This window comes from Euphorbia lathyris, chromosome 3 (genome assembly GCF_963576675.1).
Source record: "Euphorbia lathyris chromosome 3, ddEupLath1.1, whole genome shotgun sequence".
NCBI classification, from domain to species: Eukaryota; Viridiplantae; Streptophyta; class Magnoliopsida; order Malpighiales; family Euphorbiaceae; genus Euphorbia; species Euphorbia lathyris.
The window spans coordinates 55,760,750-55,832,838 of record NC_088912.1 but is presented as its reverse complement, the minus strand read 5'-3'; the positions used below and the strand labels follow the sequence as shown (position 1 = coordinate 55,832,838).

The window sequence follows — 72,089 nt, the reverse complement described above, 5'->3', positions numbered from 1 at the left end:
ACTCCTTAATATATATTGCTTGCTTAAACAAAACTGACCAAGTAAAGAGGTCACGCTGAGTTGTTGTGTGTATTGAGTATCTGAGTTCAGGAATAGACTCAAGTGCTATCTCCTGACTCAAAGAAAGAAGCTGATTTAGTCACCAGTTGACTAAGCTAGTGTCTTAATTTACTCAGCGCGCTGTGTAATCCTTTTTCAAAGAAAAAGAAGTCAGCCTTAACGTACTAATTTTTTAAATAGTTCCTATCCCCCCCCTTGGAACTAACTTGTTACGTTATAAGGGACCAACAAGTGGTATCAGAGCTTAAAAGCTCACTGTGAAAGGTTTAACTACCTTGAGCTGATCCCCACTATGGCTGAAAACAGCACTCAGTTTCTCCTAGGAAACCAGACAACTCAGATCTTACTTGAGGGGCTGTCCATTACTCGGCCTCCCCTATTCTTCGGGTCTAACTACACCTTCTGGAAGAATAGGATGAAAAACTTTATTCAGGCAACAAATATGAGTGCATGGCTTTCAATAGTCCAAGGCCCATTTGTTCCTGTTGAAGTTGTGGCTGGCCAAACAGTTGTCAAAGTTGAGGCCAAATGGACAGAAAATGATCTCAAGAAGCTACAAAATCACGCTTCGGCTATAAACATGCTTCACTGTGCGCTTGATGCTGCAGAATATAATAAGATTTCAGGTTGTGAGTCAGCGCAAGAGATCTGGAAGAAGCTGGAGGTCACCTACGAAGGAACCAACAAAGTGAAGGAGTCCAAGGTGAACCAGCAGATGAGACTGTACGAGCTGTTCGAAATGAACGATGATGAAGGAATCTCTGACATGAATGCAAGGTTTACAAACATCATCAACGAGCTCAAGAGACTTGGGAAGATCTTCACTGAGGAAGAACAAGTCAAGAAGATTCTTAGGAGTCTTCCTAAAAACTGGAATCTCGATGAACTATAAGTATGATGAACTCATCGGCTCACTGCTGACCCATGAGATCTCGATGAAGAATTTCGAGGTGAAGGAAAATTCTGAAGACAATAAGCAAAAGTCTCTTGTCATGAAAGCTGACTCCACTGATGGAAGCTCAACAGACGATGAAGAGATGGCTATGTTTACCAGAAAGATGAAAAGTCTGTTCAAAAAGAATGACAGATATTCTAAGAAGTCTTATAAAAAGTTTGATAAGTACAAAGCTGACTCCAGCGACAGCAAGTACAAGAAGGACAGCTCAAAGCCCATTACTTGCTTTGAATGTCATCAAACTGGCCATATCAAGTCAAGCTGTCCCTCGCTGAGGAAAGAAAGAAAGAACGACAAGAAGGCAATGGTGGCAACCTGGAGTGATAGTGATGATTCATCATCATCTGAAGCTGATGCCACTGAGTCAGCGAAGATTTGTTTCATGGCTGACGAACTTGCTGAGCCATATGCTTCTAAGCATGCTGACCCCTCCATTGCATCTGATGATGAGGAATAGTCAACTGAGGTAATATCACTACCCTTGCTCAGAAATGAAATGGTTAATGCCCTGAGTGATCTTTACACACTTGTCAAAAAGTGTAATAAAAAGGTTAGAGCACTCAGCAGGCGATGTGACGAGGTTGAGGAGGTCAAACTGAGTGACCTTCGATATCTTCTTCAGGACAATTCAGATTTGCATAGTAACATTGGAATTATGCAAAAGTTTGTCTCTGAGGTCCATTCAGATTCTAAGAAACTGAGAAAGGACGTCACATCCATTCAGAACCAACTAAAGGTTCCAAACAAAAGAAATATTCCTCTGAATACTCAGTACCGAAGTACTGGTCAGCAGAGATGGAATCATCAGCGGAATGTCCAGTGTGACTTCTGTGGGGAGAAAGGACACACCACAAAGGTGTGCTGGCACGCTCAGCACTGGGGTGCTGACCAGTCAGTAAGAAATCCTAAACGGAAGGTCAGTTGTGACTTCTGTGGAAAGAATGGCCATACTGTCCAAGTATGCCGCCATAAAATAAAATATGATGCTTTACCTGTTGAACCTAACAAGTAAGGACCCAAAAAGAATTGGGTACCTAAAAGTAACTAGTTACATTGCAGGTAAGCCTGAGATGTGCTGAGAAGTCAAAGATGTGGTATATTGACAGTGCATGCTCGAGGCATATGACTGGTGATGAAACTCAGTTCATCACATTCGAGCGTAAACGAGGAGGAAGCGTAAGTTTTGGAGACAACAAAAAGGGTAAGATAGTAGGGTCAGGAACCATTAGAGGTAATCCTACTATTGAGTCTGTCTCCCTAGTCAGCAGACTCAAATATAACTTACTCAGCGTAGCTCAGCTATGTGACAATGGGAGAAAAGTTATATTTGATGACACTGGATGTAAAATATTCGAGGGTAAAACTAATGAGTTAATTTTAACTGCCCCTCGCATTGATAATGTCTTCATGCTGAACTTAGAGAAAAAGTTTTCAAAAACTGTATGCTTAGTATCAAAAGAAGAAAATTCCTTGCTATGGCACAGGAGACTTAGTCATGTAAGCATGGACCTCCTGGCCAAATTAGCAAGAAAGCAATTGGTTGAGGGACTGCCAGAACTTAAATTTGAAAAAGATCAATTATGCCACGCTTGCCAAGCTGGAAAACAAACCAAACAATCTTTTCATAGCAAAAACATTGTCTCAACTAAGCGTCCATTAGAGTTACTATACTTGGATCTCTTTGGTCCAGTCCAGCCGCTGAGTCTGGATGGAAGAAGATTTTCCTTGGTCATTGTAGATGACTTTTCTCGGTACACTTGGATCATCTTGCTGAGTAGCAAGGATGAGATCTTTGAGACATTTTCAAATTTGGTTAGAAAACTTGAAAATGATAAAGACCTAAAATTGGCTCACATCCGAAGTGATAATGGTGGAGAATTCAAAAACAAACAGTTTGTTGAATTTTGTGAAGCCAGCGGCATTGACCACAATTTTTCTACTCCTAGGACGCCTCAACAAAATGGGGTTGTTGAAAGGAAGAACAGAACCTTGGTTGAAATAGCCAGGACAATGGTGAGTGAGCATAGGCTTCCAAAGTACTTTTGGGGAGAAGCTGTTAACACAGCGTGCTATATTCTTAATAGGGCTCTTGTTAGACCTATACTAAAGAAAACCCCCTACGAACTTTGGAAAGGACGAAAGCCCAACATTGGATACTTTCGTGCCTTTGGCTGTAAATGTTTTATTTTAAACACCAAAGATAGCCTAGCTAAGTTTGACTCAAAAGCTGATGAAGCTATCTTTTTAGGCTACTCAACAAACAGCAAAACATATAGAGTTTTCAATAAACGAACTCAAGTTTTAGAAGAGTCAGTACCTGTTGAGTTCGATGAAACTAACCCTGCAGGAAGATATCAGCCGCTGACCGAGGATGATCCACACTCAGTACCCGCTGATCAAGATACAGCCGCTGAGTCATTCCCTCAAGGGCTGACCCAAGGTAAAAGTGAACCTCAAATTGTTTTCACTGACCAGTCTACACCTGCAGAGATTGTTGAAACACAGACAGCACAAGACATTAATCTACCAAAGGAGATAAGGATACCAAGAGGACACTCAAAGAGTGCTATTCTTGATGCCGCTGAGAATACCCTGATGACAAGAAACCAACTCAGGAGATACCTCAGCAACGTAGCCTTCGTCTCAGTTCAGGAACCAAAGAAATTCGCTGATGCTGAGGACGATGAATTCTGGATGAGCGCAATGCAAGAGGAACTTGATCAATTCAGAAGAAACGATGTATGGGAGTTAGTGCCACATCCAAGGAGTCAGAAGACCATTGGAACAAGATGGGTCTTCCGCAACAAGCTGGATGAACAAGGAAATGTAGTCAGGAATAAAGCAAGGTAAAGATAGGACAAAAGTCAGCACAAGCAAAGTTGAGTAGAACGGAACTCAGCATGACAGAAAGCGGAGTGGAGTAGAACTTAGAAGCAAAACGAAGCTGACAAGTTAAAGATTTCTTCAGAAGCGGTTAAACAGAACGGAGCTGACTAAGAAGCAACTCAGCTCAGAAGATTGAACATCCGAAGATAACAAATAGAACTGAGTAAACAATCAGGACATCATGAAGGATCCGTTCACTAAAGGACAAAGTCTGCCAATCTTCTGCACCAATAATTGGAACCTCGAAGATACACAAAAGACCAATTCCAAGAGACATGGGTCATTGGATTATTGGTAAAAGACAACTGGCATAAAAAGATAAGCCAGACGCAAGAAGACAAACCTGACGCCTGAAGAAAACAGAGAAAGGGAATGGCGGAGCAGTCTGAAGCTGACCAGAAATTGTTCCCCAAAATAGCCGTTTTGGTGTTAACGGTAACAACAATTCAAGATCCAAATCTGCAATTTCCTTCTATAAAAGGACAATGAAGAACCTTGGTTTATCACTGAAGCATCAAAAGAAAAATACAAAGAGAGAAAATCTTGAAAGCACTCAAATACAAAAAAGATCTTACACCAATTTTTCTATTCTCTGTGTAAATGCTAGATTGATTGTTGTGTAATCATCTAAAGTGTTCTTTAGCATAAAAAGAACAAGTCTGTGATCAATAGGAATATTGAGAGTGTTAAGCTGAGTGCTTGGTTGTAAGCATTCAGTGGTAGAGAAATCTAGGTGCTGGGTTGTAGCACTTAGTAGGAGTTGAGTAGACGAATAGAGGAAGGTACTCTTGCATATTCAACTGCCCTGTAATTGGTTTGTGCTCTACCGTTAAAGAGCTCAGTATTGGATTCAAAAAGCCCGGAGGACTCTAGGGACTGGACGTAGGCAGAGAGGCCGAACCAGGATAAGTGATACTGAGTAATCTCTGAACTCTCTCTTATATTGTATGTGTTGTTTGCTATATTTACTCAGCATATAAATTGTCTAAGCTGACCTTGAGAAAATAAGTAGTGCTGAGTTAGAAGCTGACCTCCAAGAGTGTCAATTCTTAACTCACAAGAAAACAACTTTAGTCAACATCTGACTAAAGCTGTCTTGAAACATATCTCACCAAGCTGACTAAAAGCTGAGTTAATAAACTCTCAAAATAACTTCCAGTCAGCTTAATTAAAATATAAAAAGTTATATTAGTTCCTAACCCCCCCCCCCTTGAAACTAATTACCACGGACCAACAAGTGGTATCAGAGCCTAAGCTCACTACTCAAAGATTTAACAATCTTGAGCTGATCCCTAAAAATGGGTGAGAATAGCACTCGGTTCCTTCCAGGAAATCAAACAACACAGATACTCCCTGAGGGACTATCAATCACTAGACCTCCCCTATTCTTTGGGTCAAATTATACATTCTGGAAGAATAGGATGAAAAACTTTATTCAAGCCACAAACATGAGTGCATGGCTTGCAATTGTTCAAGGTCCACATGTGCCATACAAAACTATTAACGATGAGAAAATTGTTAAAAGTGAGGCTGAGTGGACAGAGGATGACCTCAGAAAATTACAAAATAATGCTTCGGCTATAAACATGCTTCACTGTGCGTTAGATGCTGCAGAATACAATAAGATTTCAGGTTGCGAGTCAGCACAGGAGATTTGGAAGAAGCTTGAAGTAACCTATGAAGGCACAAGCAAAGTCAAGGAGTCTAAAGTCAATCAACATATGAGACTCTACGAGCTGTTTGAGATGAATGAGAATGAAGACATCTCAGAAATGAACGCAGGGTTCACAAATATTATAAACGAGCTAAAAAGGCTTGGAAAGAACTTCACTGAAGAGGAACAGGTGAAGAAAATTCTGAGAAGTCTGCCCAAAAGTTGGCAAGCAAAGAAAACAGCCGTAGAAGAAGCTCAAGACTTGACTACCTATAAATATGATGAGCTGATCGGATCCCTGCTGACCCATGAAATCTCTATGAAAAACTTTGAAGCTAAAGAGAAAGAAAAATCAGAAGATAAGAAACAAAAGTCACTTGTCATGAAAGCTGACTCGATTGAAGCTGAGTCAACTGATGATGAGGAAATAGCCATGTTCACCAGAAAAATGAAGAAGCTGTTCAGAAGGAATGATAGAAACGGAAAAAGGTCATTTAAAAGAAATGACAAGTATAAAGCCGAGTCAAGTGACAAGTACAAGAAGGACAGCTCGAAGTCTGTCACATGCTTTGAGTGTCATCAAACTGGGAACATCAAGTCAAGCTGTCCCAACCTCAAAAAGGAGAAGAAGGGAAGCAAAAAAGCTATGGTAGCCACATGGAGTGACAGTGATGTGTCAACATCCTCCGAAGCTGAGCAAAATGAAACAGCCAACATATGTTTCATGGCAGATGATGGAGCTGACCAATCCCAGTCTGAGCAAGCTGACCTCTCTGAAGATTCCGAGCAGGAGGAAAACAACAATGAGGTAACATCCTTACTTTTACTTAGAAATGAAATGGTAAATGCCTTGAGTGACTTATATACACTAACTAAGAAGTGTAACAAAAAGATTAAGGCACTCAGCAGGCGCTGTGATGAGATTGAAGAGGTCAAACTGAGTGACCTCTGATATCTTCTCCAGGACAACTCTGACTTGCATACCAACATGCAAATCTTACATAAGTTTGTCACGGAGGTTCAATCTGAGTCAAGGAAATTTAGAAAGGATATCACAATGTTACAGAGTCAAGGGAAGGGCTCAAATAGAAATAAACCCCATGCTGAGTACGCAAATACTAGTCATCATAAGCAATTCACTCAATGTGAGTGTTGTGGAAAAAGGGGGCACACAAAGGATGTGTGTTGGCACAACAAGCGGATTGTCCAATGTGACTTCTACGAAAGAAAAGGCCATACCACTAAAGTATGTTGGCATGCCCAACACAATAATGCTGACCATACTCAGTTCAACCCACAAAGGGTACCTTCTTGTGATTTCTGTGGTAAGCCAGGCCACAGCATAAAAGTATGCCGTCACAAGTTAAAATGTGATTTTGCACCTGTTTATACTAACAAGAAAGGACCCAAACGGAATTGGGTACCTAAAAATGAATAGTTTAAACTGCAGGTCAGCTTGACATGCGTGGAGAAGTCAAAACTATGGTATATAGACAGCGCATGCTCAAGGCATATGACAGGTGATGAAACTCAGTTCATCACACTAGAGCTTAAACGAGGTGGAAGTGTAAGCTTTGGAGACAACAAGAAGGGTAAGATAGTCGGCTCAGGTACTATCGGAGGTAACCCAACCATTGAGTCTGTCTCCTTAGTTAAAGGTCTCAAATACAATCTGCTGAGTGTAACTCAGCTTTGCAAGAGCGGCAGAAAGGTTGTATTTGATGATACTAAGTGTCAAATACTCGAGGGAAATACAAATGAATTGATTTTAACTGCCCCTCGTGTAGAAAATGTATACATGTTAAACCTAGAAAAACAGTTTTCTAAAAACATATGCTTGGTGTCTAAAGAGGACAACTCCTGGTTATGGCATAGAAGACTTGGGCATGTCAGCATGGACCTTCTTGCCAAATTAGCTAGAAAGCAATTAGTTGAGGGATTACCCAAGTTAAAATTTGAAAAAGATCAACTGTGTAAAGCTTGTCAGCAAGGCAAACAAACTAAAAAGTCATTTCATAGCAAAAATATTGTCTCAACCAAAAGACCATTGGAATTACTACACTTGGATCTTTTCGGACATATCCAGCCACTCAGCTTGGGAGGTAAGAAATTTTCCTTGGTTATTGTAGATGATTTCTCTCGGTATACTTGGATCATCTTGCTGAGCAGCAAGGATGAAACTTTTGAGATGTTTACCACACTGATTAAAAAGCTTGAAAATGACAAAGACCTAAGAGTAGCTCACATTAGAAGCGACAATGGTGGAGAATTCAAAAACCAACAGTTTGATGAATTCTGTGAAACCAGTGGTATTGACCATAACTTCTCTGCTCCTAGAACACCTCAACAAAATGGGGTCGTTGAAAGGAAAAATAGAACCATTGTCGAAATAGCTAGGACAATGCTGAGTGAAAATAGGCTTCCAAAGTACTTCTGGAGTGAAGCTGTTCACACGGCATGTTACATACTGAATAGGGCTCTAGTTAGACCTATACTTAAGAAAACCCCATATGAGCTTTGGAAAGGACGAAAGCCCAACATTGGATACTTTCGTGCCTTTGGGTGTAAATGCTTTATACTCAATACAAAAGACAACCTTGCTAAATTTGATGCTAAAGCTGACGAGGCGATCTTTTTAGGGTACTCAACAAACAGTAAAGAATATAGAGTATTTAACAAAAGAACTCAGGTTGTAGAAGAGTCTGTACATGTTGAGTTCGATGAAACTGACCCTACAGGTATGTCAGCTCAGCCTGAAGAAGATGAACCAAGCTCAGCTTCCGCTGATCAACCAGAAGCCTTTGTGTCATCTATATAGGAGCTGACCTAAGGTAAGCAAGAAATTGAAATATCATTTGCTGACCAATCTATTCCTGTAGAGATTGTAGAAACACCTCTTCCAAACGACTCAACATTGCCCAAGGAAATAAAGATCCCAAGAGGTCATACAGAACAGGCCATTCTTGATGCTGCCAACAACAAGTTGATGACCAGAGATCAGCTTAGAAAATACCTTAGCAATGTTGCCTTCGTCTCAATGCTTGAGCCAAAGAATTTTGCTGATGCTGAGCAAGATGAATATTGGATAAATGTCATGCAAGAAGAACTTGACCAATTCACCAGAAATGAGGTATGGGATCTAGTACCTAGACATAGGAATCAAAAGCCCATATGAACTAAGTGGGTCTTTAGAAATAAACTAGATGAGCATGGAAATGTGATTAGAAACAAAGCTCGACTTGTAGCCCAAGGCTACAGTCAGCAAGAAGGTATAGACTATGGAGAAACATTTGCACCTGTTGCTAGACTAGAAGCTATACGTATATTGTGTGCCTATGCTAGCTTCATGAATTTTAAACTATACCAAATGGATGTGAAAAGTGCATTTCTTAATGGCTTTATAAACGAAGAGGTATATGTTAATCAACCTCCTGGGTTTGAAGATTCAAAATTTCCAAACCACGTTTATAAACTCAAAAACGCCTTGTATGGGCTGAAATAAGCTCCAAGAGCTTGGTATGAGAGGTTGACCAATTTCCTGCTGACCAGGAACTATGTCAGAGGAAAAGCTAACACAACCTTATTTATTAAGAAAAATGGTAAAGATACTCTACTTGCACAAATATACGTAGATGATATAATATTTGGTGCCACTAACGAGTCTTTGTGCAAAGAATTTAGTCAACAGATGCAAACTGAGTTTGAAATGTCAATGATGGGTGAACTCAACTTCTTCCTTGGACTTCAAATCAAGCAAGGTAAGAATGGCATTTTTATAAGTCAGTCTAAGTACACCAAGGAAATGTTGAAGAAATTCAGCATGGTAGATTGCAAACCAGTATCAACCCCCATGGGAACTGATATTGTCCTATGCAAGGATGAGAAGAGTAAGTCAGTTGATAGTAAACTCTATCGAGGTATGATAGGCTCCTTACTCTATCTCACTGCTAGTCGACCTGATATTCAGTACTCAGTATGCTATTGTGCTAGATATCAAGCTGACCCCAGGGAATCTCATCTAACTATTGTAAAAAGAATTTTTCGATACTTGCAAAGCTCAGTTGATGCAGGTCTATGGTATCCAACTTCAAATGACTTCACACTCATTGGATATACTGATGCTGACTACGAACGAGATAAGCTAGAACGGAAGAGTACTTCGGGAGGATGTCATTTCCTTGAAAGCTGTCTAATATCTTGGTTCAGCAAGAAGCAATCATCCGTAGCCCTGTCTACAACCGAAGCTGAGTACGTGGCTGCTGGAAGCTGTGTTGCACAAGTCCTATGGATAAAGCAACAGCTTGAGGATTATGGAGTCAAAACAAAGACAATAGAGATCAAGTGTGACAACAAAAGTGCCATTGATCTATCTAAGAATCCAGTCCAACACAGCAGGATGAAGCATGTTAGCATAAGGCATCACTTCATCAGAGACCATGTACTAAAAGATGAGATCAAGCTGACCTATGTGCCAACAAATGATCAACTTGCGGATATCTTCACTAAGCCCTTAGCACGAGAACAATTCAATATACTGAGGGAAGCCATTGGTATGTCAAATCCACTCTAAATAATTCTGTATGGTTGAATGATTGATATACTGAGTGGAAATTTGAATGAATGTGCAAATGCCATGCTAAGTAAATTAAAAATAAATATCTACTCTCTATTTAAGTTTAAAAATAGAAAAATAGCCTCATGCTAAATAGACATAAACATTGAGTGGTTATACTGAGTAGATACAAATGTTGAGTAAATATCCTATGTTGAGTAGATAGACATATTGAGTCTTCATCCTATGCTGAGTAGAAGCACATACTGAGTGCTCAAACGTATGCTGAGTTATTTCGAGATAGACAAAACATGGGCACTCAACATCACAAATGCTTCGAATTCTAGAAAAATCAAAAAGAAACCCACTTGCGTAAAATGAACCTACACGTGTAACCTCTGGCACCTTGGAAAGACGCACATTAATGGCAAATCCCATGCGTCGAAGATGTCATAAATGACAGAATCTTTGTCGGTTGAACGTCCCTAGGTAAAACGGCTAGTTAATGAATAGGGGCCGCCGTAAATCTGTATAAAAAGTGGAAGAATCCCCACTCTTCACTCTTTACGCTTGTAATCTCCTGCAATCGAACTTCTCTCTCTCTCCTTAAAACCTCAAAACCTTCAACAATGGCTTCCGGCAAAGACAAAACCCCTAAAACTCAAACCTCAAACAACCCACTCAGGCTGACCTCGCCGGTTCCTCACAACCAGTGAAAAGAACCATGATTAAGGTTCACAAAAAGATTGCCAATCTGGAGGTTCTAAAATGCCGATGGTTTTCTCCAAGCTTTGTCTCGTCTGAGAAACCATTCTGTGAATGGATCGAGAAGAACAAGTGGAAAGGTCTCTTCTCTCTTTCAGAAACAACCTATCCCAGGTTAGTACGGGAATTCTACTCGAATCTACATGTTGATGCAGATGACTCTGACTACTTGGAGACCACAGTTAAAGGTCAGAAAATCATCGTAACCCCTGCCTATCTAGCCACCTTACTAGATTTACCAGACGAAGGAATTCAGTTTAGAACGACGAAGGAGAAAGTGCCAAAAGACACGGCTGAGAAGCTCAAGGGGTTCTATAAACCCAAGGATCATAAGGGTGAAATACCCAGCACCTGCATGGGTAAAGAACAAAAGATGGTCCACTACATGCTGACCAACTTTATCTTCCCCAAACTCAGCTCAGCTTCATCCGTCTCAAACTTCGAGCAGTGCTTCATCTGGCACATGCTAACCTACACTCCACTCAACCTTCCCGTCTTCCTAGTTGGAGCTCTTCAACGAGGTGGTAAGAAACTCCGCTTAGGATCTCTAATCACAAAAATTCTCGAAGACAAGCAGATCGAGACAAAAAAAATGAAACAAGTAGCTTGGGGAGTGAAATCACTGCAGTTCTACTGGATGGACTGTTGTACAATCAACCCTTGAAGGGATATGAAGGAGATGGAGATGCTGAGGAGGATGAAGAAGCTAAGCAACCAGAAATTGAGCTTGAAACTGAGCCTGCAAAAGATGTTGAGGCTCATGCTGAGTCACCTGAGACAGCTCAGCCTGAGAGGAAGAAGAAGAGGAAGGCTATAGAAACCTGCTCAAAAGACATGCATGCTGCCCAAAGAAAGTAAGGCTATTATCAAAAGAAAAAGCTAAAGCTGACAAGGCTAAAAAGCAAGCTGAGTTAGCAGAGAAAAGAAAAACGCAAGAAGAGCCTGAGGATGAAGAGGAAACCCCTGAATGAGGCTATCTCTACAGGTCATGGAACTGACCTAGACGAAGCAGCTGAGAAAGGAACTGAGCAACAAGCTGCAGATGAAACTCATGCTGAGGAAGAAGTTCATACTGAGCAGGAAGAACATGCCAATGTTGAGAAATCTCAGGATGATGCTGAGCAGGGAGAAAAAGAAAGTGATGCTTTTGTGGGTCAGGTTGAGCAACTTGTAGAAGAAGAGACAGTTGCTACTGAGTCCAGCGAAGAAATTCAAGTTGACCCTTCATCACCAAAAGCTACAACACGACGAAGACTTAAGAAGAATGCGCAAAAGCAAATTGATCTTATGGATGCTTTTCCTGCAGAAGAAATTGAGGATGACCTCTCCAACATCCAGTTCAAATATTTCTCGAATGAGACTGAGTCACCACCAGAAAATCCTGTAGAAAAACAAGCCTCTGTTACTCAGGATGAGGAACAAGCCAAAAACCCTACAGATCCAATCCAAGCTGCTCAAAGTGACACACTTCCTGTTTCCACTTCACCTCTTCAAGCTGAGCAGATTAACTTATCTAATCAAACTCCACCTCCAACACAACATGTTGATGACTCAGCTCATCCAATCAATCAAAGTCCAGGTACCAATCAAGGTACTCAATCTGGCAGAGAACCAACTCCTCCACCACCATCAAACTCAATACCAGCCTCTGAGCCCAATGCTGATCAATTCGCATACTTGAATGCTACTGAGTCCGGACGCCATGTCATTGCTTCTGCTCAGTCCTTGCTTCAAGATTTCAATACTACTCAAGCTGATGGTCACCAATCTACTCAAGCTGAGTCCTCCCACCTGTCAGGTATTACTCAGCTTCTGAATGAACTTCGAGGACTAAAAGATCTGGTTAGCATTATCACTACGGTTCAAACTCAGCAACCGAATCAAGGGCAAATAGCAAAACTGACCGAATTGATGCTTACAATGGCAACCCATATGAATTCACTTGAAGGGCAAGTTCAAAAATTGTCGGCAGTCAATCCAGGGTATGCAACTTCAACTGAACTGCAAGAATATTTTGTTAAGTTAACTGCGGAACCGACCAAATCTAGTGCCACTGCCCGTACTGAGTATGCTACCTCTACTGAGTTGCATGATTGCTTTATCAAGCTGAATGCTGAGCTGACCAAATCAAGTCCACCCGGCAATGTTGAGTTTGTCACCTCTGCCGAACTCCAACAATGCTTCACCAAGCTTAATGATGAGCTGACCAGTACACGTGACTTAGTATCCTCCTCCTCTCAGTGTACTATTGACCAACTAAGTGAAGCAGTCAGACTCCTCAACATAGACAGAGCACAGATGGATGTTGATCCAATCTCCAACAGTGAACTCATGAGCTTTTCACAAGCTATCATGAAGGCAATGCGCATCAACAATGCTCAGCGTATGTTCTATGATTCTGCCCTACTAAAGCTGTACCATCAATCTTTTGGTCAGATCACAAGCTCGCTCACCTGGCTGAGCAAATCCCATGAATGCCTCCTTAGCATGATCAGCAGCTCCCTTCGGGTTCCTAGGCATGTCCAGGATGATAGTGTACCAGTCATTGATGGCTTGGGTGAAAGCACTAAGAAGCTTCAGCGCTACTCCCATTATCTCTCATCTGCGGCTAGAAATGAAACCTTCCTCTACAAACCCGATGATGGCAAAACGGGGGAGACAAGTCAAAAAGGAACTCAGCCTACAGGTACAAGTCAAGGAGTAACTCAGCCTGCAGGTAATGCTTCAGGGAATAAAGAGAAAGGCAAAGGAATTGCTCAAGCTGATCACTCGGCTCAGAAAAAGAAGAAGTAGAACTAGATATAGTCTAGTAGATGTTGTTTGTTTAGAACTTGCATAGAAACATTTATATGTTCTGCTTAGCTTTATTGTTTAGCTTTATATTTTTGCTTAAATCTATGGCAAGTACAATTTCCTCAAATTGGTCGATAAAATTGAACAAACAAATTAAGAAGTAAAGAATACTCAGTTACAATAACACCCAGGTAATAAACTGAGTAACAACATACCTGAAAGCTGACTTAAAATTAAAAGAAAAATATTTAACTAAGTCAGCATACACAAATGTCTTAAAACTAATTAAACATTGGAAGGTTTAGAATTAAGTTAAGACAATATGTGCAACCCTTACGGGGGAGTCATTTCAAAAATCAATCATGGGGCAACTTATAACTGAGTTCCGTAATTATGTATTTTGCCAACATCAAAATGGGGGAGTTTGTTGAAACACCTTTCCACAAGATTTTGATTTGACAAAATCATCCATGATTAAGAGGCAATTAAATTTAAATGCTTTGATTTAATTGTACTAATGTGTTTGTTCAATATTGAGTGCAAAAATATATATAAAGTAAAGACAGGACAAAAGTCAGTACAAGCAAAGTTGAGTAGAATGGAACTCAGCATGACAGAAAGCGGAGTGGAGTAGAACTTAGAAGCAAAACGAAGCTGACTAAAGTTAAAGATTTCTTCAGAAGCGGTTAAACAGAACGGAGCTGACTAAGAAGCAACTCAGCTCAGAAGATTGAACATCCGAAGATAACAAATAGAACTGAGTAAACAGTCAAGACAGCATGAAGGATCCGTTCACTAAAGGACAAAGTCTGCCAATCTTCTGCACCAATAATTGGAACCTCGAAGATACACAAAAGACCAATTCCAAGAGACATGGGTCATTAGATTATTGGTAAAAGACAACTGGCACAAAAAGACAAGCCAGACGTAAGAAGATAAACCTGACGCCTGAAGAAAACAGAGAAAGGGAATGGTGGAGCAGTCTGAAGCTGACCAGAAATTGTTCCCCAAAAGAGCCGTTTTGGTGTTAACGGTAACAACAATTCAAGATCCAAATCTGCAATTTCCTTCTATAAAAGGACAATGAAGAACCTTGGTTTATCGCTGAAGCATCAAGAGAAAAATACAAAGAGAGAAAATCTTGAAAGCACTCAAATACAAAAAAGATCTTACACCAATTTTTCTATTCTCTGTGTAAATGCTAGATTGATTGTTGTGTAATCATCTAAAGTGTTCTTTAGCATAAAAAGAACAAGTCTGTGATCAATAGGAATATTGAGAGTGTTAAGCTGAGTGCTTGGTTGTAAGCATTCAGTGGTAGAGAAATCTAGGTGCTGGGTTGTAGCACTTAGTAGGAGTTGAGTAGACGAATAGAGGAAGGTACTCTTGCATATTCAACTGCCCTGTAATTGGTTTGTGCTCTACCGTTAAAGAGCTCAGTATTGGATTCAAAAAGCCCGAAGGACTCTGGGGACTGGACGTAGGCAGAGATGCCGAACCAGGATAAGTGATACTGAGTAATCTCTGAACTCTCTCTTATATTGTATGTGTTGTTTGCTATATTTACTCAGCATATAAATTGTCTAAGCTGACCTTGAGAAAATAAGTAGTGCTGCGTTAGAAGCTGACCTCCAAGAGTGTCAATTCTTAACTCACAAGAAAACAACTTTAGTCAACATCTGACTAAAGCTGTCTTGAAACATATCTCACCAAGCTGACCAAAAGCTGAGTTAATAAACTCTCAAAATAACTTCCAGTCAGCTTAACTAAAATACAAAAAGTTATATTAGTTCCTAACCCCCCCCCCCTTGGAACTAATTACCAGGGACCAACACAAGGCTTGTAGCTCAGGGCTAGAGTCAGCAAGAAGGTATTGACTACGGTGAGACCTTTGCCCCAGTGGCAAGGCTAGAGGCTATTATAATTTTATGCGCTTATGCAAGTTATATGAACTTTAAACTGTTTCAAATGGATGTTAAGAGTGCATTCCTTAATGGAGTTATAAACGAGGAAGTTTATGTTAATCAACCTCCAGGGTTTGAGGATCCTAAATTCCCAAACCACGTTTATAAACTCAAAAAGGCTCTGTACGGCCTCAAGCAAGCACCACGTGCTTGGTATGAGAGGCTGACCAGTTTCCTGCTGACTAGAAACTATGTCAGAGGCAAAGCTGATACAACCTTATTCATTAAGAGAAAGGGTAAAGATACCCTGCTGGCTCAAATATATGTTGATGATATTATTTTCGGTGCTACTAATGAGTCAATGTGCAAGGAATTTACCAAGCAAATGCAGACTGAGTTTGAAATGTCAATGATGGGAGAACTCAACTTCTTCCTTGGACTTCAAATCAAACAAGGGAAAAATGGCATCTTCATCAGTCAAGCTAAATATGCCAAGGAGATATTGAAGAAATATGATCTTGAAAATTGCAAGCCAATATCTACTCCTATGGGCACAGACACTGTCCTTTGTGCTGACGAGAATGGTAAGTCGGTAGACAGCAAATTGTATCGAGGTATGATAGGCTCTCTACTTTACTTAACAGCAAGTAGACCGGACATTCAGTTCTCAGTATGCTATTGTGCTAGATATCAATCTAACCCTAAGGAATCTCATTACATAGCTGTAAAAAGAATCCTTAGATATTTGCAAAGCTCAGTGAACGCAGGTTTATGGTATCCCAACACTCATGGTTTTACACTCGTTGGATACACTGACGCTGACTATGGACGAGACAAGCTTGAACGAAAAAGCACCTCTGGAGGATGTCACTTCCTAGGGAGCTGTCTTGTATCCTGGTTCAGCAAGAAGCAGGCGTCAGTAGCCTTGTCTACCACTGAAGCTGAGTACATTACTGCTGGACACTGTGTTGCTCAAGTCCTATGGATTAAGCAACAGCTTGAAGACTATGGTGTTCAAACAAAGACAATTGAGGTCAAATGTGACAACAAAAGTGCAATTGATCTATCAAAGAACCCAATTCAGCATAGCAGGATGAAGCATGTCAGCATCAGACATCACTTCATTAGAGACCATGTACTCAAGGGTGAGATAAAGCTGACCTATGTCCCAATGGATGAGTAGCTTGCGAATATCTTCACCAAGCCACTGGCTCGTGAGCAGTTCAGCATACTGAGAGAAGCCATTGGTATGTTTAATCCTCTTCAGTAAATTCCAACTCTTAATATATATTCATGCTGAGTGAATTACCATGCTGAATGACTTATGCTGTTATTTGCTGAGTGAATAGATGTATGCTGAGTGTTTAATGCTAAATGAATGAATATCACATACTGAGCAAATATGCGCACTGAGTAGTTATCTCAAACTGAGCAACCAACTACTTAAACCATCCGTTTGTATAAAACTGACTACTCAGAATATAGAACGTTTAGAATTCTAAACGCTGAGTATAAGATCCGTTGCATTTAATGCTAAAGCACGCGAATAGCCACCTAGGATGACGTATGCGCCGAATGTGTCATAAATGCCAGGATCCTTGTCGGTTGACAATCCCAAGGCAAAACTGACACATAGATTCGATAAGATCCACCTTTCACAGCTATAAATAATGGGCAAATTCTCATTTTTATCTCTTTACACGTACCGAATTCTTTGGCATAAATACTTTCTCTCTAAAAACTCTCAAAACTTCCAAACCCCTCTCTGAAACTATGACTAAGATTTCCTTGAACATCTCTGGTGCCGGTCACTCTAAGACCAGTTCCGATGAACCTTCCAGGCATTCTACTCCGCCTAGAACGACTAAGGCCACTACACCGAGCAAAGGCAAAGCTGGCCAAGCCACCTCCTCTAAAGGAAAGCCGACCAAAGTCAGAACCTATACTAAGGTCTTCGAAGACGTTAGAGAGTGGAAGATAGACCACTCAAGGTGTTCTCTGAGGCTTTCGTAGAAACCGAGCAACCATTCTGTGAATGGATATCGAAGAATGGCTGGACCGAGCTGTTCTCAATCAAAGATCCAACTTATCCTGACTTAGTGAGGGAATTCTAGCATAATCTGCGGGTTGCTGACGATAACCAGGACCACCTAGTAACTGTGGTAAAAGAGAAAACAATTTTTGTCAACCCTACCTACCTTGCCAACTTGCTGAAACTGAAGAATGAAGGAACAAAACTGAGGAGGACTGGTGATCATGAAGGGACTGGGTACTCTGCAACCTTCTGCAAACCTGCTGGCCATTCTGGAGAAATCTCCAGTTCCTCAATGGGCCAGCACCAAAAGATGGCACACTACCTGCTGACCAATTATATCTTCCCGAAGATAAATTGCACCAGCTCAGCAACAAACTTTGAGCAATGCTTCATATGGCATATGCTGACCTACAAGCCCATCAACATACCAGTATTCTTAATTGTCGGGTTCCAAAGGAGCACTGGAACTCTTAGGCTGGGTTCACTCATTACCAGAATCCTCATAGACCATCAAATTGACATATTCGAGGAAACTGAGGCCCAAGGCTCTGAGATCACAGCTGCTGCGCTGCGTGCCTTGAAGTTTGACCAACCGATTAAGAAAGCCAAAGGTGCTGATCAGCCTGCTGAGGAGACTGTCCCAAAGAAGGGCAAAAGAACAAAGGCTCCAGCTGCCCGCAAAAGGAAAGCTGTTGGGACTCCTTCAAAAGATGTTGAGTCTCCGGCCAAGAAGCTGAAGTCAGCTGCTCAAAAAGGTCAAGAGAGACCTAAGTCAGCTGTGAAGCGACGCAGGCAAGATGAGCCTGATACAGAAGAAAGAATGGATGCGATGAGCAACCTCTAAAGAAGAAGAAATCTTCAGAGCTGGCCCCTATTGATGCTATCCCAACTGACTTCGTTATTCCTGGTGATTCTCACTTCACACAATGTCAGGGAACTGAAGCTGAGCATCAAGAAGACGATGTACAACTGGATTATCAATTCATCACACAGGTTGAAGAAGAGCTAGAAGAAGATGAAGGGAATGATCAACAGGAGGAAGAAGAAAGTGGTCAGGATGACACTGAGGAGACAGCCAGTGGAGAGGAAACTGCTGACCCAACTAATACTGAGTTGGTTGCAGAAGAAGAACAAGAACAAACTGACCAGCTCAATGCTGATCAAGAAGAGACTTCTCCTCCTCACTCAGTAGAGTCTATCCCAGCTGACACTACACCTCCTCGAAGAAGAAGACTAGTAAAGGCAAGTCAGACAACTGTCATTAACCTTCTTGTCCAAAAGACGACCAAAGACCCTTCTACACTTAAGCTAAAAAATTTCAGCAAACAAACTTCTTCTTCTCTGCCAGCTTCTCTTGAAAAGCAAGCCTCTGTTTCTTCACTACATGAACAAGCCGACTTGAATGCTTCTGCCAACCCTACACGCCAAACCGAGCAAGTTCTCGCTAATGCTGCTGCTCCAAGCACTGTGCTGACTCAGGACATTCCTGCCCCTGTCAGCACTAAAACCATTCAGATTACTTCTGCACCGACAATCATTCCTGCCGATCAATCATCTCTCCAAGAGAACCAAGTGCAGATTAAAAACCCCCTTCCAGTCACTGACCATGTCGTCCTTGAGAAAAATCCGACTCCTCCATCAACTGGTCACACTGAGGACACTAGGCAACCTGATGAAGGATCACTCAGCTATCTGCATGCCACCGAGTCTGGTAGACAACTCATCAACTCGGTGCAGTCATTAATCAAAAATCTTCATCAAAATGCTGAACCTACTGCTGGGTCTACCAACAATGAGTCAACTCAGCTGTCCCAAGTCACTCAACTTTTAAATGAAGTTAAAGGACTGAAGGATCTGCTAAGTGATATGATCTCAATTCAATCACAACAGCCCAAGCAGGACTCAATAACAAAGCTGTCTGAGCTCCAACTGACAACGGTTCAACATCTCAACACTCTTCAAGGACAATTCCAGACCTTGTCAGCTGCGAACACTCAATATGCAACTTCTGCTGAAGTTCAGATGATCTTTGCCCAGCTTCACATTGAGCAAAACAAGACCAACCATCGGCTGGCTTCCTACTCTCAATGCTCGGTGGAGCAAATTAGCGAAGCCGTTCGTTTGCTAAACTTGAATAAGCAAGAGATAGACACTGACCAAATGAAGCAGAATGAGATACTAGTCACTACCCAAAAGACTTTCACCCATGTGCGTCACTACAATATCCAGCGTCAATATTATGACTCAGCCCTGCTTAAGACATTTCATCAAATTTTTGCTGCACTGTCAGATACAATTACTTGGGTGGGTAAGTCTCAAGCCTACATACTGAGCATGCTCAGCGCAGCTGAACTCAGTATACCTAAAGAGGTCTTGGATGAAGGTGTTGTTGTCTTCGACGGCATCAATGAAAGTGCCGACAAGCTTAAGGAGTTGTCCGCCTTACTGACCAACGCGGTCTTAACCGACTCCTTTAGAATTCCTCCTCCTCCCGATGCTGACAAAACGGGGGAGAAAGAACAAGCAAGAACTCAGCCCGAGGATGCTAGAAGTAGTCAGTCTAAGCATAAGAAGAAGAACTAGAAATAGGCTAACTCAGTTTATTTTTTACTTTGTAGTTTCTATGTTTCTTTTTGCTTATCTTTTTGCTGTATATGCTAACTACTTTATTTCAATACAATACCTGCATCTTTTATCCAAACCTGAGTTATTTTATATGATGTTGAGTATTATGTTACTATGTATCTTCAAATACATCAACTGTGTTTACTTCTTATAATACTTGTTGATTGTATGCTACGCTGATAAAATGTTTGACATTATCTTGTATGTTTATTAAACACTGTCTCATAAGACCCATTGAACAATAAAATACTCAGCGCTCTCTGAATGTTAAATCTTCCGCTTAACACTGAGTAAAATAGAATATGTTCCTTGAGCTGACCTATATCTGAAAACTGACCTTAGACTTACTCGATTAAACCTTAAAATGTTTAGAGTAAAACTAAGTCAGTAGCTCAACCCTGACGGGGGAGTCTGCTAAGTAATATTAGGTCAACTATCATGGGGGAGCTCAACACTGAGTTCTTCGCTGAATAGTTTTGCCAACATCAAAATGGGGGAGTTTGTTGAAACACCTTTCCACATGATTTTGATTTGACAAAATTATTTAAGTAAAATTAAATATATTCTAAACACACTAACTTTAAATGCTTTGATTTATTACACTAATGTGTTTGTTCAATGTTGAGTTAAATTGTTTATAAGACATAAAGACTAAAAGGCTTAAAGCCCAATACGGAAGTCAAAGCCCAAGTCAAACAGATCAAGACCACTCGGCCCGCGTGTGCAAAACGCTGTCGTTGTGTACAAAACGCAACTCAGCGAAAGAAGGATCGAGAAGACCTTCGTTGAACAACTTCGGAACGAAGCTGCTGAGTTGTATCGACAAAGAGTACAAGACAGCAGCTGAGCAAGAACAACTTCCAGACAAAGTATTTCTACTTTGGGTAAAGTTTAGAAGACACAGAAAGCTGTCTAGTTGACCTTACCATAAATGGAGAGACATTCTGTCGGACTGACTAAAAGCTGCTCAGTACTGACCGAAGACAGAAGATACCTGAATCTGATTGGCCAAGAGCACTGAGCAAGATTGAGTGACAACAACAGGAAGCCGTTTCCCTCCAACGGTTATTTCGAAATTCGAAATGACTGATGCCTCAAACGTCTCTATAAATAGGGCCTTTCAGTTGCTTCATTCAACACAGATCTTCATCAAGCCATTACGCTGACCAAAATTCTACTCGAAGTTCTGTGAGAAAAAGCAAAGCAAATACTTACACCAAATTCTATATCTTTCGTGTAAAAGTCTAGAGTGGTTATTCAATCATCTAAGGTGTCTTAGCAATTGTTGTTTAGGACAAATCTTTATCATTTCTAGAGATTAGAAAGGAGAGGATGAGTACTCGGTTATAGTACTCAGCGAGAGATTAGGAGTGAGTAGAGGTATAGAGGAAGGTACTCTTGTTATACTCAGCTTCTAAGTTGTAAAAGGTTTGATGCTCTACCGTTAAAGGGCTCAGTAGAGAATTCGAAAGCTCGGAACGTGTTCCGGGGACAGGACGTAGGCTTAGAGGCCGAACCTGGATAAATCTCCTGAGTAACATCTTTCTAACCTTAAACTCCTTAATATATATATTGCTTGCTTAAACAAAACTGACCAAGTAAAGAGGTCACGCTGAGTTGTGTGTATTGAGTATCTGAGTTCAGGAATAGACTCAAGTGCTATCTCCTGACTCAAAGAAAGAAGCTGACTTAGTCACCAGTTGACTAAGCTAGTGTCTTAATTTACTCAGCGCGCTGTGTAATCCTTTTTCAAAGAAAAAGAAGTCAGCCTTAACATACTAATTTTTTAAATAGTTCCTATCCCCCCCCTTGGAACTAACTTGTTACGTTATAAGGGACCAACAGGATCGTGCATACACAACTGCTGGGGTGAAGCTTAAGTAATAAATACATGTTATGTATTTAATCAGATAAGAACATGTTAATTAATTGCTAATTAATTATCTTAAAGGATTAATTGGTTATTTGTTAAATAACAAGTTCATCAAGTTAGTTAAGAAAATTGATTATAGTTGATTAATAAACTTCCTAGCGTAATTAATTGATCAATTGATTAATTAAGTTACATTGAGTAACTTATTAATGGAACTAATAATTCAATTAAATTCTTTAGGGCCTCAATTATAAAGATTAGTTATTCCAAATGACTAATTGATGTTAATTGAATTAAATAAATTCTCTTAGGGATTTACTTATGAGATTGAATTAATTGAGGGTCAATTTGAATTAACTGAATCATTAACCCTAATTTGAGAAAGTATATAAAGGCTCCTAAATGAATTAATCCTAACCCTAGCACACTAATACAAATTTTGGCCAGCATCAATTAGAGCATCCCTTTGCTCTATTCGGCCAGTGTTCTTACTTAACTAGCACTGACTCATCCTGAAACCGTTGGTGCACGTGAATCCGGAGATATTCATTCGACTTGTAGATTTCTTCAGTCATCTCTATAAGAGATATAACCCGTAAGTTCTAATCCTTTTATTACAAAAAAAATGTTTTAAGATTTAATTTGTGGCAATCTAACACGATCAAACGGATTCTATAAATTTTAAACGGTAGTTTTCCACTACACTTCATTTGATTTCGATAATGAATCCCCAACATCGTAATGGTTCTTTTTCTCCAGAAGCTTGTAGTTCCAGTAGAGACATTTTTATAGGGCTGAAAAAGAGCAACAAACAACTTCGGAGGTATTCTGATCAAATTCTTGCCAGACCTATCAATCCTCCTTCCGAAGCTGACAAAAAGGGCGAGAATAATACTCAACCTCAACTTCCCCGTTTGACCAAAGCTCCTCACAAAAACAACAACATTAGCATTCATATTAAGAAGTAGTTTTTGGTTGTTAGGTCTATTGTAATTCATAAGTTGTAAAGCTTCAAGTATTGTATCTTGTAATTTTTTGTTTTGCTTAATATACAATATGCTTCCGTTCCAATATACAAAATGCTTTTGTTCCCTACTTCTGATTTTTTAATATTTATTTTTGTGTTAACTTACTACTTTTGTTTTTCTTTTATTTCATCACTTCTAAAATGTTCTACCTAAACGATGTCATGCTCTGATATATCTTAACTTGGAACAATTCACAAAGCATTTAACAACACTAACTTATATCTAGTTGATTCTGTCCTCCAACATATCTTATATGCTTTGGATGTTAAGTTTGCCTCTGATATTGAAGATTCTAAATTCTTAAGCTCTGAGGATATTTTTTTGCTACTGAACATAAACTCTCTGAATGTTTTCAAATATAAGCAAAATTCAACGGCGCAACCCATAAAGCAAAAGTAGGTTCAACAATTTTGGGGGAGTAAGTTATCTATTCCTTCTCTGAAATTTTTTGTCACCTTAAAAAAGGAGGAGATTGAATTTGAAATCAAATTAGCGTATTTTAGGAAAAACATCTCCTACTAATCTACCCTATATGTGGCACCACGCCCTTAGTCCATGTGTGAGTTTGAATTGTTTTTCTAACCTAACACTATTTGAAAAATTAGATAGGAAAGAGAAAAGTTATTTTTTCGTATCTTTCTCCTTAAACTCTCTCACACGCGCGCGCGCACACACACACACATATTCTCTTTCTTATCTAATTTTTCAAATAGTGTTAGGTTAGAAAAAAAATTCAAACTCACACATGGACTAAGGGCGTGGTGCCACATATAGGGTAGATTAGTAGGAGATGTTTTTCCTAAAATACGCTAATTTGATTTCAAATTCAATTAGGATAAAATTAAAAATATAATCATATACGTAATCTAATTATATATATATATATTAATTATACTTGTACATAATTGTATCTAATATAGTTATATTCACCAAATTATACTTATATATACAACCTCATTTAATATAATTGCATCTAATATAATTATAATTTATATTTTGAATTTTACAGTAACAATTAAAATATTTTTGTCTAACATGTATTAGCCTAATCCCTCAATAGTCGGCTTGACTTTAATCTGTTTAAGTTCACACTGTTAGCGAGCTATAATATACATACTCAGTTTACTTTAAAATTTATTAGTGTGTATATATATATATATATATATATGAGAGGGCTCTTGTGAGAACCCTTTCTTAGGTGAGGACACTTCCTTAGGTGAGAACACTCAAAACTACGTCGTTTTGAGTAGAAAAATAAAAAAAAAAACGTTGTTGCTTTGGAGGATCGAACCTGGGACTCTACAATTACACTCCACACTACTTACACTAAGCCAATTATTTTTCTTATCTACTATGTCGCGCGCTGCTTTATATACCATTGCGCTTTTAGCTTCTATTGTTTAATATTTGATGCATGCACTTACTAATATCGATTAAATGTGCATAATAATAAATTATTAATAGAAAAAAAAGAAATGTGCATAATAATGAATTATTAATAGAAAAAAAAATCCAAGAACATGCTCTAATTTCTTATTTATTTAATTCCTCTATATTTTTGCAATTTATAGTTTAAAATGTTAAGGACGATTGTTACATATGTTTTAAACTTTATAATTTTTGTTCTAAAAATTAAGTATAATGTTTTAAAAAAATAGTAAATATATGGACCATTTTTACATTTGTTCTATAATATAATTTCTAACTCATATTCTAAATAACATAACGTACGTTCTAAAAAACATAACGTATGTTCTAAAGTTTATATTTTGTGTTCCAAAAATTAAGTATAATGTTCTAAAAAATCAGTAGATATCTCAATCGTTTTTTCATTTGTTCTATAATATAATTTATAACTCGTGTTCGAAAAAACATAACACATGTTCTAAAAAAACATAACGTATGTTCTAAAAAATATGTCGTACGTTCTAAACTTCATAGTTCGTGTTTTAAAAGTTAAAATATATGTTCTAACGTTAGTTTTAAAATTATATATAGTTTGTGTTTCAAAAATTAAGTATAATGTTCTAAAAAAATCAGTAGATATCTGGATCGTTTTTTCATTTGTTCTATAATATAATTTATAACTCATGTTCAAAAAAACATAACACATGTTCTAAAAAAACATAACGTATGTTCTAAAAAATATGTCGTACGTTCTAAACTTCATAGTTCGTGTTTTAAAAGTTAAAATATATGTTCTAACGTATGTTTTAAAAAATATATTTTCTTATATAACATAAATTACAAAAATATAAAGGAATTAAATAAATAAGAAATTAGAGCATGTTCTTGGATTTTTTTCTATTAATAATTAATTATTATGCATATTTAATCGATATTAATAAGTGCATGCGTCAAATATTAAACAATAGAAGCTAAAAGGGTAGTGGTATATTAAGCAGTGCGCAATATAATACATAAAAAAGCAATTGGCTCAGTGGTAAGTAGTGTGGAGTGTAGATTAAGAGTCCCAAGTTCAAACCCCCTAATGTTAGCAATGGACCTGAAGCTGGCTTTCAACCCAAAAGTCGTAACCAAATTATAGCAAGCCATTACGACCAACCAAAATAGATGAATGTGTATAAGTTAGCATATGCCTATTGTAATCTTACATTATCATTTGCTTCGTGATATCCGGTCTAGCACGAGGCATGGTACTGTCACCCTTATTTTGGGCTCGGAAGTTCCTTGATATCTAAGTGAACTGATTAGTTCAAATAAGTGATAACTCTTATTACCTCATTTGGGTGTTGCCGCACATTTCTTAGTCTCACTAATCAAATGTCAAGTGATGTTCTCTCTTAAGGAGAGTAGCAATTCCCTCACTTTACTCATAATCCTCAGCATGATTCAGAGCATAGCCAACAATACTCATACTTAGCACCTTTTTACTGGTCTGTTAGGCGTACGTCAAACTATAATGTTTCTCATCTACGAGCCGTAGTAATTTCGGGTTTAAGGATTTGCATATAAGTATTATATGAGATACACTTATGACCCATGACCATGTAATTTCTCATTAGCGGGTCGATCCAATACTTCGTAACCTTTATGAGTACATATGCCATTGATTGACATCTCATGTCCATGACCAGTAAAACATCATCATCACCCAAGGAACATGGCTTTAGTTCATCATTGTTTCCACGATGACAACAGACTAGGGACACCGAAGCGGAAGCGGGCTAATGAACAGAGTGAAAAACTTCAGAATGGTGTTCTTATATGCTTAAGGTTTTACTGTCAAGTCACACATCCGACAAACATGAGCAAATACTCATTTCTAGACACTTTGTTAAGTTTATTTGCATAAGTAAACAATAGAAAGGATTATTGTCTCTTATTAATAAAAAAAATGTCAGAAATAGTGTATCGGGAATGGGACATACACAAATAGTTGTATAAATACAAATTTTTTTTGGTAGAAAAGGAAAAGAAAAACGAACAACAACAAACTACCCAGGAATTAGCCTATGGAAGCTAACCCCAATTCTATCTTCTAAGAGAAGAGGAGAGATGAAACTAGGGGAAACAGGAAGGGTAGTAACGCCTAACGTCCCTTCATGGCCCGCCGCCGCCAAGCGATCAGCAACACGATTCTGCTCTCTAAAAATGTGTCTGAACTCTACGAACTCAAAGGAGGAGCAAAGCCTTTTAATAGCTTTGATGAGGTTGCGACTGTTAAGACCCATAGAATGATTCTCAGAAATCATTTTGATTGCTTCCAAATTATCAGACTCCACAGAGAGCCTCTTAACACCCAGCCTTTTAGCAAGATTGATTCCAGTAAGAATAGCCCAGAGCTCCGCAGAAAAGGAAGAACCCAACCCTAAATTCTGGGAGAACCCAGAAAGCCAGGCGCCCCCTGCATCTCTAAGCACACCTCCAGCCGCAATCTTACCGTTACTGAGGCAGGAACCATCAGTATTCAGCTTCACAACCCCCTCTCTTGGCCTGCTCCATCCCACGAGATGGACATCACAACACTGAGAGGCTCTGGCAAGGGACTCTCCTTTGAAACTATCGATAATAGAGAAAAGTTTTTTCGAGAAGAAATCAGCTAAGTTTGTCATAAAAACAGTTTTATCTCCAAAAATCTCCTCGTTTCTCCATTTCCAAACTTGGTGACAGATAATAGCAAAGAAAATGTCACCATGCTCCATGTATGGAAGCAACTTTCCTCTAACACCATCAGAGAACCAGTCGACCTCAGAATGTGCCATGAAGGAAGAGAAAATATGGTGTGGGAGAATTTTCCTCCAAACCTCTTTACTATTAGAGCAATCTCTAAGAGCATGGCACAAAGTCTCAACATGGCCTCTGCATCTACTGCAAGCTCCAGAATCAGCCAAGTGCCTTCTGTGCCTATCCGAATTAGTAAGAAGCCTGTCCTTAACGCCCAACCACAGGAAACTCCTAATACGGAAAGGAACTTTAAGGGTCCAAATCGACTTCCACACATCCGAGGGAGGATCAGATCTAAAGAGAGAGAAAGCTTCAAAGGCCGATTTGCAAGAATAAACTCCATTGTTAGTCAGCGCCCAGCAGTGCCTATCCAAGTCTTCCTCTTGATTACTCACTTTCACTCCCCGCATTCTAAGGAGAGTCTCAAGGCTAAAGAAAGTATCAAACTTTAACCAGATCCAGTCCCCTTCCGAGTCAACCACATCGGCAATCCTCCAGTTGCGTATATCACTAGGCGGGGGGGAAGAACACACCTTAATTAACGGTTTATCCCCAATCCAGTTATCAAACCAGAAACTAATGGACTTATCATTCCCCACCTCCAGGCCAACTCCCGAGCAGAACTCATCAAACACAGCACTAAGTCCTTTCCAGAGGAAGGAACAATTAGCAACTCTCTCTTTTGGGCCTCCGAAGATTTTGTCTTTCCGATACTTACCACAAAGGAGGCGAACCCAAAGAGAGGAGGGGTTTTGCCACATACGCCAAAGGAGTTTCATTAATAAAACTTTATTATTGTCCTTTGCTTTCCTAATACCCAGACCCCCAGAATCTTTAGGCTGGCAAACCTCACTCCAAGGCACAAGATGGATCTTCCTGCCCTCCGCAGCTTCCCCCCACAGGAACCTATGGTTAATCTTGTCAAGATCATTAAGTACAGGATTCGGAAGCTTACAAGCCTGCATGATGTGATTGGGAGCAGCACAATTAACAGATTGAATTAACGTGAGGCGGCCAGCGAGAGACAGAGTCTTGGCTTTCCAAGTGGCACACTTCGAATTAGCTTTATCCAAAGTCTCTTTGAAGGAGCCTTTAGACACACGCTCACTCTGGAGGGGAACGCCCAGATACTTCCCAAGAGAATCAGTAAGAGGAATACCTGAGAGATCACTTAATCTCTTACAGACTCTCTGATTCATATTCTTAGAGCACATCATCCTAGATTTCTGGATATTAAGCTTCTGCCCAGAGGCCGAACAAAAACAATCCAGAATATCCATAATGACTCTCAACTGCTCCTCATTACCCTCAAGAAAGATAAGGACATCATCTGCAAAGAATAAGTGAGTCACCTGGGGACAGAAGCTGTTGATCGCCACAGGGTGGAAACTCCCATTATCAATCGCATCCTGAATCAGGTGAGAGAGCCTCTCCATAGCAATAACAAAAAGGAAAGGGCTCATAGGATCCCCCTGACGGATTCCTCTGCCCGGGGAAAATTCCTCCGACATATCCCCATTGACCATAACTTGAAACACAGGAGAAGAAATACATACCTTAATTAAACTTCTCCAACTGTTCGGGATTCTAGCTCTCTCAAGGCTCTCCATCAAGAAATCCCAATTAATTCGATCATAGGCCTTCTCTAAATCCAGCTTCAGAGCCACAATGCCTTTCCTCCCCTTCCTAATCTTCATCGTGTGGACCATCTCTTGGGCGATCACCACATTATCCATCATTTGTCTACCAGGCACAAAGCTACCCTGATTCTGACAAATGATCGCAGGAAGAATGCCACAGATTCTATTAGCCACAATCTTTGTAACAGTTTTGTAAAGAACATTACAAAGACTGATAGGTCTCATATGCAAAAAGGAAGAAGGCTTATCAATCTTAGGAATCAGAACCAGGAGGGTTCTATTAACCAGCTCAATATCCTTCGAACCACTGAACACCCCCAAGACAAAATTATAGATGCCTTCCTTCACGACATCCCAATGCTTATGGTAAAAGCCCGCCGGAAGACCATCAATCCCAGGAGCTTTAGAAGCCCCAATGCTGAAGATAGCTTGGTCAATCTCTTTTCGGGAAATAGGTTGAAAGGCCTCCTGACTACAATCCTCACTGATTAAAGGAAATGTAGTAATAGAGTGAGCCCTCTCCAAAAGAACATGTTCCTCTTTGAACAGCTCTCTATAGAAATCCAGGGCTAAGTTTCGAATAACCTCATCTTCATAAACCCAATCACCATTAGAATCCTTAATGGCCTCAATTCTATTTCTCTGCCTTCTGATCAGGGTAGAGAGATGGAAGTATTTGGTATTACGATCCCCATCTCTAATCCAGGACTTCCGAGACTTCTGGAACCAAAGGAACTCCTCCTGCCTAAGCACAGCCTCCAGCTCCTTCTGAAGGGTTCTGAGGAGGCCCTCAAGGCTATGATCAAACCTCCCCTCCAACCTGCGTTGAATGCCATCCATCCTCTTTAATAACTTGTTCTTCCTTCTGATAATATGCCCAAACACATTCCTATTCCACCCCTGCACCTTATTCCTGAACCCTTCAGCAGCTTGCAGTACATACGAATGAGGTCTCCAACTCTCATGAACGAACTCTTTAAACTTAGGATGGGACTCCCAAGCCAACTGATACCGGAACGGTCTCTTACCCCTAGGATGCTTACCTCTCAAAAGTCTAAACAAAATAGGACAATGATCCGAATGACGGAACGGGAGGTTCAACACAGAGCACTCGGGGAAGGAAGTTAGAGCTAAAACATTAGCATAGACTTTGTCCAATCGAACAAAAGTATTATTACGCTTCCAAGTGAATTTATGACCAGAAGCCCCCAGATCGGAAAGCCCACATAAATCCATACTATTCTTGTGATGCAGACAGCGATTAACATAATGATTGGATCCCCCTCTCTGATCACTCATAAAGGCGATATTATTAAAGTCACCCGCCACAAACCAGGGCTCCGAAATGCTGACACTCATAGAATAGAGAACCTCCCAGAGTCGTTTTCGATTAGACAAGATAGGGTCAGCATACACAAGGGTAATCAAAAAGGGAGTATTGCCGGAAATACTCACTTTACAATGAATGAACTGCTTATCCATGCTAAGAATATCAAAATGAATCCGATCTGGCCTCCAAAAAAGCCAAATCCCCCCAGCCCAGCCAGTTGCCTCCGATCTAACACAGTGCCAGTTCTTAAACTTCTTAACCACCTCATCTGCTTTCTCACCACTAATCTTAGTTTCCAAAAGAGCAAAACAAGATGGATTAAACTGCTTAATAAGATCATTAATATGGATACGGGTAGCCTTGCTAGCTGCACCCTAACATTCCAAAATAGCAAATCCATAGAAAGGAGGACAACTGACCACACCCCTACCCTAAGCCAGGTATTTACTAGGGGCTCCTGAGAGCCTTACCGAGGTACCCCCAGGCCCCCTCTTATCTGGAAACGCCAAAGTGTTAAGGCCACTTTTTTGTTTTCCTTTAAGCTTTTTCATATTAGTTTTGTTAACTCCCATAGATTTTCCAATCCCAGGATCAATACCAGGAACATGAATACTAACCTCATTTGATTTCTTCATCCTTCTAGCTGCAAGGGTCAGGGTCCCCCCCTAGGCTTCATCCTTAGAGACAAAAAGCGGGTTCACAGATTCAACCACCTTCTCGACTGGATCTACAGACTCCAATCCTGGAATACTCTGATCCATATGATTCTCATCTTGGTCCGACTCTTGAACTTCCTCAATCATCAGGGCCCCAAATCTGGACCCAGGCAAGGCTACTAAAGAAACCCCAACCTCCTTTCTAGCTTTGAGGACAGGCTTCTCCTTGACATTTGGAATAATAGTAGCTTTAGGAGAAAGGGACTTAGAATTTGTGTTGATATCAGGAGGACGATTGTGAACCACTGCAGGTTGATTCCTACGTCTAGCGGGCCTCTTTGCCACCATCCAGGGACCAAAGTTCCCTTCATACCTATGGTTCCCTCCAGTAATCCGCACACTACTCTCAACCCTCTCTATAACAACCCTCTCCCTTTTAGGGCAACCCTCCTGAGAATGACCATACATGCCACAATCATAACAGATGTTATGTAAACCTTCATACTCAATAAAGAACACTTTATCCTGAACACAGAACTTTGAAAGTAAAGGTTTAGCCAGATCAACATCTATACATACCCTAGCAAACTTACCCCTAATGGCCCCAATTGTAGTCTTGTCCACATGGTGGACCTTACCAACCAAACCTCCTATTTTACTCAGAAAGTTTTCACTGTAGTACTCAATGGGAAGGCCCGGGAATCTTACCCAAGTCAAGATCCTGTTAACCGAACAGTCGTGAGGATTAAAATTAGGAACCCAAGGCCTTAAGGCCAAAACATGATTGGAAATGATATATGGGCCTCCCTTGATAACCGAATTATAATCCTCAACCCTGGTAAATTTAATGACATAGTAGTCATTTTCCAGGTCAGTAATACTGACTTTACCTTTCCTTGCCCACTGCGCTTGTATTCTTTGGGCAAAATAGTTAAAACTAATTCGCTTACCCAGGACAGTAACAATCAAAGACACCTTCCACTTCTCTCTAAGCTCACGCTTCTCTGCAGCGGAAAGTCTAATGACCGGACAGAGAGGATCCTCCTGGCCATTATCTTCCTCATCAGAATCCGAGAACATATCATCAGAATCTCCCACCATTAAAACTTCCTCTAAAACCGGCTCTTCCTCAGCCACCCCCATGACCGTGTCCTTCCAAGAGTTTTTACCAATCTCGCTCATCTGAACCCTAGGTCTGGGGGAGACCGTCTTCCCATGAGCTACTCCTACAACACCCACCCTTCCCGAATTATTAGAAACATCCAGACCCGAGGCAGCCTGCCTCCCCGTCGTAGCCCCTGCCTGCCCCTCACAGCCCGGAGGAGAGGATCCCGCGCAAGGCACTGCGCCGACAGCCCCAGCCCACTGCCCGGCCGAGGAGCCGGCAGTGCCCGGCACTATCGGCGCATAGCCCTGCGCCAGGCACCCCCCGCCCCACTTCTCCCCCCGAGATTGGGGGAGCCTTACCCCCGACATCAGAAAAACCAGCCGCCCGTATCTCCCATTGATCCGCACCCAGCCGCGACAACCTTGTCGAATCTGCCGCCTGTGGATCGCAAAGATCCGTCCCCAGCCGCACGGGCGGCGCCCGCGAGAACCCTACCGATGCACCATCCATGCCCACGAGATCCCTACCGACGCCCCTGGATTCCCCTGCCTCCACCCCGCCAAGCGCCCCGCCCCGATCTACACCAGGCGCACGCTCGCCACCAACAAAACCTGCCTCACCCTTCTCGCCCCAAACCACCAGGCCGCCGCCCCCTTCCTTGCCGCAAATCCCCTCCAGATCCGACCCCCCCTTGCCGGCCACAGCCCCCATCTCCCTAGATCTATCCCTAACACGCTTTACCATGAACCCTAGCCAAGAGAGAGAGAGAGAGAGAGAGAGAGGAGATAGATCTAAAAGAGAGAAAAATATCTAAAAGAGAGAAATAGATCTGAGAGAGAGAAGATAGATCTAAAAGAGAGAACAAAGATCTAAAAGGGAGAAATAGATCTGAGAGAGAGAAGATAGATCTCAAAATTCTCCATCTTCATAAAAATTCTTCACCATGACAACAGATCTGAGAGAGAGAAGACAGATCTGAAAAAGAGAAGATAGATCTAAAAGAGAGAGAAAGATCTAAAAGAGAAGAGATAGATCTCAAAACTCTCAATCTTCATAAAAATTCTTCACCATGACAACAGATCTGAGAGAGAAAAGACAGATCTTGTATAAATACAAATTGAATACTCAAGTTTTTAATAATTATACTAAACAATCTGGATTGAAGTATGTTAGAATTTTCACAATGTATCTTCATGGTTTTTTATTTTGGAAGATCGTTTAAATTTGTTGAAATTTGCACCATATATTGATAAATCTTGGAACAATTTGTTAGAGTTTAAAGTATGTCTCAACAGGATTCTAACTAATATACTTCTACTTTATTTTTGTAATTTTTAAATTAATATGTTTTTATTTATTTATTTGCAATGAGCATGGATTATTCGTAATGATATTTGTTGACTATATTGTGGAACAAAGACTTATACCAAATCATATTAATTTGCAGATATATAGGTTGAGATTGCCAACTTTGTTCTACCATTTTAGCAAGATGAAGCATGTAGATGGATATGAGTAAAAAATTATATGTGAAATCATTTGGTGACCCTAAAGGTATATTGATGGTTATTGTGGACAAATTTTTTTTACAAAGTGCTGAAGTAATGTGTAAATTCGTTTGGAAATGAAATTAAAATATATTGTTTATTTTGAAATTACAATGTATTAGTTTCAAAACTATAAGAAACTTGTTTAAATTCTTTTTGAAAATTCTAAAATTAGTTGAATCATTTTTGTATAAGTTTCATTCGTCTCTCGCTTTCACTTTCACTTAATCTCATTAGTTGAAATTTCATTTTAGCTTTTTGGAACTCATATCATATTTTTTGAAACATTTCCTTTATTTTATTTTTCAAACAGTTGGATTTGAGTTTCGGTTGGTTTCGTCGAATTTTAAAAGATATAAAATCGTGTCGATTTGCATTCTGATATTCTGGAACTTAGACTAAACTTGTTCAAACATTATAAATTGGGTCAAGATGCAAAAATACCCCTAACGTTTTGGATGAGAAAACAGTTTGATGAATTATTTCTAAAATTGACCCAATTTATCAATGTTAGAGTAAAATTGCTCTTTGCTCCCACTGTTAAGGGTAAAATTGCACCATTTTAGACATTAGGGATAAAATTGCTTCTGACCCAAAACGTTAGGGTATTTTTTATCAGTTTAATGGATTTTCCGCTGGTGTCACTATTTTGTAGGCCTCTAGACTCTGATAAATTTTGTACTAAAGCAGAGTTGAATGTTCATAATGAACAAGGGAATAAAAGCTTCTGCTGCAGTTCTCTTAGCACCAACAAGTAAGTTTATGATCAGAAACTCTGCCGAATAGAAGAGAATATATAGCAATACAACACCTACAATTAACATCATCTTGAGAAAGCTTCCCAGCATAGATAAGGGGATCTAGATGGAAGGTATCACTGCTTTGGTATAGTTTATAACAGCTATAATAATTATGTAACTACAATGATGTTTTGCAGCTTATCTAGAAGAACAAAATAATAGTGGACCTAATGAGAAAATGCAAAACTAAAAATTGTCATATTTCGGTAGTACTATTGCAAAGCTATGCCACGCTTGACCAAAACTTCCCAAAGCTTTTATGTTTCTTATCTTCACACGAGAATTACATTGTACAAAAAGACAGAAACCAGAATTACACAGAACACCTCTATGATACATGGATGCCCCACAGATTTTAATATTATATTTCCCACCATCACATATAAGGACCTCAAAAAAAAATTAAAATTAAAATAAAATTAAAATATTAAGGCCTAAAACGAGGAATGGGGGGGAAAAAATTAAACTAATGTGAAAAATACCCAGCACTACCAACTCATTAAAGTGTGTCATTTACTATCTGATCTCTATCACTCGTGGCTCAATTTACAAAGACGGTGCTTCCAAACTAGAAGCACGACAACCCCAACTTCACATCCGTCTGCAACCTTGCTCTCTGAACTTGTATCTTTGTCATCTGTATTTTGAAATTGGAAAACTCCGAAAGCCCTTAACACTTACATCAGGTACGGTACAATGATCGCAAGTTAGGAACTTGTGGATACGGATGGCCTCATGCTTCTATACAAACACCAGAAACCCAAGGTGGTAGCATGAGCCAGAATGAGTATGATGGAAGTATCAGAAGCAGTAGCTACTATATCCATGCAAGAGATCCCCTATCATTTGTTACTTGCGGACGCCCTCTAGTTGGTGTAGGAGGTCTGTTTGCGTTCAACTCCTGCTCCAATAACAATTATCAACATACAGAATAATACAGCTACCAATAATTATTTTTATTCGAAAACAAAACAATTTTCAAATGCATTCCCACCTGCATCCATGTATCTTCAATATGGCGTTCAGGTGAAGCTTCAGGAGATGAGATTGCAGGTGGGATAGGATGAATTAGTTTTGGAACCACCACGAGATCTCTACCCAAAACTAAGATAGCCCCTGCATTATTGGCAGTTCCTGTGGAGAAAGGAAAAGACTCAAATTAAGGGTTCCAACCAATCCACGTGGATCCCTTCCAAGAAAAATGGGTTATGGAAAAACATACCACAGTAATTGGTGGCTGAGAAAAGTGTGATAAGATGCCCTTGGGCAAACCGCTCAAACCCATCCATCACACATTCATGAGCACGTACTATCAACTGGAGATCATTGTTATTGCAAAATTCCATTACTCTATCAGGCTGCAAAAGTGAAGCTTAGTTTATCAGTATGAAATGAACCATACTCAGATCAAGAATCAAAGTTAACTAAAATGAATAAACACATATGTGATAAGAGTAGCAAAGGCATAAAATCAAACAAGTCCAAAAAGAAGGGAAAGGGTGAGAGCCTCACTAACTATGGTTGCTTCTTAGTGTGTTTTTTCCCTCGATGTCAGGATGATTGGATCACAATAAGGACTGTAAGGTGGTGTTTGATAACTTAAATAAGCTCTTAAAATTAATAGATTAAATGCTTCTAGTTGACACAACTTAAAATATTAAATTAAGACAGGAAAAAAAACACTTAATGTAGCAAGTCAAAATATATAACTTAAAATTTTAAGTTAACATTACCAATAATAATTTTCCAACTTTTCTATAAGAAATGATTTGTACTCTTCAAATATATTTATATTACTACCTTTCATAAAAAAAAATAAAAAAAAAAAAAAAAAAAAATATCATAAAGAATAATTTTCACAATCTTAAAAAACTTTATTTCTTTTGAACCCAGTAATTTATTTTTATTTTTTGACTTTATCATTGAACATTTTTAGCATTTATAATATTCAGCACTCAAAATTCAATACTTATTTTTTTCAGCACTTCATTTTCAATTTTATCAAACAAACCCTAATCTAAAAATTTACTACAGAAAAATGTAAATGAACTTCATTTTGATACCATAAAGTCAATCTGGTCATTTCTGAGAAAATCACAGGAATAGCAACGTGGCAACCATGTTGGAAATGACAAACTTTTATGTATGATATGACAGCCACGGGACTACAAAAACAAAAATATATAAAAAAAATATGTTTGTTATTTACTTAATTCAACTGCTTGAAACTGTCTCGGGATCCGAGACAAAAATGTTTTCTTTTTATTTTTTTTGCTGTCACGTCTGGTCATGGTCATTTCAGACAGAAAAAGTCACCAAAATAGTGACATGGCAACCACATTGAAAATGACAGACTTTTACTATGATATGAAGGCCACATGACTACAAAAAAAAATATATATATATAAAAATTATGTTTTTTTACTTAATTCAACTCCTTGAAACTGCCACATGACGGCCAAAATGTATTTTCTTTTACTTTTTTTTGTTACGTGGTTGCTACTTTGATGTCATTTTACAAGTAAAAATAAGTTCTCCAACATGGTTGTCACGTCACTATTCCAAAGACTTTCTATCTAAATTGGTTGGAATGACTTTATTGAAATAAAAAGTAAAGCTCAACCACTTCACTGAAACAAAATGAAGTTCAGTGACTGTTTTAAAACCGCCCCAAACTTCAGTGATCATCGATGCAATTTACCCTTAGAATTTAATGAGAGGGTTTAAATAATAGTGCAGAACAACAGTTCCCATGATCTTGCCACAAAATATTCCAAAAACCATAGAAGATTGAACAGAGCAAGTAGCAAATCACAAAGAGCACAAAAGGCGACAAATATCACCTTGAAGGGGTCCAATTAGGCTATCAAAATGCCAGCTGATTCATAGGGTGACAAAGTTAAGCACAAAAGACCTGATAGAACCGGACCTCATTTTACATGCCTACCCTATGTTAAGATTACTATAATTTACATAGCATCAAGCAACTCAAATTTCCCCCCAGAAGCTCCAATATCTTTCAACCACCAAAAAAATGATCTACAACAGATTAGTACCTCAACAGATAGTGTTCCAGAGGATAGAAGCCTCGGCCTATATTTAAGCAGTTGTTTAAGGAAAGGAGGGAGGAAAAGTGAAGACAAAAATTTTAGGGTTAATTTCAAAAAAAGAACATGTGGTTTCGCTAATTTGCAGATGGTGCCTGTAGTTTTTCTTTGTTGAGAAAAGAGGGCTGAGGTTCTCGCCCGGTTGCAAATCAAGGACTTTTAGGTTGACATTGCCAGTTTGACCCGTAGATGACCTCAAAATAGAAAATTCCAAGAATTAAATTTGTTTAGTACCATATTCACCATGGAACCACGTTTTCTATTTTTCAAAAGCATCATTTTGGCAGCACTCTCTCTAAACATTAACTTTCTCTGCTAACCAAACAACACCTAAATGACCTCAAAACCAAAAAGTTGAACAATTAAAGTTGCTTAAGAATTTTCTATTTTGAGGTTCATCAACGGTCAAATTGGCAATGTCAACTTCAAAGTCCTTGATTGCAACTGGGCGAGAAACTCAGCCCTCTTTTTTCAACAAAAAAAACCACACGCACCCATCTGCAAATTAGCGAAACAACAGGGGTTTTTTTTCAAATTAACCAATTTTTTTATTATCCAAAACAAGTACCAGAGAGCACTCACCCCAAAAGTCACCAACCCTGGACCTCTAGCATTCGGCCGCAAGCCTTCCACACTGTCATTTTCTGTAGGATCAGACCTAAGAGATAACAATAAGTATGTCAATGTAACACCTAGCAGAAAAATGAGAAACAATAAACACATGCACTCACCATAACAAATCCATCAGTACAATTGATCCTGCTTCCATGCTAATTGGACGCTGAAGACTCTCTATCTGTTCCACATGATTTATTGAGCGGCCAATACCCCCATGCATACAAATTATTTTCTTCTCGATCAGTGCCGCTAAAGGAAGCCAATTGAACAAACGGTTGATCCGATGCCAAACCCAAATCCCATCTCTCTCCCCCTACCCAATGATTATCCAGTTAGTGTTTAATCACTTGATGAGATGAGAATAAACAAAGACAATATGCAGAGAATGCAATACCATGCGCTCAATACACTCAATCCGAAAGCCAAAGAGGGCATTGATATCTGCGGCTTCATGGTTTCCACGAATTAGATGAACATTGTGGGGATACTCAACCTACAACAGCAAAACATGCATATCTTTTATTCTATCAAATTTCAAGAGACTTCATAATATTCAAATAACAGAAGAATAACCACCCCCCCAAACAAAAAGAAAAGGTTTAAATAAATAAACAAGAAGTTCGACAGAGATTGAGGAACAAGTCTGTGAATACCTTCAACGCAAGCAGAAGACTAATGGTTTCCAGGCTATGCTGACCTCGATCAACATAATCTCCTAAGAAGAGATAATCGATATATCTGATAATCGTAAAATTAATTAGCATCATTTGAATCATAAAGAAATGTGTTGATGCTCGGGTGCAGTCACAGCCACTGGAGGAAAAGAAAAAGATGCACTAATAGGAAACAAAAAAAACTAGCTCCATTTGAAACATAATGAAGAAGCATGCAAATCAGTGAGTGCATATTTTTCCATGGTCTCAATCAATCTGTAAAGGAAACGAATGTTCAATCCATACTGGATCTGGCAAAGAGAAAATGCATATTGAAGCATCATGAAGCAGTAAAAGCTTACAGAAAATCATATTACATGCATAATATTACAATTCTGGTTTTATAATTGCCAATTATCAAAACCTAGACTACCTTAATTTCTCTAAATAATGACAACAGAGACAGAATATGCATGTCCATTTTCAGTATTTATATCATAACGTAGGTGTGGAAAACCATCTGATGGAATAACGAATCCCTAAAGCATAGAGATTACTGTATGTCATGATTGTGGGTTTCTTCTACACTAAAATAAATAAATAAATAATCACAACCATCAGCGCTAGTGACTAGAATACACCATGCTGTCACCATTCTTGTCTTTTATTTTGGCTCTTTAACATCATCCTATTTGCTGTCATCAACTACCGCAACCATTACTAACATTGCCAGCTTTCTGCTTTAGCCAGTGACTACACTAAAATGCTTCAATACTATGCTATCTGACCATTGATATCTGTATGACAGTCTTCCACATGCATATACCTATCAAAGCATCATGGAATGAAGACTGCTTCTCTTCTAGTCAATCCTGAACTTTTCCAAGAATTTCTTTTAATAAGTTATTTATATTGGACAATCCACAAGTAAAAAAAATGGACTTCTTTCTATTGTCACATAGATTCTCTGTAACAACACCCAATGATAACTAAACCACAAGGTATCGCTTTGACACCAAAAACAAAAAAAGAAAAAAAAAAAAAATCTTATCCTTACAAGTATCAAATTGCTAACCTATTAAGTACTTTCAAATTCTCTTTCATTTTATTTATCCTCCTTGTTAGTATGTTTAATCTTTTCCTTTTAAAGCAGCTTGATTCATCACACTTCTGTCATACTAGCTCAAACTCATTTCAACAACTACTATTCAAATTATACTCTCCATATATCCTTAAGCTCAGTATTCCATAATCTGAAGCCCAGAAAATGCCATAGTACTAGCTGCCAAGAAGTGCATGCAAACAGAATCATCTGTCTCCTGTTAACTACCAAAAGCTAAAACACGTATTTCTTCTCCCCAATTACTGTATTTAGATCAACTTGAGAATGAGATAACATATGGCATTAGGCCTTTTTCATATTGAAAGCAGAAGACTGCATAATCAATTCAACTGTTGAACATGTAACATTCTGAGCGGAAACATAAATTTAACAATTGCCATATACCAGAACCATCTCCTAAAAAAGCATCTCATGTACAAATTTAAATATTACTTGGTTAATTTGGGAACTTGTTTCACCACATCTAATTTAACATAGATCACAAAGTTGGAAAAAAAGGAATCACCTTTAAATGACTATGTTCGGAGACTTGATCTTATTGATTAATTATGCTAGATATTAGATAGAGAGAGAATTCACTCCTCCCAATCTCATCAGTTAAAAAGTATTTAACATTGGCTGCTTAGCAAAATGGTTATGCTATTCTGTTGAGGTAAGAAATTAAGATCAAATTTAATAAAAATTTCTTAATCATTCCGTACTTACTACAGCGGCCGAGAGAGAGAGAGAGAGAGAGAGAGAGAGAGAGAGAGAGGAGAGAGGGGGGGGGGGGACACAGCATATACACAAGAGAGAAGAGGGGGCTGGAGCAGGAGACAGAGAGATGACAACATTTAGTTTCCCTTTCTTTGAAGATTCAGTACAAAAATTACTAAAGTCCCCTCCTTTGACCCAAAAAAAAAAAAAACTGAAACTCCATATCGTGAACCAGAGTTCCTTCACACAAATGCAGTTTTGACACATTTCACATTTTTTCCTTCTCAAAAAGCTATAGTTTCAGGTTTTGGAGGTATGTTTTCTTCTCTTATAATTTGGAGAGAAACTCTTTCACATGGCCTATCTCATGGGTGATACCTTCTTCTTGTGGCCTTGAGTTCAATTATATATTGTGATGAGACAAAGAAAAATACAAAAATTCTAAGACGGCCTGGTTCAAGCACTTGGTTGCAAGTTATAACAACAACAATTCAGAATCAGTCAGCTTGCATGGATTCAACTAAATCAAGAATTTCCCTCTTGGAAAGTAAAAAAAGATGAAATAATGTGCATGATGAACATTAAACTGTAAAAGCTTACGCTATATCACCAGCTGTTGAAGGTGCACCATACTCATCAAAAAGGCGCATTAAATCTCCAAACTGCCCATGCAAATCACCAAATATTTTGATAGGAGCCCTAAGCTGTAAAACACTTGGCTCACTTGAAAATATCCTTTCTGCGCTATCACAAAGATCCGCTATTTCATTGCAATCCAAGAAAAATTGCCGACGAACTGGAGGCTTCCAACCACGAGGCTTTAAAAGATGTGCTATCACCTAGAACATATAGGTATAAACAGTTAATGTCCATGAAATTATGATTTTAACCAGAAAATACTTGTTGACAGGTAGTTCACCTATAACAATAAGAGGGTGCAACCTACATGCATGCAAGGTATACACCACCTAACAAAACTTCACCTCTTACAACTTAAAGAACCCCAAAAATACAGTATAAAGCTGAAGGAAAACCTGAGAACAAGATGAACAAAACCTACAAGACTATCTTAATTTCAGAGACTTCTGTCACAAGGCAAAAAGCCAAAAATGTTACATGGATGGTTCATTATGTCAACAATGGTGTCAAACACAAAAGAGAAGTGGTCGGCCAGCATATCAAAGGCTTTAATTTGAGCAACAAATACTTAAACTCATGGCTCGTGATTCCACTCTCTGCATCTTACTATAACTTCCCTAAAATGCTCATTATTTAATAATTGTTATAAAAACAAAATTCCTCATGCATAACAATGCCAAAGTACTTGATCAAAAGCATATTCCAAGATAATTAGCAGAACTCTTACACTCAAATGGTCGATCAATTTGACAATATCAACCAGACAAGTTCTAAGAATATTAAAGTTCTACATGTACGTACCCACCATATTATGATGGGACCAAAGCAACATAGAAGAAGAGTGCCAATGCATGTTCCCAGAAACAAATGTCCCATGATCATAGTTGATGCATAACAGTTCAACAGTTGATCAGATAAGGAAGAACGGAAGGAGAGTAGCACTTGAGTACGAGATATCACACCCAAATTTTCAAATAACAGAAGTAGTCAATCTGATTTTTCAGTGTGATATAGATAATAGCTATGGTAAGTTCCATTTCATCAATCTACACAATTTATTTTTATTAGAAACTCTCAATTCAATTAAATTCAATTATGAGTAAGAGTTTAACCAATATTCTCATTTCAGCATCAATGTCTGACATCTTTCAAAATATGCATCTGACAGGAACTAAAAGAAATAATAACCCACCTTTTTCGGCACACTATTAATGGACATCTGTCGATCTAGAAGTTTCCTAGCTGCAGTTGCACTCTCTGGGGTCCCATAGCTGACCCGTCTGCCTTCATTTTCAAACTGGTCAATAGAAAGCTGTCTGACCATACCTCCTAAGGCTCCACCAGTCTCTGCAGCTACAACAACCTGAGATTGCAGATTATGAATTAAGCATTTTCATACTGTTTGAATTGGCATAAATTTCAGCTTTGCCTTGCTTCATTAGTAGACAAAAGAATATACTCACTGCTCTATGATGCAGCCTAACTCCAGGTGGAGTAATGCTATTAGATCCAGTTGAATCAGGCTTGATCAGAGAAGATATCTGTTTGCCACTAGGCGTAGCCTCTGCACCACGATCCCTGTCCGGCAGCTCAACTTCTCCGTTAACTTGACGTGCCTTAGCAGCAGCTAAAGTTGCACTGATGGCCTCAGCTTCTGCAGCTGATGCCTCAACCAAATACTCCACACCTTTGCTTGTTCTCCTATATGTAATGCATATTCAGCTACTATTTAACAATATTCCACTTGTAGTACCAATAGACCACTTTCTATCTTACCGAGGTCCAGGGAGCATGGCATTTTCAGTGCTTATGTCGGTGTACATGTCCCCATTTACAGGAGGTGCAACTGGATTACCCAGCACAACAGCACCATCAGGTGCTGCTTCAGGCATTGTTTGCCTTCTTTCATCAACAAATCCATACCTTCCACTCCCAGCTAACCTCCCTGGAAGTACATTAGAAGCAGCGGCAGCAACAGCTGCATGAGAAGCTGCAGTTGTTGTTTCAGCAGCAGCTAGATCTTCAGCAACAAGTAAATCATCAAGTAAGACACCTGCAAAAAGAAATAGCACTTCATTATCTTACAACACCATAAATGGTGAAATGGTTGGATATGATAACACAAACCAGAAACACACTCCAATATACAACAATAAAGCCTTACTCCAACTGAGATTGGATATATGGACTCTTCCTTTACATTCAAAATCAAACACAAAAAGATAGTGCTGCTAAAAAAATTCTACCAAATAACATATCTGCCAGTAAAAATTCTCCCTTGTCCGATACCAACAATATGATTTAAAAAAAATCCAGAGAAGAAAAAACTTGACCAAGCAAGTACTATTCTGATGACAATCTACTATGCTAATATAAAGCTTCCCAAAATATTAACAAATACATTAATTTCTCTCATTAGTTATAAATACATTGGCTGCCAAACAAATCAATTAAGCAAACTTTGTCCATCACACTTGAAAATCTTCCTGCATGATGTCCTACTCAGCCCTTCCAACGTACAACACTTCTTTAAGCGTACCATCTTCTAGCAGGTCTCAGTATCCATCAATTGGAACTATCAAGAACACCTTTTTGTCTTTAATGAGAATGCATGAATTCAGTTATAGAGTAATCTGATCCTTGTTGACTTCAACAAGGACAACAACAACAAAGCCTTAGTCCCGAAATGATTCGGGGTCGGCTAACATGAACCATCATATAAAACCGTAAAATCAAGTCGTGTCAGCGACACAAATTCGCTCCCTCCACTCATATCACTCTCGATCACCCTCCTCCAAGTTCGCTTAGGTCTTCCCCTACCCCTCACCACTACATCCCTTTGCCATTCTTCGGTTCTCCTAACCGGCGCATCAAGCGCTCTACGTCTCACATGGCCCTACTTTTGTCCTAATTATTTCATTACTCACCTGATCCTTGTTGACTTCATGCTGAAAAAATGAACTTGAAAAAAGAAAGTTTGATCACTCACCACCACGTAAGCCACCATAAATAAAAATCAAGTCACCAACTGCAGCAGCTGCATGCCTACAACGCCTTGTCAACTCAACTGCAGCATCTCCACCAGCAGCGTCAGCACTGTATCTTCCAGTCCTCGGACTAGTAACAACAGATTTAGTATCGCACCAAACTCCAGCCGCTGTATCCAACACTATACCAGGAGAAACATAAATCATTTTCAGGATATAATCGGACTTACCAAACATAACCAGACAGGCAAAATTTCATTGTCAACGAAATATTAACACCATCTCAAGTAATACATATTAGTACAGATTTCTAGTCACTATTTTGGAACAACGTACATAAAAACTATCACAGTTACACAAGTGTGGATCGTCCATGGTCAAATACCTGCAACACTAGAAGAATCTTCTACCATGCGACCCCCACCAAGTGCACCTCCAGACACATGGAGTCTTGCATTGACGAAAACCTAAGAGTACAGTTAGTTGAACTGATCAATATTTCCAGAATGAGATCAAATTGCCAATAGAAGAAATAAAATCAAGGGAAACCAAAACCCACAGCTGCATGTTGATATCTTGGAGATGGGGAGACACCAGGAGCAATTGCCCATTCCCAACGACCATCCCTATGTTTGGCAAGTCCATATGCACTTGCAAGAGGCTGCCAAGAGAAGGTTAACCAGAAATTATACCACAAGAAACTAAAAAAGCAGTCACCATCAGAACATAATAATTTCAGAAAACAATAGTGAGCCTTTCCAAATGATTCAAGATATATAGTAAAAATGTTTCCCTCTTATCATTTTAGAAAAGCTATAAATAACATTACTAATGGGAATCACAAGAATACACCATTGATCTCTTCATCTATCAACAAAAATGTCAAATGTGAATTGGCACAATTGTCAAATTTTCAGTGATCCACAGATGACGTGCATGTATAACCCACTTTATCTATAGAAACACCCATACTACTATTCTGTGAATCCTCATTTGTTTACTCTTAGCCACAAAGAAACCAAAATGTAAAACATTGGACAGTTGCTAAGCCTACAAAAAGAGACCTCCAAGCATTTTACTCCACATTTCCATTCTTCCAAACTGCTCCCACTCTTCAAATTCTTCATTTTTTTACTCTTCAAAATAGTGAAAGTGAAAAAGCTGCACAGTTGCTTATATCAAAACCCACAATAAAAGACCCCCAAGCACTTGACTCGGCTTCTGCATTTTCCATACATAACCAATTAATTCTAAGAATTAAATACACCATCTAAAAAGTTATAAATTATTCTGTTATGGCCCACAGTCAATTTATGCGTCGATTGGTTACTAGACTCCAATCTAACTCGGGTCTACTGTTCTTCGATTTTCTGCCTTTGAAACCTATGTTGCTAATAGATGAGGATCATTATTAGAGAGAACCTCAAATCTCTGGATTTTCTTGTGAAAAGGAACTTAACTGCTGTTCCTTCAAACTTCATTAGACAAAAGAAATAAAAATACAAACTGTCTGCCAAAAGAAACTGCCAAATAACTAACTAAAGTTACATCAGGGCTTAAAACTAAGACACACCAAAATAAATACTCTAGGGGTGGCAATGGGGCGAGGAAAAACTGAAAACCGTGGGGATCCGAACCGATAGTCGGGAAAAAACCGAACATTGTGTGCGGGGCTGGGTGCGGAGGAAATTTTAGCCCCGAATATTAAAATTGGGCGGGGGTGGGTATTACTATCCCCAAACCGCGGGGATCCGCAAACCGCCCCCAAAAAACCAACCGTAAAATCCCCAAACAATAAAATAAAATATTATATATATATATATCTAAGATAATTAGTATTTAAATGTGATTAAAAAAATAATCAGTATTCTGATAAGTTAACTATTACTATTACAACAATTTAATTTAGTTTTATTGTTGTTCTTGGTATATCACATATATGAGTTTTTATTATATCAGTACTTTAATTTTGTTTTATTGCTACTCTTGGTATATCACATGTATTTAGATATGTTTTTTATTATAAAAGTACTGATACTTAATGCTAAGTTTTTTTTTATTATATCACTAATTTAATTTTGTTTTATTGCTGCTCTAAAGTTATATTTTTATAATTTCGTTTTATTGCTGCTCTAAACTGATATTTTATACCAGTAACACGTGGTGAATTTTAAATTTGGGGATTGGATAATTTTTTAATTTGTGGAATTTTTTAAATTTTATTTGGTTGGGAATTCCCCAAAACCCGTGGAGAACCGTGCGGGCGGGTGTAGGTGCCAAAAAATCCCCGAATATTTTTTTGGGATTCCCCGAAACCGCCCCTGAAAATATTGGGGGCGGAATGGGGGATGCAAAACCGCCCCCGCCTCGTCCCGTTGCCACCCCTAAAATACACGCCACCCACAAATAAATTAAAGTTAAATAAATAACAGCCTTATTTCAATTTTTTGGGTCTATAACATAACTCCCCTCCTCAATATGGAGCTTGTCCGCAAGCGAAAATGAAGGATATTGTTCCTGCATATGAATAACATCTTCCCAAGAAGCATCAGTTGGAGAAGGACCTTCCCTATGGATTAGAACTCGTAAGTTGCGTAGTTTGATAATTAGGATTGTAAGTAATCGCATGGATGGAAACCTTAGGATCAACGTTCTCGATTGTCGTTTCCACTGTCCAAATCACCAGGCTCTTCTATTCCTTCAATCCAATATAGCTTCTTGCAACTATGTCCCGAAGAGAATTGTTCACAATTAAAACACAAGTTCTTAGCCCGACGCTCCTCCATCTCTGCGCTAGAAAGTTTCTTGATGAATTGTTGTTTAGGAAAGTCACGCTTAACAGCAGACCGAGAATCAAAACCCGACACTTCAACCCAAGGCTGCCAACATTTCTCCGTTCATACAATCGAGCAAAATTCATTGCTGAGTAAGGGTATTTGATTGATGCAATTCTACTTCCACTGCAATATAGTCTTGTAACCCACCGAGAAAGATTTCAAACTTGCGTTGATAGGCCTCAACTGAACCAGTTTTCCGTAATTTAGATAATTCTCCCAAGTTTGTGCCATGTGAAACCGGCCCAAACCGTGAATGACAAAATGTTCTAAAATCATCCCATGTTAGGTCAAGCTTATCTCTATCCAATTTCAAAAACCATAGTTGTACATCTCCATTTAGATGAGCATCCACCATCGGTATTTTTTCTTCCTTCGAAATATGTTGATGACGAAAAAAATAATCACATCGACTTAATCAAGGAAGAGGGTCACAACTGGCATCAAATTTGCGAAATTCGATCTGAGAATATCGCGGACCGACTGTATTTCGGTCTGGAATCCTATCCTCCCCTGGTTCCCGATCTCTTCTACCTCGATTGACACTGTTGTTTCCTTGGTTGCGAGTTTTTGTGCGAGAAGAAACTTCACGATACATGGCCATGAAAGCCTCCAGCTGTTGCTGTAATCCGTGAAGATCACCTATAACGTTAGGCTCTGATACCAAGTTGTTATGGCCCACAGTCTGAGATCGAGTTATAGGTCGATTGGTTACTAGACTCCAATTTAAATCGGGTCTATTCTTCTTCGATTTTCTGCCTTTGAAACCTATTTTGCTAATAGATGAGGATCATTAGAGAGAACCTCAATAAAAAAAATTGTGAAAAGGAACTTAAATGGTGTCCCTTCAAACTTCATTAGATAAAAGAAATAAAAAATACAATGGCCTAACAAAAGAAACTGCCAAATAACTAACTAAAGTTACAACAGGGCTTAAAACTAAAACACACCAAAATAAATCCACGCCACCAATACACAAATTAAAGTTAAATAACTAACAGCCTTATTTCAATTTCTTGGGTCACGTTCACAATGAAGAAATAATATACTCTCTAGGAAAGATAATTGGAAAGGTAACACAAAATAATTGAATAGAACCCTCATTTGAATTATTCAGAGGTAAAATTTGATCCTAGGCATAGTTTTAAAAGGGAGTCGCCGGAGGCGAGAGGTGACTGTCCTGCAAGAGGCGACCGCCTCACCCCTTCAGGCGAGAGGCGGTCGCCTTTTGCAGGTAAGGCGTTTTGCTGGTCAAAAAAAAAACTTAAATTAAAAATTATTTTAGGTCTTGCTTTCCTCTTCTATTCTTCTTTTCATCTCCAATTTTCCTGGGATTGTAATGTACTCTGGTCTTGCTCTCTTTTTGGTCTTTTGTTACTCTGCCCTCTGTTTTGGGATGTACATGTCCTGTTGTTGTTATGCTTCCCACTTCTGACTTTTTTTTTTTTAATCAAGAATTCTAATAAGCCTAGATCTAACGGTGAATGAGCAAATTCTACATGCTCATTAAGGTGCATGTGATCAAGACTGTCTCCACTTACAGGAATTTTCACATGCACCTTAATGAGCAAGTGAATTTGCTCATTCACCGTTAGATATAGGCTTATTAAATCTAAGCCTCGGGATGCTTTGAATCTCCACCTTAGGATTCTAATAAGCCTAGATCTAACGGTGAATGAGCAAATTCTACATGCTCATTAAGGTGCATGTGATCAAGACTGTCTCCACTTAATGCCTTTCTCATTGCCACAGCCTGAGCCTGAAATTTTTGTGTTTCTTTTGATCAAAATTTGTGGTTTATGGAATGGAAATTCGTTTGTGTTCTAATGGTATGTTTGGGATTGTGAACAATTTTTTTCTTTTGCAAAGTTAGAAATTCAGTTTTTAAACTTAGTTTACCTTGCAACAATTGACCTACAGAACATTATTTATATACTGCTATAGATGGTAAAAAGTTGATGTTTGATGTTATGTTATTTGGATTTAGTTTTATTATTAGACTATTAGTTTTATTTTGGGATTTGGATGATGATGTTTGATTTATGTTATTAGGAATTACGATTTTATTATTGGAGTATCAGTTTTATTTTGCTTTACAACTTTAGAAGTTAAACTAGTCAATTTGAGTAATAGTTTTGTTTTCTGTGTTTTTCTAATTTGTTTGTCGCCTCACGTGCGAGAGGTGGTCGCCTCCCCTCGAGGCAATATTTGCCTGAATAGCCTTGACTAGCCTTTCGCCTTTAAACTATGCTCCTAGGAGACCTCAGAAAAGAAAGGAGAGAATGTTGATTGTTGCTTCAACCACCTTTCACTAGAAAAATACCCTTCCATGGAAAGGAATTCCTTAATTTGCTTAGTGGGGTCCCATGCAGAATGTTATAAGAAAGATCCACTTTGTTCTGTGACAGCCATTAAATCTTTTTAGGAAAGCAAAATTTCTGTATGTAACTACCAAATCCTAAAAGTAATAAGAACTTGTAACACCCAAATCCTAAAAGCCACAAATTAATGTAGCTCCAAATCCCGAATACCTTCCAAAATCTGGTCTACAAGCTTTTCCTTCCCCTCTGCCATTAGACTAAAAACAGAATCTCATCACGATCTCAAGCTAACAAAAATCAAGTTGATGACCTGAGCATAAACCAAATGCATGGAACTGAGAGGTCGTATACATCTCACAGTAACCCAATCAAAGATTATAGAGCTGAAAGCACATCCCAACAAAAAGTGGGAATTCATATATATGAGCAAATGGCAGTCAACTTATGTAATAAGGAAGCAAAAAAGAATGAAGTTTCCAAATCCAAACTGCATCAATCACACATTATCTAGTTCAGATAGGAAGGAAAAAGAAACTTTCCGCATTTCAATTAAAATGGACCAAGTAATAAAATGTACCAAGTAACAATGAATAGGTATAATTAGGATGCCTACCAGCTCCCAATAACAAACAAGCCCAATGACAAGCAATAAAACCACAAGGGAAGAGACTTAGACTGATAACTCCTCTTCCTCACCCACCCCAATCCAACCCAAAAAATCTGCTTGATCAAAGTTAGAATAAGGATATGTTTGAAGTACAATTTACAAGTATAAATGGAAATTCACCTCCATATCATGCCTCAGTGATATAATTCTTGAAATTAATTATGGAATAGCAATTTTAAGAATCCTTCTAATAACTGACACTATTGTTCTCAACACCAAGCATCATATGTTAGCTACACTTTTAATCCCATGGCAGTATTTAGACATTGCATGATAACTGTCAGTCACAGGTTAAACCTATTAATTTTGAATTCTATCAAAATCCAAAGCTATCTATTCTAATGGGAATTAGATAAGAAAGAGTATATCCATCCAGAGCTATTGATATTCCAATACATAAATCATAATAGCAAAAAATCATGCAGGTCAGAGGCTCACCACGCTATTTGCATCTCTACCCCCACAAAGCAAAAGCAGACCATCAGATCGTGCACTTGCAGTTGCATACCTAGTCAAAAGTGAAGGATCAGTAGTAGGTTCAACTGCAAACTGAAATATTGCAAATAAACAAGGTCAAAGACAGTTAAAACCTAAAGAATATACTAAACAAGTTTGCAACATGCATGAAGTACTGCAGTTCATGATGCTTTAAATTCTTACCGATGAGAGATCACAAGGTGTAAATATTGTGAATAGACAATAGAAGAGCAGCATAACAGAAATCAGTTGGAAGAGCTATTGAACATGCAAAGAAAAGAAAAGCTACTCAATAACACTAAATCTAATTTTCTCATTTTTTATCTCATCTTGTTTTGTTACCAAGTGAAACCAATACATAAACACAGGATGTGTCAATCAATAAGGCCTCTAGATCTTAAACAGGTACCCCAAAGGAAGAGCCTTATACATAGTAAATAGTAAACAGAGTACAAGGTGATATAACTGAAGTGTGTCCAATTAGAGAGAGAGAAATTCATACATGCAAGGTGGTGGACCTTCCCCTTCAGGTTCCAATTTTCGCCACTCATAAGGCTTGGCAGCTGTGTCAAGGGCCCATACATCAGACAATGGACGTTTCCCTGAAATTCACGAGCAAGTATTTTATAAACACATTAAAGATATAATCACTTTTGCATATCTGGAGAGCTAAAATGTACTTTTAAGCCTGTTAAGACAGAGATATGCTTTAATCTTAAAGTGAATTACCATCATTCCCTCCAATTGCCATGAGATACCTTTGACCCACTAAAGCCATCACATGCCCATATCGTGGCCCAGGTCCAGGACCTTGAACAACAACTCTACAAGAAATTTACAAGTTCAATTACATATCACATAGCATATAATAGGAAAGAATAGGCGAACACATTGTATAGAATCACCACCTATGCCATCGTGGCCGTTGTTGTGTGAGGTCAAGCACATGAAGATCCTCTGCAGATAAACCAGCTGGACCAATTCCACCCTGTGTTGAGACGAAAGAGTTTAGCTATAACTTGGTCCACCATCCAGATAGCAATTATAAGTCATCCATGAGCTAATACAAGTGTAAAAGCAGTTGATAAGTTCCAATTACTAACCTGAATAACAACCATAGTCCCCACAGCAGTCGCTACATGAGCAGCCCTCGGTGTGGGTGGTTCTCCAAAAGGTGTGATCCTGCAAAACAAGACCAACGCGACCAGTACTGAAAAAAAAAATAGAAAACAAAAGTGACTGGCGAAAAATGCAAGCTACCAATCAGCTTACCTAGACCATTTATTTGTCAGAACATCATAACAGTGAACATCGGCAGTGGCACCTGCTAATCCTGCAATTCAAGCAAACATAATAGTGATGAAAGTCCAATGTTAAAAAAGTAAGCTCACAAAAGTTTCCATGGCTTACTGCATTTACTGACACGCACCCATTAGAGAGAACAAATCAAAACAGTTTTCCACATTAAACCTAAAAATATTCAAAATAACATTCTTCAGGTTCAATGTCGTCATGATCACCAGCACCTTAAAGTGGAAGAAACTCGCACAATAGGCAAGCTGGCCTAATGAAACCTCAAGTAAAATAAGGTACTAAAACAAGAAAGAAGTCGCATATCCTGGTTACCAGATACACATGGGGAAACACGTATTACAGCTAAAGGAATCATGTTGTAAAGGTTACTAACTAATTCGTTCAGATTCCGTGATAAATTAGATAACAGAACTTTATAAATATTACAGATAGAGCCCCCTGCAAGCTAAGGATTTTAATACCAAGAAATAAGTACAATTCTGTATTATTTTGAGATTCCATATAAAAGCTATGGTTCACATGACAATAAAGTATCTTAGGAAAAACAGCAAGTGCATAAATAGGATCCTAAGCTACACAAAAGAAAATAATGAAAACATAAAAAATATATGAGTTCAATTGGCCTGCTTTCATAAAATCAGATCTTAAACACCACTAGGATGACTTGGAACTAAGACAATAGTATAATTGGTGCCAACAGAGTTTTTTATCTTTAATTTGTCAAAAAATCCAATGAAAGAAACGTTTAAATCATTTGTAGCCCAAAACACATAGTAGATTTGTATCTTGAATTTGTCACAAAACTCCAATGAGAGAAACATATAAATCATTTGTCTTGGTGCCAACCACATAATTTAATTCGACATTTTGAACTAAAATATTAGGGTGCTTCTTTTGGGCTATCTGAAAATTCTTACCCAACAATAGAAGGATATAGCGTAAAGGATTGCTACTAAGAGAATGATTGTAAACGTATGAAAACCACAAAACTGCAGCTTCTACAATTAATCCCAAATGAATAATTTTAACATAACACCAACTTTTCTATCTTCACAGTCTGATTACTAAATTCAGGGAGACTCTAAAATCAAATCAGAAATTTGCCCCTAGCATAAAGGGCGGCCCGGTCGCACTAGGCATCCCCGCTGAGCGAGGGTCAGGGGAGGGGTCCCACCACAAAGGGTGTACTGGGGGCAAGCCTTCCCCTGCCAATTTATTTGGCAAGAGGCCACTCCTAAGACTCGAACCCGTGGGGTTACACGACAACAACGTTTACCGTTGCGCCAAGGCTCGCCCTCTAAATTGAAAGAAATTTGCCCCTAGCATATGCAGCTAAAATTTACTAACTTAAAAAAGAGGTACTAACAAAGGGGGAAAGAATCAAGTACGTACGGATGCCAGCATTCCCAGCCGAGGAAGGAGTTCCGGATGCAGCAGAATTGCCCTCAAGTGCAGTGGCGCCACCGAACAAAATCAACCTTGGTCCTATGTACCCAGGCGTTCCCTCCTCGCCTACAGCAGCTACAGCAGTCAGGGTATGGCCACACCTGGGTCCTGGACCATCCTCCTTCTTCTCTATAATTGCATTTACCACCGAATAAGTAGGCGCATGCCTAGGGCCCACCACAGGGCTTTGTTGCTGTACCTGCGCCTGTGCAGGTTGTTGTTGTTGCTGCTGCTGCACCGAGGGTGAAACAGCAGCAGGAGTAGGAGATCCCGCAGGCTGTGTTTGATCCCTAAGCTGCTCTCTCTCCATTGCCGTTGGAGAAATAGCGTTTTGTACCGCTGAATCGTGATCGGTCTCCGGCACCATCGTCGAGTCGACATCCATTGGTTCAATCCTCCAATCCAAGCCCTAATTTCAAGATCGGAGCTAGAATACCAACAAATTCGCATCCCTAATCAACATTTTGAAGGATTCACTCACGAATTGAACGAAAAAAACTTGCAACCTAATGAAACCCTAACGGATGTTTACCTTCCCAATCAATGAAGTCGTATAAAAATAAATAAAATTAAAGAAAGGAGAGAGAGAGAGAAACTCTCGATTAGGTTTTCCTCCTTTCTCCCCCTCCCGTTCTGAGAAAGAAAAACAAAAACAAGGAATGTTGATGAGAGAACGTAGAGCCGGTCGAGGAAAGAGAAAAATTAAAGAAACGGGACGGATACAATCACAAAGAAGTGAATCTCTCTTTCTCTCTCTTAACCCCAAGAATTAAAATAAAGAGGAAAAGGAAAAGAAGAAAGTTTTTAGCTTTCGTTTTTGTTTCTATTTCTTGCTGTGCTGTTCCTTCTCTCTCTACCAAATGGGAAAAGGCAAGCTTTTTTTTGTTTTGTTTTTATCTCTCTAAAAAATTATGTGTTAATTTCTGCTTGGCTCTGGTTAGTTTTTTTTATTTTTTTCTCTTGCTGTTGGAAATGATGAGGTGTTGTTTACCGTTATCAACCGGTTAAGATGGGAAAGGAAGGGATGTTGAGCGCCGTCAGATGAAGAGGACTGACGGCGGAGAATGGTGTCCAGATACCGAATTAGCCGGGAACAGGTTTAATTTTAACGGTGATTACCACTTTCCTATTTGCAGGGAATTTTGCCCCTTTGCCACCCAGTTTGGAGGCTGGGAAGAAAATCACGCTCCTCATATGTAGAGCGTGCTCATTTGTAGGCTTTTTTTTTTTACAAAAAATTATTGTCCTAATAAATACCATGATAACGTGGAGAAAAATATTACTCAAAGTTTCGGCCGTCTTTTATTTTTTAAGATTTGATTCAGTAATTTTCAACGTTACTGCAAAATAGAGCAGTTTCCTTTTTTGACAGGGCATGCTCCGACTAATTCAAATATAATGTCCAGCAAATGTAATAAAATGCAAATTTCTAGTGCGAGACTGTCCGACTTTAGTCATTTCTAGCCTTAATAAAAATACTAGGAAAAGTACAAAAATAAACCTTGTGGTTACACCCATTTTTGAACAACACTCATGTGGTTTAAAAGTTTGCAAAGTGGTACTATGTACTTCATTCCGTTAGCAAACACATACAAAATTGACTAACGGTATTAAAAGTCAAAGGAAAAAGAGTTAATTTGGTCTTTTTATTTATTTATTTTAATAAATTGACCCTTTTATTATCTAATTATCACAAACAAACCCCAAAATAAAAAATATAAATCAAATATACCATCTTCTTCATTTCTCTTCAATTTCTTATTTTTTTCTTCTTTCTCTCCCATCTCTCTCTCCTCTTTGTTAATTTATCTTTCTAAAATCAATGAAATTTTCATGTTTTCAATTTAATGACACTTATACTCTCTTTTCTTCTTCTCTCTAGCCTAACCATTTTGAAAAAACAGGTTCTGAATCTGCTTCTGAAACAGGCACTGGATGAAATTCAAGAGCAAACTGAGTCAAATGTCCAGGAAAGTGATATCCATGGGCTCCATCCAAGGCCCCCTTTTCTTTGCCGGCTCTACATCATATGGCCCGACGCTCGTGCACCCTTCCGTACATATATGCTCTAAACAATCCATCGCTACGCTTAACTCCATATATATGTTCCTCTCCTCTCTCTGCCTCCTTGTTCTCTTCTTCCTCTGTAAACAAAAAAAAAAATTAATTTCATAATCTCATAATTAGCAGTTAATTAATTAACTTTTTAATTAATTAACTAAACAACTTACTGTTTTGGCTTCATCGATGAATTGGAGAATTTCGAGCTCCATCCAAGGGTCCTGATTTTGCATGAATATCAAGGCTTTTGTAATCTCTATAGCCTTGAAATGGCTAGAGATTAATTTCATACACTTGAGGTAAAGATCCGGTGCGTCGCAGAGTCTTGCTAATTGAAGAACATCCACCACATTTTCAACGGTTAGCCGTTGACTCATATCTTTAATGCATCTCTCTTTCAGTTGAGGCACTAGATAAACATGAGATAATGCTAAAAGATGGTTAGATAGAAGAAGAAGAGAGAGTATAAGTGTCATTAAATTGAAAACATGGAAATTTAATTGAGGTTAGAAAGAGAAATTAACAAAGAGGAGAGAAATGGGAAAGAGAAAGAAGAAAAAAAAATAAGAAATTAAAGAGAGATGGAGAAGATGGTATATTTGATTCTTATTTTTTATTTTGGGATTTGTTTGTGATAATTAGATAATAAAAGAGTCAATTTATTAAAATAAATAAATAGAAAAACCAAATTAACTCTTTTTCTTTTGACTTTTAACACCGTTAGTCAATTTGGTATGTGTTTGCTAACGGAATGAAGTACATGGTACCACTTTGCAAACTTTTAAACCACACGGGTGTTGTTCGAAAATGAGTATAACCACAAGGTTTATTTTGTACTTTTCCCAAAATATTAAAAGGATAAAGATAGTGATTCATGGGAAGTTTAAGAGATAGAATGGATGGTGATTCTGTTTACAGGGTCCATAAGATCCAGGTACAATTGAATCGGTTATCGAAGCAGGAGGATACTTATTGGAGACAAATAGCAAAGCAGTTCTGGTTGCAGGGAGGATGAAACATGATGCTTAATCTAGGACTATGAGAAACATGATGCTTAATCTAGGACTATGAGGGACTGGGTCGTCGTGTGCGAGAGTACTTTAAGGGAGTATTTGCACCTAATAGTGTTAGTAATGTCGAGCTGGTGGATGTGCTTACACGGAGAGTTTCAGAGGCGAAAAAAATGAGATTGGAAGCCCCGTTTAGTGTTGAATAGTTCAAAGTGGCGGTATTCTAGATGCACCCAGATAAATCGCCAAGACCAAACGGACTGAACCCGGGTTTTTACCAGTATTTTGGCCATATATTGGGTAGGAGGTTGTTGAGGCGTGTAGAGGATGGCTCGAGATGGAAGAGTTCCCGGCCAATTTGAATGACACAGTTGTAGTACTGATCTCGAAGGTTGATGCACCGAAAAGCATGGCGGATCTTAGACCAATTTCGCTTTATAATGTGTTATACAATGTGATTGCTAAGGTCCTAGCTAATAGGCTCAAGGTAATTTTACCTAATTTGATTGGGGAGAGTCAATCTACTTTTGTCTCTAGAAGATTAATAATTAATAGTGTGCAAGTAGCCTTTGAATTTATCCATCACATGAAGAGAAATAATAGAGGCTTGAATGGGGAGGTAGCCCTTAAGATTGATATTAGTAAGGCCTATAATAGAGTGGATTGGAATTTTCTAGAGGCAACACTTCGAAGATTGGGCTTTGGTGACAAATGGGTTCGATGGATATTAATATGCATGACAACTGTGTCGTATTCAATCTCAGTGAATAAAAAGATGGTTGGACCAATTACACTTAGTCGAGGGCTGAGGCAAGGTGATCCGATGTCTCCATATTTGTTTATTTTGTGTGCGGAGGTACTTTCACAATTCATCTATCAGGCTGCAAGAGGAGGATTAATCTAGGGATGTCAAAGTGTGTAGAGGTGCATCGATAGTAACCCATTTGTTCTTCACAAATGATAGCTTCTTGTTCTTTGGGGTGTCAGAGGAGGAAGTCGGTACTATGTTGGGTATTCTAGCATCATATGAACAAGCCTCTGATCCAGCAATCAACATTCACACATCGGTATCTTCTTTAGCAAGAATGTCAAACCTTAAGGGCATGGATATGTACCTTGTTATGTGTCTGGGCTTCGTTGAACACGGGTCGCTACTTAGGGTTGCCATCCTTAATAGAGAGATAAAAAAAATGAGTTTTTTCATTCCTTATTGATATACTTAGGAAAAGATTTAGTAGCTGGGGTGTTTAGATTTCTATCCAGTGCGGGTAAGGATATTTTGATTAAAACTATAGCCCAGGCATTGCCTACTTTTTGCATGAGTACCTTTTTGCTACCTATGTCTATTTGTGAGGAACTGTAAAAAAATGATGAACTCTTTTTGGTGGGGTAAAAAGGAGAATGGAGGTATGAAAATCCATTGGTTCAATTGGGAGAAACTATAAGAATAAGGGAGGATTAGGCTATAGGGACCTGCAAATGTTTAATATATCATTGTTGGGTAAGCAGGGATGGAAATTAATTTCAAATCCACAATTCTTACTTAGTGAAAGAGGACAACCCTAATGGGGATTTCTTACTTCAAATCTGGGCACTAATCTTAGTTTTATTTGGAGAGGGATGTGGAAAGCGATAGGCGTTCTAAGGTTGGGACTAAGGTGGAAGGTTGGGAATGGGGAAACAATACGAGTCTGGAGGGACCATTGGGCTGACGTGGGAGACCAATATATCTTAGGCAATGGCAACCTGGGGGGCCGATAGGTTGAGGGTGAAGGAGCTCTTTGTGGATGGGGAAAGGTTTGGGATATGGGAAAGTTGGAGTCTTTATTCATGGGCCAGGTGGTTAGGGCAATCAGTAAGATTTTGGTACCAACGTGCAACATCCCGGATAGAATGATTCGGCAGTATACTAAGAATGGGATGTACTCCGCCAAGTCAGGGTATAAGGCGTTAGAGGAGCAACAATTGGGTCGGTTGGTGGGAGTTTAGTGGGCTAGATTATGGAGGCTTAAGGTTCCACCTCGCATTTAATTCTTTATGTGGAAACTATGTTCTAAGTGTCTGCCGCTTATATCACTACTACGATCTAGGCATTTATTAATTCTTAATAATTGTACTATTTGTGAAACGGATGTGGAGTATAACTGACATCTTTTCTGTGTGTGCCCGTATGTTGTTAGTTATTGGCAGGAGGCAGGGATACAGGTATCGGAGGGGGATTTTGATGATGTGGAGGCTTGGTTCTCGGCTATGTGTGTGATTAAGGAGGATGATTGGTTGATTCGTTCTGTGTGTGTTTTGTACATAATATGGCAACACTGTAATGATGTTTTATGGCAGAACAAACCAAGGTTGGCAGCGAATGGGTATAGGTACGTGTCTGGTTTTATTGCATATTGGCAAGGAGCGAGAGTAGTGGCTGCTAGGGACCAACGTCATCAACATCTGCAAAATAGGGAGTGGCGGACTGATCTGGGAAGCACAGTCGGCCTAGTTGCAGCAGTAGGGCCATTGCAGGCTCGCGGGTTTGCAGGGACTGGAGAGGACCGACCATTACGATAGAGAGAAGCAAAACATCGGCTACACAAGGTCAGCAGCAGTAAGCAGGAACAGACGGTGTGACTACTAGCGGCTCGAACCCAATAGGGACCCGTTAACCTCCATTAGACAATTCTACTACAGCGGGTTATGGGGCCTGATTTTAGAGGACCAAAAACACAACAACAACGCCCAGTACAATATGGAGTCGGTCGGATATTTGATGGCTAAAATGCAACGTCGATGGAGCCATGTTTCAATGAAATGACAACAGTGGGTGGGGAGTTGTAATTAGAGATGATGAAGGTTTATTTATGACGGGCGCCATGGGGCATATTGAGGGAGTCCATGATGTGAGAATGATTGAAGTATATGCGCTAAGGGCTAACATTATGTGGGCTATTGATAACAATATTGAGAGAGTGGTATTTGAAATTGACGCCAAAGTGATTGTCGATGGTGTTAACTCTAACTTATTGGGCATCTCGATGTTTGGAGACTTAATTGAAGACTGTAAGCACCTTATGCTTAATAGAGCATTTAAAATGAGCTATGTCCCTCGTCTAGCGAATAGAACAGCTTACCTAGTTGCTAAGAGCGCTCTTTCCTATGTTAGTCATTTCTGTTTTTATGATTTTCCTGAGTGGTTTGAACCTGTAATTTTCGAGGAAATTTCTGCCTCTTTAATATAATCTCATGTTCGTTTAAAAAAAGCAACTAAAAAATAAATTATATACCAACTAATTAATATATTAAGAATTTGTTTCAATTAGTATATTAAAAAGGGATAAGATGCAAAAATACTAACTAATGTTTACAATTATGAGCAATTTTATCCATAATAAAATGGTACAGCTTTACCCCTAATGTAGCAGCCAATATTTTACCCCTAACTTTGGGTTGTTGGATCAATTTCAGATATTATTATAAAACAAGTATTTTTTTATTCCTTATTCTGCACCAATTGCATATCAATTGGCTCTAAAAAAATTTCATATTTTTTGTGATTTAATAATAGAATTGGAGATTAGTATTTATAAATTCAGTGAAATATTTAAAATTCTTTTTGTTGAAACACAATTTCCACACTAATTTTGATTATGACAAAAATATTAAAAGAAATTAACATTCTCATACTTAGTAAAACATTAAAATTAAATGTTGATGTATTTGGAGAAACGTGTTTGTTAAGTGTATGTTTGATTAAATGATAATAAGAAAGTGTTACGCCTTTGATGGTTGGTATGCGAACGTGCCAGTAGCTTTGTCTAAAACTACAAAAATTGTAAATTGGATCTAACTTCTAATCAAAACGAAAGTGTAAAAGACTTAAAGGACATAAAAGAGCCTATAGTTATCTACCAAAAAAAATAAACATAAAAGAGCCTATAGTTTGTAGCGGAATTTAGAAGACTGATTATGACTACACTGAAATAATGCTAAAAGAAAAGAAAATAATAAAGGTTGAATTGCTTGCATTGAATTGCATAAGATGGAGTGTTGACATCATTTGAAGACTATAGCTAGAACTTACAAGTTAGAAGTTGATCGAATTGAATAAACTAGGCTGTAGAATAGCTAAAGTCCATAATTGGAATAAAACTGTTTGAATTCCATTAGGATTGAGTTTGATTTTGATTTTGTTCATTTGGTTTGAGTTGGATCCGTCTTCTTTTGGTTTCTTCCTTTAAATACTTCCCATGTTGGAACCAGTTGCCATTCCCCACTACTTGCTTATCCACTACCCACGTTTCTCAATAAGTTCCTTCATGCAGCAAGTTCTATAGTCATTTCCTTGTCAGATCTGTCTGGCTCCTAATGAGATATCTAACTGCCCATGACTGATGCTCCTTGCCTTATTCATCACATCCCCTATTTCTGCGGACGTTAACCCCTCTATATGGCCAATCATGGGTTTTTTTACCATTCCCTCCTGAATTCTACATCTTTTATTCTTTGGCCACTCTATTTTAAGTTTACGTGGTTTGCTCTTATCGGGCTTCATTCTCGGGCTCTTTCTCTCTTCTTCCTCTTTTGGGCTCTTTTCAATGTTTATTCCTTCTCAATTAGTTCCAACATAATTGTGGGGGAAACAATTGCCCCTTCAGGTATTAGTTTTAAGTTGTAGAACTGATACTTGTACGCTTTTACCCTTCTCTTTTAGCACTCACCGGCTGATCATAATGATATGTCAGCTTTTTCAAATTTCTAACCGTTCTAAGCCAACCACCAATCCTATTCGAAGTGTAACTCTGCATTGAATACAACTTTTTGCCATTTAAAAGACTCTCTAGCTCTTCTTCTTCTTCTTCTTCTTCTTCTTCTTCTTTTGATTCGCTTTGTTTGAAGAACTCTATTTCGTTCACACTTCTGCACCTCGCCTCTCTCTCTCTCTGCACGAATCTTCCCAATTTCAGTGAGTTTCTCATTGGCTTTGTTCTTCTTTCTGGTGTTCTTTGGTTTTCTGCAGCTATTCTTATTTACATGTGTTTATCCCCTCACATAAATGGTTAAGTCTTCTTCAACCTCTACTCCTCGCACTGGTTCTTCTACCACGCCAGTTTTTGGCGCCGTTGCCGGAGATTTATTTTCCAGCAACATCGAACCAAAGGTCAAAATTGTTAGTTTAGGAACTTTTTTTAATATTATTTTTGTATGAATACTTGTTTTTAATTTTTATTGTTATTTCTAATGATTCTTCTTTTTTGAGAAAATTGCTCAAAATGATAAGGTGTTCGTTAAGCACTTGCTTGACTTGCTATCTACTCACGAAGATCAAAATGATGACTTGTATGCTTCAATTAAAGGTTTATGCATATAAAAAGGGATCTTAGTTGATTCAACCGCGGAGGAATCAATCAATGAACCTAGTTATGTTGGTCAAGTTGAGGAGGTAATATCTTTTCCTGTTAAAAAAGAAGAATTGATCCCTGATTATGAGAAGCCAAAAATTTCAATATTAATTGAGAAATCAGTTGAAATTGAGCATCCGGAGAAGAATCCAAAGTTAGAAAGGTTCGAGTTTGCTCCATGCCCAATTTTCATTCTCTTTGATCTACCTAGAGAATAAAAAGGGAGCAAACTAAACTTTTTCATAATTTATTTAAATTTTATCCTTTATTTTCATTAAATTTCTTTGAAACTGATAATCTGTTTCATAGGTACGAATTATTTATTCAAGAATTTGAATTCCTAACGCGAATGGAAGCCTATACTTACTATAATATAGCGCTTCTTGGGAGGCAACCCAAGTTTGAATAAAACTTTTCAGGTTTTTACTTTTTAATAAATTTTATATTATAGATATACTTTTAGGTTAGTTGTTTCTTTAGTTTTCTTTTACGTTCTTCTTCTTCTTCTTCTTCGATGTTCGGTTTAAAAAAAACAAATTGGGACCTCCTGCCAGCCAGCTCGGCGAGCTGGCCCGAAATAAAAAAAATTCCCCGACTACTGCCCTCCAGCTCGCCGAGCTAAAAAAAATTCCCGAAAAATAAATACATCGTGTCGTGTTATTTTGTGTTTAGTTTGTTTTAGTATGTTATGATCCCAAGAATTGTACACTCTATCCGAAGCTAAAGTTTCGTTATTTGTTTTTGGAAGATTAGAATCGAACTTGAATTTGCATGCTAACTAGTTTAGGTGGGAGACACAAACCTCGTATCTATAAACTCATGAGCTATAATTGCATCTAGTCTACTTTGTTTCGATTTGCTTATTTTCATTTCAATCGTTTCATAAATTAAGTATTGAAGACATGCGCAATTAAAATTGAGTTTAGGGAAAACTATTTAGCATAAAATAACCCAACGAATTGTGAGCAAATTTTGAGCCTTAAAGGGCGAACATCTAAAAGCTCTAATTTCTTTGACATTTTTTGTGTGCTTTTGCTTGTTGAGAATTATAGATTTTGCACCTAATACCGAGTTAAGTTTACAAGCTTTGATTTGAAACAATAAACGATGAAGGGTCTCTTTAGAATTAATCTTTTCTTTACCTTAACTTTGTCTTTTTCATCAACTCCAGGAAGCCCCTTTGAGCCTTAATTTTTGTAGTTTATAGTTTTTCCCATATTTTTACAAACTTTCACTGAGTTTATTTTCTAACCCATATTTTTGCAAACTCCAATAGAGTTTGTTTTAGCACTTTTTCTTTGTTTATGGTATTTTAAAAAGCAAGCCAAAAGGCTAAAAGGTGAACGTGCACATTTGTTTAAATAAAGGACCAATCATTCGGTCCATACAAAAAAGAAAAAAAAAAGAAAAAAAAGAAGTTAAAAAAATGTTCTTAAAATTTCAATAAAAAGCTCATTCCCTTTAAGTCTGCTAAAAGTCATTTATACTTTATTTTTGGGAAAAGTACAAAAATAAATCTTGTGGTTTTGGTCATTTTCAAACATAGACTATGTGGTTTAAAAGTTGGCAAACAGGTATCTTGAGATTCATTCCGTTAGCAAACACATACCAAATTGACTAACGGTGTTAAAAGTCAAAGGGAAAAGAGTTAATTTGGTCCTTATATTTATTTATTTTATAAATTAACCCCCTTTATTATCTAATTATTACAAAAAAAATCCCAAAATAAAAAATAAAAATCAAATACACTGTCTTCTTTATTCCTTTTTAATTTCTTATTTTTTTCTTCTTCTTTCTGTCTCTTATTTGAGCCCAATTTTATCAGGAATCTCCATTGGTAAACGATTTTCCCTCAAATCCAGAACCTGCAACTCCTTCAGATAGAGAACTGAAGATGGAATCCGACCAACAATTCGGTTTCAACTGCTGTAACTTTGTCGGTTTCCAATTTCTTTAGGGACATTTCCTGCTAAAGAATTATAATCCAATTTCAACACTCTCAAGCTCTTAAGAGAAGCAATGTCCCGAGTTAGTGTACCAGTAAGGCCATTATTGCTCAAATCGAGATACTGAAGATAACTCAGTTGAAAAACCTTGAGGAGGAATTGATCCAGTGAAGTTGTTAAGCATCAAGTCAAGATGAAACAACCTGGTAAGATTGGAAAACATGTTTGATGGAATTTGACCGAGTATGTGATTTATATAAATCGAGAAACATCAAAGTATGAATGTGGAAAAGAGGTGATAAAACTGAAGAAGGGATTGATAATTGGTCTTAAGATGAAACTAGAGAGTAAAAATAGAGAGTTGTGACAGATGAATGATTATTACAGCCCACCAGTTCCCATTGGCAACAATCATAGCTCGAATTCCATGAATCGAAGCCGAAAAGAGAGTAATCAGAAATGGGGGAAGAGTCAAGAGTTTTGATGATCAAGGATTTGAATTGGAGAAGGGCTTGCTTTTGATAATCAGGACAGGAAAAGGAAGTGGTGAAGAGAATGAAGAGAATGAAGAGCAGGGATATGAACAAGCATGGTTTGGCCATTGTTGTTGGTTGGGTTCTGGGAACTAGAGATGGTAATAAGAGATAAGAAGTTGAGAATGAAGTATTAGGAAAGTGAGAGGAAGGTTAAGTTATGTTGTCTCTTTTTTTCGGTGGAAGAAGAATGGTGATGTTCTTTAAAGTTCACTTGGAATTAAGAGTCTTAGAAAATTACAAAAGAGGAGGAAGAATGAGAAGAAAAAAAATAAGAAATTAAAGAGGAATAGAGAAGATGGTGTATTTGATTTTTATTTTTTATTTTGGGGTTTGTTTGTGATAATTAGATAATAAAGGGAGTTAATTTATAAAATAAATAAATATAAGGACCAAATTAACTCTTTTCCCTTTGACTTTTAACACCATCAGTCAATTTGGTATGTGTTTGCTAACGGAATGAACCTCAAGGTACCATTTTGCAAACTTTTAAACCACATGGGTGTTTCGAAAACAGGTGTAACCACAATGTTTATTTTTGTACTTTTCCCTTTATTTTTCTAGTGCTAAATTTCTTAATCTTTTAACTTACCCCTAACCTTTGTTGGTCCCGTGTAACGTAGTATGATTAGTTCCAAGGGGGGGTAGGAACTAATGTAACTTTTTCGCTTAATAATGCTGACTTAATTAACTGTTTGATAATTTAACTCAACTTTAGGTCAGCAAGGCTGAGTGAGGTATGAGACAGCTTTAATCAGATACTGACTAGAGCTGTTTCAATTGTGAGTTAAGAAGTAGCTCTTTAGTACAGCTTCCAACTCGGCACTCTGATTGCTCAGCGTCGGCTTATACAAATTATTAACTGAGCAATTTAAGCAAGCAACACATACAAGTATATATATATCAAGAGAAGGGTTAGAGATTACTCAGCAGACTTATCCTGGTTCGGCCTCACCGCCTACGTCTAGTCCCCAAAGTCCCTCCGGGCTTTTTCAATCCACTACTGAGCTCTTTAAAGGTAGAGCACAAACCGTTTACAACAGCAATTGAGTATGCAAGAGTACCGTCCTCTATTCGTCTACTCAATCCTATCTTCCACTGAACACTATAACCGAGCGCTCAGATATTCTCTACCACTGAGTACTATAACCGATTACTCAGCTTCACTCTACTAACCTTTACAATTGATACAAAATTGTTCTCACAAAACGAAGAACACTTTAGATGAATACAATTCCCTCTAGACTTTTACACAATGATTGGAATTGGGTGTAAGAACTTGCTTTTTCTATTCAGACAGCTTCTCTTTTGGAATTTTTGACTTAGTGAAGATTTTGCTTGTCTGTTTCTCTTGTATATGTTCGGTCATGATCCAAGTGATGCACTTGTCTATTTATACTGAATTCTGAAGCTCCAATGATTTGAAAATCCAATATAGCCGTTGAGAAGAACGGTCTTCTTTCGTCATGCATTGGTCAGCTTCCAGAATCGTAGGCCAATCCTGTCTTCTGATTTGCACAGGAGGCAGGCTTGCCAGTTTCGTCTTCTTGCTCTAGGGTCGTCTTCTAGCGCTAGGTTTGTCTTCTAGACAAAATCCAAACGGTCCATGCATCTCGAAAAGATCCTTAATCATGTTTCTGAGGCTTCTGATTTGTTGTAGAGATTTATCGGACCTTGTCTTCAAGTAAACGGATCATTGGCGCTGTCTTGATGAATACACAGCTTGATTGTTCGACTTTGCCTTTAAGATTTCCTTTGTCGAGACTGAGTTACATCTTACTCAGCTTCTTTGATCGACTTTGCCTTCAAGCGTTATTCTAGAGAAGACTTTTCTTTTAACGAGGCTGAGTTACACTCAACTCAGCTTCTGCTGTGTGTCTTTGCTTATGCTGACTTCGTTCCTGTTCTTATTAGTTAATATACTCAACATTGAACAAACACATTAGTACAATTAAATCAAAGAACTTAAATTTAATTGTCTTAATCATGGGATTAACTTAAATAATTTTGTCAAATCAAAATCATGTGGAAAGGTGTTTCAACAAACTCCCTCATTTTGATGTTGGCAAAAGTATTTAATCAAGGAACTCAGTGTTGAGCATCCCTCATGATTGATGACCTTTTATTCTTCTGAGATTACTCCCCCGTAAGGGTTGCATCTGTTGACTTAGTTCAACTCTAAACCTTCTAAGATCTAATTGAGTGAATCTAAGACTTAAGTCACTGACTTAGTTCAATTCTAAACCTTCTAAGATTTAATCGAAAAGAGCCTAAGGTCAGCTTCCGAAGAAGGTCAATACTTGGAACATATGGTCATTACTCAGTTTTGATACTTATCTATTTTTAGATATCAGAGATATCACGTTAAGTTCAGGTATCAGAGTTGGATTCATTAGAAGTCCTGGGTACTGTAGAAGCTCGGGTTCAAGGTTGGGGTGCACTGAGTATGATTTACTTGTTTATTTTTTATGTTCACAAGTTTTAATTTGTTGTTCAATAAGTAGTTGTATGTGACAGATCAGCATATAAATACAGCAAGTAAGCATCGCATATATAAAGACAGTTTGGATAAAAGATACTTATATATAAAATTACTCAGCTTAACATGAACATGCCATAAAATATAAGTTACAAGCAAAGACTATAGACTATTGCTAGTTCTATTTCTTGATATTGGCTTAAACTTGATTTGACTTGGGTTTGGTTTGGGATGTTCGTTGTTGCTGAGTGTGGGTGCTCGGGATAGCAGAAGTTGAACCAGGAGGCTTCTGTTGAGTTCCGACAGCTGGTAGTTTGGCTTTACTTTTCTCCCCCGGTTTCTTCTGAGTTCCGGCAGCTTGCTTAGCTTGGCTAGGTTGGCCTTTCTCCCCCATTTTGCCAGCATCATTCAATTGAAGGGGAGGTACAAATAACTTCTCTTGTTGAACAACACGAATCAGTATGGATGAGTAGTGTTGCATTTGACCCGTACTTTCGCGAAGACCCTTAAAAACTTACCCGCCATCGGCCATACTTGAAGCTGGGATCTTAATGTTTGCGCTGAGCATGCTGAGTAGATACTCAAGAGATTTCCCAATCCAAGTAATTGAGTCCGTCATTCGGGCATAAGATTGATAATACATCTTGAGCAATGCAGAATCATACGAATGACGTTGAAGGTTAATGTGCCGGACATGTGCAAGGGTTGACCTGGTGCAGTGTAAAATGTCATTTGTCTTGACCTGGTCAGTGTCCATCTCTTCTTTGCTTAAGTTGAGTAGGCGAATGGCTTCACCAATCTGTTCAATAGAGCACTGAGAAGAGGAGGAGATAAGTTCACGAGCCCCGGTCAGCTCGAAGGACAGCTGGGAGAAAAGTTGATTGACCTCAGCAGAGGTTGCAGATGTTGAGTTCGCAGCTGATAAGGCATTGAGTTTTCCTTCGATGGAGTTCATGTGATTCACCATCATCAGCTGGAGTTCAGCCAGCTTCATTATGAATTCTTGCTTGGGCTGCTGAGAGATAGAGAAGTCATAACATTCATCAGCTCCTTGAGACCTTTGAGTTCGGTCAAAAGTTGTGTGACGGAAGAAAATTGAGTGGGCTCAGCAGGAATGGACCCAGCAGCGTCGACTTGAGACTGATGAAGCTCTTAAAGTAGAGTTTGAGCAGATTGAATGATTTTTCTTCCTGACTCAGACGCATCTAGATAAATGTAAGCATCATCAGTATGACTCTCAGGGGCCGTTTCTTTATCAGCACCAGATGTTGGAGGAGTTTGGTGCTGTCCGGAAGTAGAGGTGCCAGCTTGGTTATTAGCTGCACTTTGTTTATTAAGGCCAGAAGCAGGAGCTGACTGGTTGTCTGTCTGCTTGATAGGAGTAGGAAGAGTTTGCTCAGCAGAATTATTAACCTGCTCAGTGTCAATCTGAAGTTGAGTTGAGCTTTGAGGTTGAGGCAACTCAGCACTGTCTTTAGCAGGTGGAGTTTCCTTTGCTAACTCTTTGGGTTGAGCAGCAGGAACTTCGAGCACTTGCTCAGTGGAAGGTTGAGCAGAGGTGTTGGCAGAAATTGGACCCTTAGTGGCTTGTTCCTTAGCTTGAGAAACAAAGGCTTGTTTTTCCTTTACTTGGTCCGGAGTTGGCTCGGTGATGGTGGTGAAGAATTGGAACTGAAGCCCGGTCAAGTCTGTGATTGGGTCCCTTAGAGGTGATTCATCCAGCAGATCTATCACGCTGGGCTTTAGAGCCTTTTTCTTAAACCTCTTTTCTGCACTGCCCTTTGGAGTTTTGGTTGGAGGAGAAGGGTCAGTAGCATGTGAGTCAAGTGACTCAGAGGAGAAGTTAAGTCCTAAGTCAGTGTAAAGGTTCTCTGCAGCCTTATCCTTCACTAGAGACTTAGCCCCTTCCTCATTAGCTTGCTCAGCAGTAGCTGTGTTGCTCGGCTCAACAGACCCCATTTTATCAGCTTGAGGCTGTTCCTCAGTATAGTCTTGTTCTTCCTCCTAATTACATGAAGCCTTTTCCAAATCGATCTCTTGAGCTCGTAGGAAATGAGAGTCAGTGGGAATGACGAAGTCAATGGGGTTGGCTTCTAATGGTGTCATCCCAGAGTTCTTCTTCCTCTTTAGGGGTTGCTCAAGAGTCTCCTCACTCTCTTCGTCAGGGTCAGCTCGTTCCTTCCTTTTCTCTGCCGACTCTGCCTTCTCTTGTGCAGTTTTCTTTCCACCAACCACTACCCTGATTTTCTTGGCAGTCTTGGTAATCTTTTTGGCCAGTGGGGTTGAGGATTGGTCAACTTTTCTTTTTCTGTCCTGCCTAGTTCGCTCAACAGGTTCTGTGTCAATCATAACTTTCTTTCCTTTCTTTGACAACTCAGCAGCTGTCACTTCATCATCATCCTCAGCAGTTTCTTCTTCAACTACTGCCCCTTTTCCTTTCTTAGGCTTGATAGGCTGACTGTGGGCCAAGCCGAGTAGGATGCCCGTAGTGATCTCAGTACCTATCACACTGATTTCTTCCTTCAAATGGACCTTATGATCCTGTAGAATCTTAGTTATAAGAGAACCCATTCTAAGGATCCCAGTGCTACGTTGGAAAGCCCCAATTAGAAATACGGGCATGTTGAGCGGTTTATAGTTCAACATGTGCCAGATGAAGCACTGTTCGAAATTTGAGGCTTGGGGGGGCGTTAATCTTGGGAAATAGGTAGTTGGTCAGAAGGTAGTGTGCATGCCTTTGAGGCTGACCCATGTTGGTACTGTAGATTTCATCTCTGTGATTCTTGGGTTTACAGAACGAAGCTACGTACTTAACCTTCTTATAATCATTTGTGCTGCGTAGTTCAGCACCTTCTGCTTTAAGCTTTAGCAGGGTGGCCAGATAGGAGGGAGTGATGGTGATGTCCTTGTTTTTGACCTTGGTGATCAGGTGGTCATCGTCGTCTTCAGCGACCTGAAGATTCGTATAAAATTCCTTTACAAGCTGATGATACGTAGTTCTAGGGAGAGAGAACAGGTCAGTCCACCCATTCTTTGATATCCAGTCGCAGAACAGTTTCTCAGCTTCAACGAAGCTCTTTGAGAACCAACGAGAGTGATAGACTTTCAGGCCTTTTATACTGTTGAAGACTTTGAAGAACTTCTTTTCCTTAGGCTATTTGTTCTTCTTCTTCTTCTTCTTCTTCTTCGAAGGAGTCGTTTGGTCAGTGTGAGGGTTTTCACCAAGGATGCTGACCTCGGGCATAGCTTGGTCATACTGACCATGGATTTGTCCTTGAGATTCTGAGGAGGTCTCCTTATATTCCTGCTCAGCAAGAGATGGAGGATTGATGTTGGAACGGTTGTCATCGTATTCTTCACCGGAGATATTCTGGGAATCGTTAGACATGGTGTTCTTGAGGATTTGAGAAACGCCGAAGATTTTGTGATTTGAGAGAAGAGGAAGTCGAGTGCGAAATGATTCAAGCGTAAAGAGAGATTAGTGGGAAATCATCCACTATTTATAGTCGTAGCGCGTCGATCTGATAGGTCAGAATGGCGGTTTGGTTTTGAAACGTTCAACGACTTTAAATTCTGACATTTATGACACGTTCGGCGCATGGGTTCCTAATCATTACGCTTACATCATTCTAGGTGGCTACTTAAATTCACGTGCAAACATTAAATTTCGCAAGTTGTCTTACTCAGCATCTAGAATACTAAGCGTTTGAAGTTCTGAGTGCTCAGTTTTGTGTAGAAGGGATTCATATCATGTGAAGTAACTCAGCATTTAGTAATCACTCTATATATATATGGCAACTCAGCATACAGTGATTTCATAGCATTCAGTTTTACTCAGCATATGATAGTTACTCAACATGTGATGTTCACTCGGCATATTATAATCACTCAATATTCATTTAGCTCAGAAATTTATTGAAGAGGATTAGACATACCGATAGCTTCCCTTAGTATGCTGAACTGCTCACGAGCCAGTGGCTTCGTGAAGATATCTGCAAGCTGTTCACCTGTTGGTACATAGGTCAGCTTGATCTCACCTTTAAGTACATGATCTCTGATGAAGTGATGCCTTATGCTGACATGCTTCATCCTGCTGTGTTGGATTGGATTTTTAGATAAGTCAATGACACTTTTGTTGTCACATTTGACTTTAATTGTTTTGGTTTCAACTCCATAATCATCCAGCTGTTGCTTGATCCATAGGACTTGTGCAACACAGCTTCCAGCAGCAATGTACTCAGCTTCAGTTGTTGATAGGGCAACTGACGACTGCTTCTTACCGAACCAAGACACTAGACAGCTTCCAAGGAATTGACATCCTCCTGAAGTGCTTTTGCGCTCAAGCTTGTCTCGTCCATAGTCAGCGTCAGTGTATCCAATAAGTGTGAAATCATCTGTGTTTGGATACCATAAACCTGCATTCATTGAGCTTTGCAAATATCTAAGGATTCTTTTTACAGCTATGTAATGAGATTCCTTAGGGTCAGCTTGATATCTTACGCCGTAATATACTGATTACTGTATATCTGGCCTACTTGCCGTTAGATAGAGTAGAGAGCCTATCATACCTTGATATAATTTGCTGTCTACTGACTTACCTTTCTCATCAGCACAAAGCACAATGTCAGTACCCATGGGGGTTGATATTGGCTTACATTCTTCCATATCAAATTTCTTCAATATCTCCTTAGCATACTTAGTCTGACTGATGAAGATGCCATTCTTGCCTTGTTTGATTTGAAGTCCAAGGAAGAAGTTGAGTTCTCCCATCATTGACATTTCAAACTCAGTCTGCATCTGTTTGCTAAATTCCTTGCACATAAATTCATTAGTAGCACTAAATATAATATCATCTACGTATATTTGCGCCAACAGGGTATCTTTACCCTTTTTCTTAATGAATAAGGTTGTATCAGCTTTTCCTCTGACATAGTTCCTGGTCAATAAGAAGCTGGTCAGCCTTTCGTACTAAGCACGTGGTGCTTGCTTTAGGCCGTACAGAGCCTTTTTGAGTTTATAAACATGTTTTGGGAATTTCGGATCCTCAAACCCTGGAGACTGACTAACATAAACCTCTTCATTTATAACTCCATTAAGAAATGCACTCTTAACATCCATTTGGAACAGTTTAAAGTTCATAAAGCTAGCATATGCACATAATATTCTTATTGCCTCTAATCTAGCTACGGGTGCAAAGGTCTCACCATAGTCAATACCTTTCTGCTGACTGTAACCTTGAGCTACAAGTCTGGCTTTATTCCTAACTACGTTACATTGTTCATCTAGCTTATTGCGAAATACCCACTTTGTTCCTATGGTCTTTTGATTCTTCGGTTTAGGCACTAGATCCCATACTTCGTTTCTTTTGAATTGATCAAGTTCCTCTTGC

General features: G+C 38.8%; 2 protein-coding genes across 2 annotated transcripts; both read right to left on the bottom strand.

Moving 5' to 3' along the window:
* Positions 1-34,644: 34,644 nt before the first annotated feature.
* LOC136222418 (serine/threonine-protein phosphatase BSL3) lies at positions 34,645-54,195 on the bottom strand. Its single transcript, XM_066010159.1, has 21 exons — positions 53,228-54,195; positions 51,794-51,854; positions 51,625-51,703; positions 51,430-51,509; positions 51,251-51,345; positions 51,024-51,123; positions 50,483-50,552; positions 44,782-44,883; positions 44,608-44,689; positions 44,225-44,404; positions 43,012-43,288; positions 42,699-42,936; positions 42,428-42,598; positions 41,197-41,435; positions 38,778-38,862; positions 38,519-38,617; positions 38,238-38,437; positions 38,089-38,164; positions 35,622-35,757; positions 35,394-35,533; positions 34,645-35,300 (listed from the first exon to the last, which is right to left on the bottom strand). Exons 1-21 carry the CDS (start codon positions 53,664-53,666, stop codon positions 35,217-35,219), a joined length of 3,033 nt encoding a protein of 1,010 aa, XP_065866231.1. The 5' UTR covers positions 53,667-54,195; the 3' UTR covers positions 34,645-35,216.
* A 1,044-nt stretch (positions 54,196-55,239) lies between these two features.
* On the bottom strand, positions 55,240-55,818 carry LOC136222684 (BTB/POZ and TAZ domain-containing protein 1-like). Its single transcript, XM_066010413.1, has 2 exons — positions 55,513-55,818; positions 55,240-55,425 (listed from the first exon to the last, which is right to left on the bottom strand). The coding sequence occupies exons 1-2, from the start codon at positions 55,816-55,818 to the stop codon at positions 55,240-55,242; spliced, it is 492 nt and encodes a 163-aa protein (XP_065866485.1).
* Between the last annotated feature and the right edge of the window lie 16,271 nt (positions 55,819-72,089).

Excerpts from the sequence above, each read along its gene's own strand:
- LOC136222418 (XM_066010159.1), bottom strand. The coding sequence starts at position 53,666 with ATGGATGTCGACTCGACGATGGTGCCGGAGACCGATCACGATTCAGCG. Across the intron at positions 44,884-50,482 it reads GTAGAGATGCAAATAGCGTG|CCTCTTGCAAGTGCATATGG; the intron begins GTGAGCCTCTGA and ends TTCTCTTGGCAG. Across the intron at positions 38,165-38,237 it reads GTACTGATGGATTTGTTATG|GTCTGATCCTACAGAAAATG; the intron begins GTGAGTGCATGT and ends GTTATCTCTTAG.
- LOC136222684 (XM_066010413.1), bottom strand. The coding sequence starts at position 55,818 with ATGACACTTATACTCTCTCTTCTTCTTCTATCTAACCATCTTTTAGCA. Across the intron at positions 55,426-55,512 it reads TCATCGATGAAGCCAAAACA|AGGAAGAAGAGAACAAGGAG; the intron begins GTAAGTTGTTTA and ends TTTTGTTTACAG.